Source organism: Rutidosis leptorrhynchoides, chromosome 1 (genome assembly GCF_046630445.1).
Source record: "Rutidosis leptorrhynchoides isolate AG116_Rl617_1_P2 chromosome 1, CSIRO_AGI_Rlap_v1, whole genome shotgun sequence".
NCBI lineage: Eukaryota > Viridiplantae > Streptophyta > Magnoliopsida > Asterales > Asteraceae > Rutidosis > Rutidosis leptorrhynchoides.
The window spans coordinates 662,924,350-662,996,438 of record NC_092333.1 but is presented as its reverse complement, the minus strand read 5'-3'; the positions used below and the strand labels follow the sequence as shown (position 1 = coordinate 662,996,438).

General features: G+C 33.0%; 3 protein-coding genes across 3 annotated transcripts; all 3 read right to left on the bottom strand.

The window, feature by feature from the left end:
• Positions 1–39,099: 39,099 nt before the first annotated feature.
• On the bottom strand, positions 39,100–39,510 carry LOC139850565 (GPI-anchored protein LLG1-like). The gene has a single exon (XM_071840131.1). The coding sequence runs from the start codon at positions 39,508–39,510 to the stop codon at positions 39,100–39,102; it is 411 nt and encodes a 136-aa protein (XP_071696232.1).
• Positions 39,511–45,362: 5,852 nt separating this feature from the next.
• On the bottom strand, positions 45,363–46,463 carry LOC139885874 (GPI-anchored protein LLG1-like). The gene is made up of 3 exons (XM_071869627.1): positions 46,204–46,463; positions 46,008–46,067; positions 45,363–45,854 (listed from the first exon to the last, which is right to left on the bottom strand). Exons 1-3 carry the CDS (start codon positions 46,280–46,282, stop codon positions 45,478–45,480), a joined length of 516 nt encoding a protein of 171 aa, XP_071725728.1. The 5' UTR covers positions 46,283–46,463; the 3' UTR covers positions 45,363–45,477.
• Positions 46,464–46,625: 162 nt separating this feature from the next.
• LOC139885873 (phosphatidylinositol/phosphatidylcholine transfer protein SFH13-like) lies at positions 46,626–50,438 on the bottom strand. The gene is made up of 12 exons (XM_071869626.1): positions 50,250–50,438; positions 49,790–49,882; positions 49,396–49,699; positions 49,147–49,246; positions 48,748–49,014; positions 48,575–48,652; positions 48,231–48,485; positions 48,046–48,144; positions 47,853–47,957; positions 47,249–47,746; positions 47,065–47,139; positions 46,626–46,954 (listed from the first exon to the last, which is right to left on the bottom strand). The coding sequence occupies exons 2-12, from the start codon at positions 49,794–49,796 to the stop codon at positions 46,937–46,939; spliced, it is 1,806 nt and encodes a 601-aa protein (XP_071725727.1). The 5' UTR covers positions 49,797–49,882; positions 50,250–50,438; the 3' UTR covers positions 46,626–46,936.
• Positions 50,439–72,089: the final 21,651 nt, after the last annotated feature.

Below are 72,089 nucleotides of genomic sequence, written 5' to 3'. Positions count from 1 at the left end.
TGTCTGATTCGAACCGCATTGACGTGAACAATCAACTATACACTTCCCTCGGGGAACGCATCTTCAGAGTTGCACCAATTCTTTCGATTTAATACGAGTCACGTTTGAGACGTCGTTACATTTTGTTCATTTTAGATTTTCGCGATGACACGAACTTGAATCTATAGAGTGATGTGGGAATGGAGGTATGAGTTAGCGTAATATAACGACACTCGATCAACGTGGTTATATTACGGTAAGACATACCAAAGTTCTAGTGACACGTGATGGTGGTTAGACTCGATCAACCTAAACACCACCATGTGCCATGTACATGACTTCATCTTTTCATGTTTGGACATCCGAAAACTCCGAGAATATTGATAACAACCATACCGGGGACACCCCTTCGACTTTTGTCGAACTATACTTATGCTTCCGAATGAATTACCGATTCCTCTCGACTTCAACCGTATGTTACACGTGTATACTATCTCGTCCTCGCACAGTCTTATTGGCTAATTACGATTTACTCGTTATGCTCGCACCAAGGCGGAAACTTCTCTCTCATCACACTCGTACTTCCGGTTCAGAAAATCTTTACTCTAAACTCTCAATGGGGGGAGAGACTCTCCACGTTATACTAGTATTCACCTCGAGGGTGAATAGTTCCGACGAACGTTTTTCTTTCAGAAACCGATGAGAACTTGCCCCGACGAACGTTTTTGGAAACCGATAAATCTTCCGCGACGCGAATTTTCTTGAGAAACTTGTCCTAGCTAACGTTTTCAATTCCTAGCAAACTTGTTCGATATGCCTTAAGGAAATGTACCTCGTTTCGGATCGAGATCCTCGTTTCATTTCTAGACTTACAAAAAGCCTCGGGACCGCGTTTAGACATGAGTACCGCGTACCATCCACAACCCGACGGACCAAACAAACATGCGATTTAAACCTTGGAAACCATAATACAAGTTTGTATTACTAACTTCAAATTTACTTGAGAAAAGTATTTTCCTTTAACCGAATCCTCGTACTACAATGATTTTCATTCGAGTTTTAACGTCACTCCTTTTGAAACCACATGTGACCGGAAACGTCATTCTCCTTTGTCGAACCAAGTAAACGATGATCAATTCACCGGGGCCGAGGTTATTCATGAGCAACCGAGAAAATTTATTCATATTCAGGTAAAACCCTACGCGACTCGTAATCACCAAGAGCTACGCCGATGTTAGACGTAAACATTTCAAATTCCGCGTGGGAAACCGCGTCACGTTAAGAGTCGCACCTTGGAAAGGTGCAATCCGTTTCGGGAAACGTAGGAAGCTAAATCCACTATATTTCGATCCTTTAAATTCTTGGGGTGTTTTGGACCCGTCGCTAGCCGTTTAGACTTTTCCGACTCATTTTGAGTCTCCGTTTATCCTACATTCGATGTATCAACTCAAAGACGTGTTTTGCGAAACGAGAACTTGTTATCTCCTTTGATGAACTCACTATCGACGATAACCCTCACTTCCTAGGCGGACCGGTTGAAACCATAAATCGTGAAGCCAAACCTTAAAACAACATATGATCCCGATAGTCAAAATTCGTTGAAATACCCTAGAACGTACTTCTCCCTCATTCGTAGAATTGGCAACACAAAATCTCGAGGAAGATTCAACAACTACTACTTCCAACTAAATTTCGGGACGAAATTTCTTTTGAGGTGTGGATAATGTAACATCCCGCGTTTTTCCGTTAAATTTATTTTTAACACCGTCTTTTTTTTTTAAATAATATCTTTCGTATTTAAATTAATAGTTTCCGTGAGTAACGTTCATTATATTCCCGCTATTTAATTTTGACATCACCCGTTTACTCGAGCGTTTTAAAAATATTCGATCGGTTAAATCCCGCACCCGCTTTGAAACTCGAGGGACCGGAGTTGCCAAATGGGCAAACTAGTTGACTAGGTCAACTAGTCAACCCATTTTTCCACCATTTCCATCATCTCCCTCTCTCTCTCTTTCTTTCTTTTTTTCTCTCAAGAACACAAACATAATTCATCATCTAAATTCGGATCGGGAAGCAAACTTCAAAACAAATTACATATTCGTGATCCTCTCATCATCCTCTTCGATTTGGTACCAATTTCATCCATTTTGGGTAACATTTCTAAAACACTAAATTTCTCTAAATTCGTGTTTTTGATTTGAAATGGTGTTAGTTAGTGTCTATGGCTCAAGTCTAACATGAATATATGTTTGGTTTGCTCGATTTGTTGTTTTTGGAGTAACTAGCATGAACTTGAAATGGGTGTGCTTAATCCTTGATTTTGGATGAGTTAATGTTGTTAGATTGTTAAAGTGCATGTTTTAATTGTGTTACTAGTATCACTAGCTTCGTTTTGATGCGTAGGTTGATTAAGAAAACTTCAAAAACCCGATTAATGATTTTGTGATGTTTGACTAGGGTTTGATAGTTCTTGACATGAACTTTTGATGCTTGAATGCCATGGAATGTTAATTGTTAGTGATTAGTTGTAATGTATGCTTAATTACCTTCGAAACGGCATATCGTATGTGTAAATTGGATTCCCGAAACTTAAAATGCAATTGATGAACTTGAAACTTTGAAAATGGACTTTTAAACGATCACTTGACGAGAAATCGGTTATGGAAAATGTTGTTTTTGTTTGATGAAACATGTTTAGTTGTGTTCCTTGTCAAAAGATCTTTCCAACGGTATAAGATACGCTTCCTAATTGTTTACGGTTTGAGTTTTGCGTTTGTTTGAAATTTTACCAAGCCTTGAACAAGTGAAACAGGCCAGGGACCAGGCCACGGCCATTGTCGCGCCGCGGAGCAATTTGTCGCGCCGTGGCCCAAAGGGTGATTTTAGAACATGTTTTTCAGGCTTTCTGACCTTCAACATAGGCATTTGTCGCGCCGCGGAGCAATTTGTCGCGCCGTGACAATTGCCTGTTTCATCCGAACTTCAGCAAACTTGTTTTGGCCATAACTTTTTGACCGTAACTCCGTTTTCGATGAATCAAATATCGTTGGAAGCGTAATAAGATTTCCTTTCTAATGGTAAGGTTTTGAAATGTCAACTCAAACTTTATTACAATCGTTCTAACATGCTTTTATACTTGATTCTTGCATGAAACTTGACAACGTGATTCACATGCTATACTATTCGAGTCGTAACGAGCCATAGGACTAATTGAACACATTTCACCCGACCTTGTGTCGTAACCGGTTAATTGATACAACTTACTTGTTTAGGTCAAGGCTAAGCAACTTTCATGCACACGATTACTTTGTGAAGTACATTTATACTCGTGCACTCGAGGTGAGATCATAGTCCCACTTTTTACTCTTTTGAACTTACTTTTGGGATGAGAAAACATAAACGATTCTTTTGAACTAAGTGAACACAAGAACGGGAAAACAAACATTCTACATACGAGTTTAGAACGAAAATCCTCAATCCGATTATCATTAGTTACATCAGATGGTGTAAGCGAGAACTTATGTTATATGGCCATATGGGTTTGACAAACCCTCATTCAAACGGTTCGCTACCGTTTACGAATGAAATATATTTTCGGGAACAGTGTTGTTCTAGCACTAATTGATGGGGTATTCAACGGACGGAACGTTAAGCTTTGATAATTGGGTGCTCGTGAATATTAACTTTTAGAATGTACTACTATTATTTCAACTTTGCAATTCTTGTGGTTCGACTTACTTTACTTTTACTCACTTACTCAAACCTATGATTTCACCAACGTTTTTGCGTTGACAGATTCTTCTATGTTTTCTCAGGTTCATACATGGCTATTTGATACATGCTTCCGCGTACATTCATACTTGCTTGGGGTCAAGCATACATGCATACACTCTGATTTCTTGCTTGGGGTCAAGCATACATACATACATACGCTAGGGATAGTACTTTTGGATTCAAACTTTTGTTTACATACTTACGCTATTTATAGCAACTGTGTTTTTCAACTTATATTATGTCGCAAGTTATTTCATTTATACTTTATGACTTTTGTAAACTTAGACTTGCTGTCGAATGGTTTTGTAAACTAAACTTGCAAGTCTTGTGCCTTTCAAATGAATGCGACATAATTTTGGTCAAACGAGTCTCATATAGGGACTACGACCACGCAACGGGACCTAAGTTAACGGCGCCGTCAATAACGGTTTTGGTCGGGTCGTTACATTTGGTTAGAGAAAATGTGTAGTAAAAATGAAATTGAAATGGAGTATAAATAGTGGTGAAAAGATGTATAAATTTGTAATATTGTGCAAAAGTCTTGTAATATGCCAAATTGATTAATCATGCATGCTAAGATCCAAAATTGGCTGACTCATGGCTGCTAATAAAGTGATTGCGATGTGTATATACTAATAGTAAATACGTATAGGAGCTGGGTATGATACGAGTATATATACTCTAGGTATACATGTAGAAATTTTGAGGAAACGGAACGAGAATTCAAATATAGCTATCTTTTGTAAATATACTTATATTGTTTTATGTATATAAGCCCTTTAAAAGTGATTAAATACATATTTATACGATACTTGTATAAGTATTATAGGTTAAAGGTATATATGTCAAATAACGTTACGTATAGTTATCATTTTGAAAACTTAAGTTAGTAGTCTCAAAGTATACTTATAACTTATTGTTATTAGTACACAATAAGATGTTAAACCATTCTTAGATCATGTTAAATATATATAAATACATATATATACACAAACGTATAATTATCGTTTGTTATATAGTTCGTGATATCATCGGTCAAATTGGACGGTCAAACGTTGTGTAAAACTCTTTTTAAAAACATAAATCTCAATAATTTAGATTACTTATCATGTTGGTAAGGTTTAATTTATGTAAATATTAATCTCATAGGTATAAAATGATCGGAAAAATCCGGGTCGTTACACTGTCGGAATTCGAGGAACTCGAACTGGTTGAGGGATCCATCTTGTATGATCAGGGAAAGAATTTTTGGTATGAAATAGATTGCAGAATTTAGATTTGGTATTCTTCAATACATAATTTACATATATATATATATATATATATATATAATACCAAAATCCCATAAATTACGGAGGAATCTTTGAAAGATGTCAGTCAAAGTTCACAGTAACAGATATGCTAAGATAAGAATTCATCTATACACTATTATGCAATAAATGTAGGAAAACACGTCTAGACTTAAGAATGATAAGCAGGTAATTTCCTAAGGATGGTAAGTAGATGATTTCCGACTAAAAATGATAAGCAAAACTTTTGACATGCAGACACGGTCGAAGTCCAGACTCACTAATGCATCTTAACAACTATCAGTTAGACACACTAATGAAAGACCTGGTTCGCTAAGACCACCGCTCTGATACCAACTGAAAGGACCCGTTCATATACATTATAAATGATTCACAATAGTTGATTACATCGCGAGGTATTTGACCTCTATATGATACATTTTACAAACATTGCATTCGTTTTTAAAAGACAAACTTTCTTTACAATGGAAGTTGACGGCATGCACACCATTTTATAATACATCCAACTATAATTGGCTTAATAATAATCTTGATGAACTCAATGACTCGAATGCAACGTCTTTCAAAATATTCCATGAATGACTCCAAGTAATATCCTTAAAATGAGCTAATGCACAGCGGAAGATTTCTTTAATACCTGAGAATAAACATGCTTTAAAGTGTCAACCAAAAGGTTGGTGAGTTCATTAGTTTATCATAATCCATCATTTCCGTAATAGTAATAGACCACAAGATTTCAGTTTCTATAAATATTCGCACACTCGCAAGTGTATAAAAGTATTCTATAAGTTGTAGGCACCCAGTAACAAGCCTTAACGTTCATGTTTTACCCTCTGAAGTACACCAGATCAGGTGTGTTTAAAATAACCTCAAAGTATTAAAGCATCCCATAGTCAGGATGGGGTTTGTCAGGCCCAATAGATCTATCTTTAGGATTCGCGCCTACCGTACATAGACAAGTAGTTTAATGTTACCAAGCTAAGGGTATATTTCTGGTTTAAACCCACATAGAATTAGTTTTAGTACTTGTGCCTATTTCGTAAAACATTTATAAATCAGCGCATGTATTCTCAGCCCAAAAATATATATAAAAAGGGAGCAAATGAAACTCACAATACTGTATTTTGTAGCAATTATGTATATGATGGCACTGAACAAGTGCAGGGTTTGTCTCGGATTCACAAACGTATCAATATTGTGATTCAATATTGCAGGAAAGTACGTAGACGCAACGAAAATGATAAACGTTAGGTTGACCTCACGAGCAATACCCTCGATCAATACCCATAACCTTCATAGCTATAACCCATAATTTCCTTAGCTCTATCTCATTTGAAAACTTATTTTGAAATCGTCTGAATATAACTCCGTCGTAGTATTTTATGTATACTAATAATATCTTGAAATAATACTAAGTAAATATATATATATATATATGTAATTCGATTGAGAGAGTTTAGAGAAATATATTTTCAAGTTTCTATGAAATAATGAAACCTATTGAATTCTATTTATAATAGATTTTTGAATTATTAAAGTGAATTATTAAAGTATGAATTATTAAAGTGAATTATTAAAGTATGAATTATTAAAGTGAATTATTAAAGTATGAATTATTAAAGTGAATTATTAAAGTATGAATTATTAAAATGAATTATTAAAGTGAATTATTAAAGTATGAATTATTAAAGTGAATTTTTAAAGTATGAATTATTAAAGTGAATTATTAAAGTGAATTATTAAAGTATGAATTATTAAAGTAAATTATTAAAGTATGAATTATTAAAGTGAATTATTAAAGTTAAAGTAAATAAAGTTAAAGTTAAAGTATAGTAAAAGTATATAAACTATGTATGTATAATACGCGTATAAATATATATAATATTAATTTAAATCGTTATATATATTTAATGAAATAAAATATAAATATTGTTATATTTATTATACTGGTTAAGTAATGAGTTATCAAAAGTGATTCTAGATATTTATAAAAGTTATATACGTTTTAATAATAAAGTTCTTTTTAAACTGAAAACGTCTTTGTACGTTTGAAAATAGATTAATAGAATATTATGAAAACCAATTCTTCACTAACTTTTGTCTAACTTTCGTAAATGACACTTTTTGTTTTTATTTATAAATAGCGTTACAAATTATTCTGAATATCGTTAAGAGGAATAGATTTACTCAAATCATAGTGGACCTCTCAACAGAGACTTGTAATCATAATTCAATGTTTCTGATAATTCAATCATTTAATATATTTTTTTTTTAATTTCGTCGAAAATCATATTGAAACAAATACATTCGTGTAAAGTATTATACGTTTAATACTTTATTAATATTCTAACGTTATAATATATATATACATATACATATCTATTTATATATAACGGTTCGTGAATCGTCGGAATTTGGTCGAGGTTATAATGAATGTATGAACACAGTTTAAAATTCTTGAGATTTAACTTAACAAACTTTGCTTATCATGTCAGAATAATATAAAGATTAAAGTTTAAATTTGGTCAGAAATTTCCGGGTCGTCACAAAAAGGTCGGGTCGTTACATTACCCACCTGTTAAAGAAAATTTCGTCAGGAGTGACTAACAACGGTACCTAATTTGAAGAAGAAGGAGCGTATCAAAGTTCCGAGGGACTCGTGGACTCAGAAGTGAACTAACTACCTTGAAAGATACTTGGGCGTATAAAAGTAAGAATAGGTATATGCGATTAAGTCTCTTGACCTTAGAGATCAACAAATTGATTTCATTTCTTGTTAACATGAATATGTCATCTGAATATATACCCACAAAAAGAAAGATGATGTTTTTAGCCTTACATGCATCTTCAGTAAGCCGGAAGCATGAAATGCATCATGAATGTTACCAAACTCATCTAAAACATTGAGCGCTTATGTCGCAATACAAAGCTAACAGATAGAATGGAAAACATGGCGATCACAACATACTGCATGTGAACTTATCCTTGGATGGGATGAAAGCCTAGTTCCCGAATGTAACTATATCCTTTCAGTTACATGTTGAAGTTAGGGTTAATATCGACTAGAAAAACATATAGTTGCAACCAATGAAGGAAGAAACATATAGAGTAACCACATCAGTGTTATAGACGTTTTAAGCAGTCCCTTCCAAGAGGATAACAAAATTCATAGATTCTTAAGGTATTTTATATTACATTTCAGAAAGAAAATCGCACGAAAGGTGTGATCTTTAAAGAGAGTGAAATCTTCGAGCGGGTTGTTCTGAATTTATCCTTATACTTAAGGGGATGAGCGGATGAGAAGATACGTGAACCCTAGGTCATAAAGAATGGTTTACTCCAAGTGAAAGGAATCCCAAAAATGATTTATTGTACCTCAACATACTGATTCATAGAGATGATGTTTACGAGGGGGTTGCGATTAGCCGTAAAATATTGAGAGTAGAAACCCACCTAGTGCCTTTCCTACAATGGGGTGACCACTGAGTGTACCTCAGAAAACTGATTTATCGGCCCGCGTTTTTGTCATGTCTAACCTTAAAAGGAACATTTTATGGGCATAAAGACCTCCTAACAACGTTTATAAAACAGCCATCCATGGTGGCTCAAGAGTTTTTAACAAAGATTTTAATCGTAAGCTTCATCCCTAACAGAGGACGAAAGGAAATGTGATTAATACGAAAACCTTTAATAAAATCAACCAAGAAAGTTTTGAAAAACCTTTAAACATTTGATGTAACAACATAAATGGAACGAAGTTCTTAGTAAATTTGGAAATATGTACCACGTGTACCATTTTGCACCAAACTATTTAACTTAAGTTAAACAACTCAATAAAAGAGCGATTTTTAATTAATTTGCAGGCATAACTTAGTATGTACTAACCAAAATAAGTAAGGGTAAATTTATTAATTTAATTATATATACATACATATATGATTTTATAAATCGCATAAGTGACAGAAATTTTTTTATTACTTTCATTTGTCCATAAATCTCGTGAGGACCGCATAAATATACAACGTGTAAAATTTTTGATAAACATAGTTTTTCGTATTTCAGAGGTTACGAGTTGAAAAAGATTGAGTGAAAAATCCTTGAATCATCGGGTGAAATGTTACTAGGTAATGAAAACTAATAAATTAAAAGTAGTTTTGATAATTATCAGGACATAAGTATAACGACCCGTCCTAATCCATTTGGACGAATACATTACATTTGGTTACATTGCGAGGTACTTGACCTCTATATGATACATTTTATAAACATTTCATTCATTTTTAAAAGACATACTTTCATTACATTGAAAGTTGACAGCATGCATACCATTTCATAATATATCCCAACTATAATTGACTTAATAATAATCTTGATGAACTCAACGACTCGAATGCAACGTCTTTTGAAATATGTCATGAATGACTCCAAGTAATATCTCTAATATGAGCAAATGCACAGCGGAAGATTTCTTTCATACCTGAGAATAAACATGCTTTAAAGTGTCAATCAAAAGGTTGGTGAGTTCATTAGTTTATCATAAACATTCATTTCCATCATTTTAATAGACCACAAGATTTTCATTTCCATTTCTCATAAATATACGTCCCATGCATAGAGACAAAAGTCATTCATATGGATTGAACACCTGGTAACCGACATTAACAAGATGCATATAAGAATATCCCCTATCATTCCGGGAAATCCATCGGACATGATAAAAACGAATTCGAAGTACTAAAGCATCTGGTACTTTGTATGGGGTTCGTTAGGCCCAATAGATCTATCTTTAGGATTCGCGTCAATTAGTAGATCGGTTTACTAATTCTTAGGCTACCAAGCAAAAGGGGCATATTCAGCTTTGATCATTCAACCATATAATGTAGTTTCGATTACTTGTGTCTATTTCGTAAAACATTTATAAAAGCAGCGCATGTATTCTCAGTCCCAAAAATATATATTGCAAAAGCATTTAAAAAGGGAGTAATGAAACTCACAATACTGTATTTTGTAGTAAAAATACATATGACGATATTGAACAAGAGTAGGGTTGGCCTCGGATTCACGAACCTATATCATTTGTATATTCATTAATACATATAATCGTAATCGAACAAATATTTATATTATTATTAGTGATAATTTTTATATTACTAACCTATATATTTTTATTATATATTCATTTTGTATATTTTAAATAAAGTATTTATATATTTAAGTTATGGTTATTATATTTATTTTTATATACATAATCTTTTGTTTACAAAATAATAGTTATAGTAATACTAGAGTAATATTAATAATAAAAATGATAATAATTATAATACTTAATATTACTAATTAAGATAATAATAGTTATGGTTTCATTAGTGATAAAAATAATGATATTAATACTAATAATATACTTATACTAATAATAATGATTCTAATATTTATAAAGTGATAATAATACTATTTTATGAAAATAATAATAATTTGTATTATTTAGACAATAGTAATAATTATAATCATAATAATGATATAATTACTAAAATGGTAAAATTATTAATAATAATTACATTATTAATACTTAAATAATAATACTAACAACAATAATATTACTTACTAATACTTAACTATAATAATAATAACAATAGCAATAATAATAATAATAATAATAATAATAATAATAATAATAATAATAATAATAATAATAATAATACCTTAAAGTATCAAGCCTTAAAAAAATAATTGTCATCGCCCGGGCTCGAACCCGAGACCCCTCGCTTAAACCCAACACCTTGAACCATGGATCCATCAGTAAATTTTCTGATTTACTTAACGAATTAATGGGATATTACTCTTCGTAATTGCATCACCAATAATCAACTCTTCTTCATTAATCTACTTCAATACCATGATTACGTTTATCCTTATGTACATCATCATCATCATAATACATCCTAATATCATCATCCATCATCATATTCATCACCATCATAGTACTCAAAACATGTATCATTATAATATTTTACGTCCATCATCATCTATATTTTTATTTCCGTAACCATCATAGTTATTAACTCCTTTCGTTGTACTGGGAATAGTAAGTTTCGTTGGTGGTTCTTGAAGGGTTTTGATTAATTAATAATAACAACAAAAGGTTCGGTTTGGGTTTATAATTGAAATAGAAACTGCAGTAGTTATCAAACGAAGGTTGCAACCGGTTTGGCTTGCAAAAAAAAATATACACAGCAGTAGCTGCAACGAATAAGAGAAACAGCCGTAACAACCATCGGGTTGTGGATTTATGGTGGCCCAACTACTCATCCCAATTGTAAGTCAAAGAAATATCACGGCCCAACTATTTTTGAAATAGGATCGAAAGTGTAGCGGTAATATTATTATCATCCATTTCAATCATCACGTAAAAAAAATATATCCAAAAGTCACTAGCTTTAATTTGGGTCGGCCACTAGGAGGTAATCAATCTTTCACTTGCAAATTTTATAATGCTCCATAATCTAGTATTATATATCTAAGTTGACCAAACTTAAACTTTAAACATAATCAATCATTTTCTTTCCGTTAATTTCCCAACAGAAGAAACGAAACAGCAGGAGTTCATGAATGAGTTATCAAGGTGGTTGTTTTGGTTGCAGATTTAAATCGAGACAGGAAAACATACCCAATATAACGATGATGGTGGTGGTGGTTTTCTAATACAAAACAGAAAATAATTTAGTATTTACCTATATTGGTTCCGGGTGTAAAGTGGATGGTTGCTTGTGGGCTGCAGAAGGTAGTTAGCAGTCGAAGTCTTAAAGAAGACAAGGTGGTGGTCTAGTGGTGATTTAGTTGGTTTTCGTCCATCAAACCAAACTGAACAGTAGCATTTGATCACATGGATAACATTATCATAAACAAGAAACAGGTGAGTTTCGAATGACAAGGGTGGTGACTTGGTTTCGGTTCAGCAACAAAACGAAATAGTAGTAGTAAACCGTAAGTTTGGTGATGGGTTTATGTTGGGTTGATTAAACAAAAAAAAAAAACGTTGCAAGTGGTGGTAGTCATGGTGGCTCAAGGTCGTGCCCGAGAAACAAGGTGGTGATGACGATTTAGTAGATCAAAAAGAGAAAGAAAAGGCAACGTGGTGTTATGAGATTCGCGACTAAAATGACAAAATGTGACGATCGCTCCAAATCCATATGGACGAACACGTCATTCATTGATTTCATTGCGAGGTATTTGACCTCTATGTGATACATTTTGTAACATTGTATTCGTTTGAAAAGGTATTTCATAAATGAATATATAAATTCCAGGTTTTTAACATCTGATAATTTCTACGTATAGACAATCACCATTTAAATGGTTTACAATAATACATCTGTTGACAATACAGTCAAAATAAGATACATGGTAATGGTTTGGTGAATGCAAGTTTCTTGTATATAGCATGTATGACTCCAAGCACATATCTTGTATCACGTATAAGCAGTGTTGTAAATCTCCCGAGATCTCCCCGAGAACTCCCCCGAGATCTCGTTTTAAGAAGGCAACCGAGACGAGATGTTCATCTCCCGAGATTTCTCGCTCACCTGGGTCAAACTTAGTCAAAGTCGCGATTTCTCGGATTTTCTTGCTAATTTGTAAGACTTTCTTGTAAAATTCGTAATTTCTAAGATTTTCTCGCTCATTTCTCGGATATTTTTGTAAAATCTCGTAAAAACGTATATAAATATACATATATTTATATATTTATGTTTTTATGTATATTTTTATTTAAAAATCTATAAAGTCAACGTAAGTCAACGTCCGAGATCTCCCCGAGATTATTCCGAGATGCCGATATCTCCCTAATAAAGACCAAACGAGATCTCCCCGAGATCCGAGTTCTCCAACCTTGCGTATAAGCAAACAGCGGAAGACTTCTAGAATCCTGAGAATAAACATGCTTCAAGTGTCAACACAAAGGTTGGTGAGTTCATAGTTTTAATATTACACATAATCCGTATATCAATGTGGATTACAAAAGTTCAGTTGTTTTATTCAAAACGTTTATCAATAGGTTTTACATAAAAGGTGGATCACAAGATTTCAGTTGTTTCATCCGAAACGTTTATCAATCGGTTCTACAAAATTGAGCACCCTGGTAACTAAACTTTAATGCTTATATAATTTGTACCCTTTGTATAATCATCTTAATAATACACGCAAACCAACGTGTATGCTTCTCAAATAGCATACGTCCGTTAAAAGGCTAGTGCTCTAGCTCGGACGGGGATATCAAGCCCTATGGATCCATATATAACTACTCGCGCCCACCAGTTCTTATAACCGGCAGTTACTAGTTACCAAAGCTAAGGGATTTTCGGTTCAAACTCAGTGTAGAATTTAGTATGTACTTGTATCCATTGCGTTTAAAATAGAGTGCATGTATTCTCAGCCCAAAAATATAGATTGCAAAAGCAATTAAAAAGGGAGCAAATGAAACTCACACATATAAATATTGTATATCGGTTAATAAAGCATTTGCATGTATTCTCAGCCCAAAAATGTAGAGAGTAAAAGGGATCTTATGAAACTCACACATATAAATATTGTATATCGGATAATAAAGCATTTGCATGTATTCTCAGCCCAAAAATATGTTGAGTAAAAGGGATCATATGAAACTCACACATATAAATATTGTATATCGGTTAATAAAGCATTTGCATGTATTCTCAGCCCAAAAATATGTTGAGTAAAAGGGATCATATGAAACTCACACATATAAATATTGTATATCGGTTAATAAAGCATTTGCATGTATTCTCAGCCCAAAAATGTAGAGAGTAAAAGGGATCTTATGAAACTCACACATATAAATATTGTATATCGGATAATAAAGCATTTGCATGTATTCTCAGCCCAAAAATATGTTGAGTAAAAGGGATCATATGAAACTCACACATATAAATTGCATGTATTCTCAGCCCAAAAATATGTTGAGTAAAAGGGATCATATGAAACTCACACATATAAATATTGTATATCGGTTAATAAAGCATTTGCATGTATTCTCAGCCCAAAAATATGTTGAGTAAAAGGGATCATATGAAACTCACAGTTAAATATTGATATACAATATTGTAGGAAAGCACGTAGACGCATCAGAGATGATAAACACGAGGTTTGCTTCACAAAAATACCTCCGAACATTACCCATAACCTCCTTGGTAATAACCCATATTTTCCTTAGCTCTAGCTCGCTCGGAAACTCGTTTTGAAAGTGACACGCTCAAGACCTCGTCGTAGTATTTTATGTATAATATTAATACTACTAATAATAATAATAAGATTAATAATAAGATTAATAATAATATTAATCTTAATAATAATAATAAAAATAATAATAATAATAATAATAATAATAATAATAATAATAATAATAATAATAATATAAATACGGAGTAATATATGTGTAAAAAAAATGGAAGAATTCTACTGAATTTATAGAGGTTGCCTGCCCAGCCTTCCCATGCGATCGCATGGGTCTGAGGCACAATGGCCATGCGATCGCATTGCCTCTTTTTCCAGCTCACAATCGTTTTGTATTTTAGTTTGTCGACATATTTAAATATAATATATATTATATTTAATTTATATAATTATTTATATATTATATTATATTTACGTGCATAGTTAACTTGTAACTTTTGTTCCGATAAGTCGTACGTTGTTACTTGACTTATGTCCCAGTTCCGGTTTCTCGAATGTCCTTTCGTACGCTGAGAAAACTTGCATTTTACATTTCGTGACTCGTACCTTTGTTAAAATATAGCCTTAAATTATTCCTAAACTATACCACTCAAAGTATATCTTAAACTTTCGAGTATCTTGGTCATTTACTTCTATAAATCATCGTCTCACTATTTGTTAAAATACATTTTTAAAATAGTGTTTTACTGTAGCAAAGTCAATTTTACTGTAGCAATTAGTGATTTTCGAAAACACTGTAGCATTTTGGGTACTGTAGCAATTTGAAAATACTTTATCAAATTAGTGTTTTACTGGTTCATCTTAAACGTTTTAGTTAACTTATCTAAATATCAATCAAATCAATAATCGAATGTTACTATCGTTTACTAAATAACTTGAAATCATATATATTTAATTAGATATATAAACCAATAAGTTTAATGTACGGTATTATGCAATTAAAACTTTGTTACGTTTTCTAGTTATAGTATATATATGTATCTATTTACATATAATTGTTCGCGAATCGTTGAGAAAATCGAAGGGTACTTGAATAGTTCAAAAATTTGAGATTCAGTTTTACAGACTTTGTTTATCGTGTCGAAATCATTAATCCTTTAAAGATTAAGTTTAAATTTAGTCGCAAATTTTCGGGTCATTACACAAAACGTGATGGGTGTTGGTGTTTATGTTCTCAGTTGTAGTAGCAGTGATTAGTCATAGTGATAATTAATTGATAATGGTTTGATAGAGGTGATCATGGTTTCGTTCCTGACTAACAAGTAGCAACCTCGAATCAACGAGCCTGTGATCGTGATGTTAATGTTGGGTGATAATAGGGTGGAAGATGGTTTTCTAATCATACCGAAGAGAGATACAGATGAGAAAGAGGAAGAGGTGTTGGTGAAAGGTTGGGAGTAACTATAAGATGGGATTGTAATTGTGTATGTAATTGTGTGCACATATATGTATATAGAGGATATTAACTATCAAGCAAAAATAGTAACAAGGGTGTTAAATGTTGAATAAATTGGCAATTGCTTTGTATGATTCTGCACTACTTGATGTTATGCGAGGTGGTTATGAAATAGTTATATTTTTAATTACGAAATACGATACAATTTTACACAGATTATTTATTTATAGAGTGGATATACCTAAACCTTGCTACAACACTTATAGGCAGTGTACCTAATTGTAGAGTAGTGTAGTTTTTAGTAAGTCCGGTTCGTTCCACAGGGAGCTGGTGATTACGTACTATATTTTTATAGAACTATATATATAAATATATATATATATATATATATATATATATATATATATATATATATATAAGTAGTAATATTATTGTAAAAGGGGGGGTTTTACCGTTTAATGACCGGTTTGTCGATTTTAAGTTTTAAGCGTAAAGATAAATGATGATAATTAAAGTGCGTAAAATAAATAACAATATTTAAATGACAATAAATAAAATTGCGAGTAAATGAAAGTAAGATGAGAAATACAATAAAACAATTATGCTTATTTAAACTTCCGTAACCATGATGTTTGACGTTTTGATTTTAATTAATTGTCCTGGGTTAATTGTCCTTTGTCCTGGAGTTATTTGATACCTATCTGGTTTTTAGCCATAATAGTCCATCGGTCATAATTATAAAATGCTCGGCAAATTTAACCTTATACCCGAAGTCAAATAGTCCAACTAATTAGTGATTCGAACTGTAACAAGGTCTTAATACTTTGTTTAATGAATACACCAGGTTATCGACTGTGTGTAATCCAAGGTTTTAATACTTTGTTAACAATTACACCAATTACCCTTGTATGTAATCCACCCCTGTTTTAATTAGTCCATGATACGTTAATTTATTCACTTGGCCACAATGAATAATAAATTACCCAACCCAATTGATTAATTAAATGATTGTTAAAGATGTCGTATAAACGTCACTAAATAGGACATGCATAATCATTTAATAATTATTAGATTAATTAATTTGAAGATAGGTTCGACAGGCTCCAAAGAATTGTCATTCGATTAGACAATACCCCCCATCTATTAATGGTCCATAGTCCAATGTCCACAAGTATCGGTCTTTTGTCCATACCCTAATTATGGTACAAAGTTTAATAACCCAATCTTAATTTTTAGTTTAACATCACGATTACTTCGGCTCAAATAAGCATAATAATAACTTAGTTACGAGACATTAATTTAAAAAGGAAGAACATAGCTTACAGTGATTATTTATCGCGTAGCGTTACACGGACATAGTTCCGACTTAAAACCCGTAAAACATTTCTTACAATAACCCAATTATTATTAAACTTAAATTAAAATTAAAATTATAAATATAAATATATATTACATATCAGAGAAGAAAGAAGTAATATGGTGTACCTAAAACTCTCGAGAAAACTGCCTTTTTATAGGATGTTGGCCTGCTACAGTAACTCATGCGGTCGCATGAGATTTTAGTGCAAATCTCATGCACTCGCATAGGCTCATGCACTCGCATGAGTTTTATGCCTATTTCCCATGCGATCACATGGCCGTCAGATCCAGCTCACATATTTTTTGTTTGCTAGTTTGTCGACGTTATTTAATATAATATATAAATAATTTATATAATTATTTAAATATTATATTATATTCTTGTGCATAGTTGACTTGTAATTTTAGCTCCGTTGCGTCGCGCGTTGATAGTTGGCTCAGGTCCCGGTTCCGGTTTTTTGAACGTCCTTGCGTACTATTTAATATCTTGTACTTTGCGTTTTGCGACTTGTACTCTTATCATTTTTGGACGTTTCTCATCAATAAATTGAACCACTTGAATTATATCTTGTACATTTGAGCTTTTTGGTCATTTGCGTCTTCAAATCGTCGTTTTCTACTTTTGTCTTCGCACTTATTTATTTAAACGAATATTACATAAAAATAGAACAATTGCAACTAAAAGCTTTACATATTGGAAGGATATTGTGCCTAAATATATGTTCATTTGGAGCACTATCAAATATCCCTACACTTGAGCATTGCTTGTCCTCAAGCAATACATAACTTTGAAATAAAATCAAACTTCACTCGAATCACTTTTTTTTATTCTCACACTTTATACATAAGTGATTTTGATACAATGGTATACACAATGATAGTAACGATGTGGTTTACAGTCCTACATGACTATGAAAATTTAGATCCTTTAAGGAAATTGGATCTTTATGAAAACATTTGATCTTTTGAAAATTCATTCTAGCTTTTACCTAGATATGTTTTCCGGAATAACCCTTCACCGGTGTTTACAAAATGTTTTTGTGGGGTTTTTGGGTTTCAGATTTTAAAATTTTAGTTCAAAACTTGCGGTTTTGTGTCACCCACTTGCTAACCTTGTATTAGGAAAGCAACACGTCCAGTATACTTGTTCCGTATATTACCTTTCGATAAACTACCATCCGGTTGTAAAGGAAAGCGTTGAACAAGCAACTGTTAAGGCAATGTCCCGTGACATGCTTTTGTTCATGGTCTAAAACGTGTCGGATGCAATTACTATCCTTTGTAAGAGCAATAATAAAGATCACCCTATAATTTTTTGGTCTGGCACAAGGTCCTGTCTTCGACCATGCTATGCAACCACCGTTCTTACGGTTGACACCCGATTTGGTTCAGGTGACCTAATGAATTCCAGGTGAATTCCTAGGATTTTACGTTCAATGGTAATGAACGCATTGAAAATAGGTTTTCAGAAAACAAATCGGTTTTAATTTGATCAATATATTTTCTCGTTCAAGCTCGAGTTTAGATTTCATCGAATTCCATGAGTTTGTAATTCTCAATCTTTAAAGTCAATCTCAAGGATTGAGTAATATCAGGCTTAAATGCTGATTTTTAATCTTTAAGGAGATTATCCTTTTCTGAGGGTCTGATTCATTAGTCTTATCAAGCTAATTTGCACGGCGCCCTCCCCATTTTACGAGACAGATCCTCTCATGGTTAGGATAAGTCTGACCACTTGGCGACCCTGTTTGATGCTGAGGTCCGTGGATTTCCTGCTGATTTTAGAGATGATTTTTCTAGATTTTTCGTCAACCTACAGCTGGTCTGGACGACAACTTCCTGACCTAAATCAAGAAGTGCGTGTCTTTTTCTGGAAGACTTTACTTCCTTTTAATGATAGAATTGATTCATTGTGCAGATCCATCTTTCTTTTAAATATATTACAGTAAATCGGGTAAAACTGATTAGTTTAGTCCAAAGCAAAAGTACCTGCAATAATCTTGTACAAATATGTGATATATGTTTTGAAGTACTTGGTAAATTCTTCCCACACTTAGCTTTTATTTATTTTTTTTCTTTGCCTTTTTATTTTCCTCTATTCCATTTTAAATGAATTCTATTGTTTTAGGTTGTTTCTCCATTTATGTTCTCTCCGAGGTAATAATAATTTCGGTATTACAACCTAGTTTTATCGTTCATAAATATGTATAAACATGATTTTGAATTCATTTAGTTGAAAATTTTTCAAATTTTCACAAAATTTGGCAATTAAACTAAGTGTAAACCCGAGAGAATTTATAACCCTTCCCCACACTTGAGATCTTGCAATGCCCTCATTTGCATGAAATCAGACTATAATTATAAATTCATGAGGGTGATTAGTGTAGAAAAGTGATTAAAAATACCGAGTTTGCAAACATATTATTTTATATCACATTTGATATTTTGCGTCTTGTCGTCAAAATTAGTAGCTTTTGCTGAACTTTAATGTCAGTCTTTGAAAATGCGCTGTTTTACCCTATTTTGTATATAAGATAAACTACAAACATATATATAATATATATAAAAATATTTTTTTTATAAAACCTTTATTTATTAAAACAATTTAAATGAATAATTTTTTTAAAATTTTGTTTCCTTTTACTTTAGGTAGTTTCGGTATGTTTACCTAGTCCGTCCCTCGACAAAATTTAAAATTTGTCATTTTTAAAGCGATTGTTTTAAAAGCAAAGATTTTTGAATTTTTTTTAATTTTTTGGTATACTTTAGATCAATAAAATTAAAAATAATGATAACAAAATTTTTCGCCCCGCCCTCGGGTAAAGCAATTTCGGTTCTATGACCTAGTCTTCAACTTACGATGAATTTTAGAAATCATTTTTTAAACTTAATGAAATAAAGTAATTTTTTTTTTAAATTCACACAAAACTTAAATTTTAAAAAAATGCGTATTAATTTAATACAAAACCTACAAAACAAAAATTCAGAATGGGGGGAGAAAACTAGTTCTTTAGTGTCTTCTAGTGGAAAAGACCAATCGGATTCCATTCTCGGAACTACACGAGAACAGAACAACTAACTCTAGACAGTATTTTCTTTTTAGAACATTTGAATCTCCCCACATTTAGGTAGCTGTGGTGTCGAAATTGTGATTAACTTCATTGTCAATTTCTTTTGGACCATAATCAACTTGCATATCTGTGACTTTTGCTTTAAGCCATTGGTCGGATTCCTGTGTAATATCCACAAATTCAACCAGTTTCACCTTTTCTTTAGATGATAGATTGGATACTAACCGGTTACATAACTTAAAGTTCCCCTTGGTTCTAGCATCGCGAATCCGTTTAATAAGTTTCTTTATTGAACTGTTAATAACGGAGTCATTTAATTTCGTATTAACAACGGGGTTCTTTGTTATCAAGTCATCATTAGGTGTTACTTCATCTTCCCCACACTTAGGCGTTTTATTATTGTTAAGCACTACCGTTGGAGTTGGTAAAACAACATTCTTACCAATCGTTTTTGTTGGTTCATCGGTTTTGGTTGGTGGAGATTTAGACTTTAGACTCACAAAGGTGATCGATTTTTCATCATTACTAAGTGTCATTCTACCTTTTCTTACATTAAATAACGTCCCGGTGGACGCTAAGAATGGTCGACCTAAAATTAGAGGAATGTTTGAGTCCTCTTCTATGTCAATGACAATAAATTCGACTAAAAAGGTTAAATTACCCACTTGAACGGGTAGGTTGTCAGCAATTCCAACTGGGTGCCTAACGGTTTGATCAACGAGTCGGACACTCATCTCTGTTGGACTTAACTCACCTACTCCTAATCTCTTATATAATGAAAGAGGCATAACACTTATACTTGCACCTAAATCTGCAAGTGCATCATACATGACACAATCACTAAGTAGACAAGGAACAATAAATTCACCCGGATCACCCAACCTAGGTGGAGGTTTTTGTGGAACTGTCTTCACCGGGTTTGTCTTTACAGTTTTTGTTTCTTGTACTTTTTTCTTCTTCTTCTTCTTCTTTCCAGAGGTATCACAAACTTTATTACCTATCACTTGCTCATACTTAACTCCTTTTCTTGAAAACGGGATGGGTGGTCTGTAGGGTGCCACCACTGGCTTTACATACTCGGGTGGTGGTGGTGGTGTTGTAACTTCTTCATTGTTACTCACATCGAAAACCTTCCCATCTTCTGATACAGGTTTTTCAGAATTTGTTGAAACCATATTAACATTCTCATTCCGAGGATTTACTTCAGTATTACTTGGTAGCTTTCCTTGTTCCCTCTCACTCATCATGCTAGCAAGAGTACCTACATGTTTTTCAAGATTAAAAATGGAAGCTTGTTGAGTTCTTAATGACTGATCAAACCTCTCATTTGTTTGGGTTTGAGATAAAATAAATTGTGTTTGAGATTCCATTAACTTTGCCATCATTTCTTCCAGATTTGACTTTTTCTCTTCGGTTTGTTGTGGTGGTTTATACAAGCCAGGTCTTTGTTGATTGAAAGTGTTGTTTTGAGTTGGTTGGTTATTCAGACCTTGTTGGTTGTACGAGTTATTGTTGGGTCCATTTGGATTGTAAAGAATGTTTTGATTTCGATTGAAGTTTGGCCTTGGCGGTTGATAATTATTTTGATAATTATTTCCCGGCCTTTGGTTCATATAGGAAACATTCTCACGTTGTTCCATCATTTGCTCAATGTGACTATCTTTCGTTAAGTGTGGTCCACCGCATTGCTCACAACTGATTCGTATTGCGTGAATATCTTTAGTCATCTTTTCCATTCGTCTCTCGAAAGCATCTATTTTTATAGAAACGGAATCAAAGTCATGGCTAGAATCGGCTCTAGCCGCTTTAGATGAACGAAAGATATCTTTTTCTTGGTGCCACTCATGTGAGTGGGAGGCTGTGTTATCAATGATTTTGTGAGCTTCAGTTGCGGTTTTCTTCATAATGGAACCACCAGCTGCTATGTCGATGTCTTTTCGTGTAGTGATGTCGCATCCTTGGTAGAATATTTGTACTATTTGATAAGTGTCTAAACCATGTTGCGGACATCCTCTTAACAATTTTCCAAATCTTGTCCACGCCTCATATAGAGTTTCATTTGGCTTTTGCGTGAACGTAACAATTTCTCCTTGAAGTCTCACGGCTTTAGATGCCGGAAAGAATTGTTTAAGAAAATTTTCAACTAAGACATCCCATGTATCAATCGCCCCTTCAGGTAACGATTCTAACCAATCTTTGGCTTCTCCCTTTAAAGTCCAGGGAAACAACATGAGATAGATCTGTTCATCCTCAACTTCTCGGATTTTAAATAGAGTACAGATCCTATTAAAGGTTCGAAGATGTTCATTTGGATCTTCCTTCGGCGTACCACTATATTGGCATTGATTAGTTACCATGTGTAGGATTTGTCCTTTGATTTCATAATCTGGCGCATTAATGTCTGGCTTAATAATGGCGTGACCTTGGCCAGTGCGTTTAGCTCTCATTCGGTCTTCCATACTTAGAGGTTCAGTTAATTCCATAATTGAATTTGTTGAATACGAATCACTAGAGAATTCTGATTTAACGGTTTGTGGTTCAGGAGGAATGATTAGTGGTTCAGGATCTTGGAATTGTCTCTGAATATCCTCCGGGTTTTCTATTTTGAAGTCGGGTTCAAAAAATGGATTATTGAAAATTTGAATTGGAGTACTTGGTCGACTTGATGACGATTCTAAAGAAAAATCAACGGCAACAATATTGGCTAGATGTCTTGATCGAGTTACAGGTGGTGAACGTATGAAAGGTGGTGAACGTTTTGTTCGGTGCATTCACTGAATATCCTATTAGTTATAAAAGATAAAAATTATATAAGTTATCAAATTAATAGACTTTTCTGATTTTTCCCACGTTTCGAATAGCCAATAGATGCAGCAGGTAGCCAGGACCCTTTAAATCGGAAGCCCACAACTCGCCACTAACAAATCCAACTATTACTACGAACCAGAAAATTTTAGATGTCTATCAATTTAACCACTTAAAATAATTTTTTGTTTTGAAATTTTAGAGAAGAAATAGAAAATTCTATGTCCTAAAAACTAGAGCATTGAGAAATAAGAAAAAAAAAAAGAGCGCGTCGTAAAACGTCGAAAAATAAAAGGTCGAAAAATAAAAATAAGAAAGAAAAACGTCGAAGCTTAAAAGTCTAAAAATTAAATCTAAAAAGTTGCGCCTAAAGGTATTAAAGCTTAAAAGGAAATATATATCCAAAACGGCAATAACTTAGAAGGCACTAAATTATATAAACGGCGTCGCAAAATTCTAAAGCGCCTAAATCTTAATCTAAAGAAAAAGCACTTAAGAAATTTTACGGCAAAGTCTTAAAAGCTAAATATCTACGGCAAATCTATAATATGAAACTAATATTACGAACGATAAATATACAAATTACGATTAAACGATAAAAAGACAAATTATAACTAAAATGATAAAAATACAATTTTTATTTTTATTTTTTTTATTATAAAAACTTTTTGATTAACACTTTTATATATATAGATATATATATATATATATATATATATATATATATATAGTATTTTTTTATGTTTTTATATAAATACAAAATATTTTTACAAAATTAGAGATAAGAAATATAGCATAAAAATATAGCGTTTCGCCGGGTCCCTGGCAGCGGCGCCAAAAACTTGATGTTATGCGAGGTGGTTATGAAATAGTTATATTTTTAATTACGAAATACGATACAATTTTACACAGATTATTTATTTATAGAGTGGATATACCTAAACCTTACTACAACACTTATAGGCAGTGTACCTAATCGTAGAGTAGTGTAGTTTTTAGTAAGTCCGGTTCGTTCCACAGGGAGCTGGTGATTACGTACTATATTTTTATAGAACTATATTTATATAAATATATATATATATATATATATATATATATATATATATATATATATATATATATATATATATATATATATATATATAAGTAGTAATATTATTGTAAAAGGGGGGTTTTACCGTTTAATGACCGGTTTGTCGATTTTAAGTTTTAAGTGTAAAGATAAATGATGATAATTAAAGTGCGTAAAATAAATAACAATATTTAAATGACAATAAATAAAATTGCGAGTAAATGAAAGTACGATGAGAAATACAATAAAACAATTATGCTTATTTAAACTTCCGTAACCATGATGTTTGACGTTTTGATTTTAATTAATTGTCCTGGGTTAATTGTCCTTTGTCCTGGAGTTATTTGATACCTATCTGGTTTTTAGCCATAATAGTCCATCGGTCATAATTATAAAATGCTCGGCAAATTTAACCTTATACCCGAAGTCAAATAGTCCAACTAATTAGGGATTCGAACTGTACAAGGTCTTAATACTTTGTTTAATGAATACACCAGGTTATCGACTGTGTGTAATCCAAGGTTTTAATACTTTGTTAACAATTACACCAATTACCCTTGTATGTAATCCACCCCTGTTTTAATTAGTCCATAATACGTTAATTTATTCACTTGGCCACAATGAATAATAAATTACCCAACCCAATTGATTAATTAAATGATTGTTAAAGATGTCGTATAAACGTCACTAAATAGGACATGCATAATCATTTAATAATTATTAGATTAATTAATTTGAAGATAGGTTCGACAGGCTCCAAAGAATTGTCATTCGATTAGACAATACCCCCCATCTATTAATGGTCCATAGTCCAATGTCCACAAGTATCGGTCTTTTGTCCATACCCTAATTATGGTACAAAGTTTAATAACCCAATCTTAATTTTTAGTCTAACATCACGATTACTTCGGCTCAAATAAGCATAATAATAACTTAGTTACGAGACATTAATTTAAAAAGGAAGAACATAGCTTACAGTGATTATTTATCACGTAGCGTTACACGGACATAGTTCCGACTTAAAACCCGTAAAACATTTCTTACAATAACCCAATTATTATTAAATTTAAATTAAAATTAAAATTATAAATATAAATATATATTACATATCAGAGAAGAAAGAAGTAATATGGTGTACCTAAAACTCTCGAGCAAACTGCCTTTTTATAGGATGTTGGCCTGCTACAGTAACTCATGCGGTCGCATGAGATTTTAGTGCAAATCTCATGCACTCGCATGGGCTCATGCACTCGCATGAGTGTTATGCCTATTTCCCATGCGATCGCATGGCCGTCAGATCCAGCTCACATATTTTTTGTTTGCTAGTTTGTCGACGTTATTTAATATAATATATAATATATAAATAATTTATATAATTATTTAAATATTATATTATATTCTTGTGCATTGACTTGTAATTTTAGCTCCGTTGCGTCGCGCGTTGATAGTTGGCTCAGGTCCCGGTTCCGGTTTTTCGAACGTCCTTGCGTACTATTTAATATCTTGTACTTTGCGTTTTGCAGCTTGTACTCTTATCATTTTTGGATGTTTCTCATCAATAAATTGAACCACTTGAATTATATCTTGTACATTTGAGCTTTTTGGTCATTTGCGTCTTCAAATCGTCGTTTTCTTCTTTTGTCTTCGCACTTATTTATTTAAACGAATATTACATAAAAATAGAACAATTTCAACTAAAAGCTTTACATATTGGAAGGATATTGTGCCTATATATATGTTCATTTGGAGCACTATCACTACTATATCTATTAATAATAATATAATGAAATATCACATATAGAATTTAAGGAACGTGCATATATCTATCATTTATTAGATTAAATATGAAAAGGTAGTAATATAATATGAATAAAGGTGATGGGTTGGTAAGGTTTGTCGAGCATCAAAGGAAAATAAGAACTTGTTTGTGTTCTATATGCATAGATGCATGTATATATGATAAAGAGGGTTAATAAAAATCCAACAACAATAATATTTATAAACATATTCAAAAGAAATAAAAACATATAAGATAATAGTATTTTCAATTATGTTTTTGAGAGTTTTATTACGGTACTTCTTTGTTAATCAGTGGCGGACATAAGTACTCAGAAAATTCCAAATTTTTAATGTAATCATCTTTATTTATTTCAGCCATTATGGTATAAAATTTAGTCATTAATTATTAAATAAAAATTACATTAATTATTCACTCCCAACCAAGTAAAATATAAAAAGTTTCAAAATTCAACAAATAGTTTCTCAATACATTTTTAATAAGTCTATAATTTGTATAACTCATTTTTGGGTCACCATTTATTTTAAATTCGCATAAGTTTCTTTTTAACTCGTTTATTATCAATCGAACTACAATTGAGTGTTACCGTTGTTTACTAAATAACTTTGAAATCACAAAATATATATATATATATATATATTCTATATACTATATATATAGATACTTTTTAATTAATAATTATTATATATTATTATTATTTTACATAATTAATTCTAACGATTACAATATATAATATTTCATTTTATTATATACATATATATTTATATATTTTAATATATGCATATCTATTTACAATTAATTGTTCGTGAATCGTTGAGCACAGTCAAGGGTAATTGATTTCATGAATATAGTTTCAAAATTTTCGAGACTCAACATTACAGACTTTGCTTACCGTGTTGAAATCATATAATGATTAAGTTTAAATTTAGTTGGAAATTCCCGGGTCGTCACAATAAGTCTTTGGGCCAAAAATGTTCACGTGCGAAGCCGTTGCTAAAAGTGAGGTATGAAGGATAGAGCATGAGGACGAGAAGTTAATCGCTTCTTGACTTTGCAAAATGCCAAACAGGTTATGATTATTATTAAAGTCGGAATACTGATGGTGTTAATATCACTAAATGAGAATCCCTTGGAATAAGTCAGGACTTAGAGTTACGTAAGAAAGAGCATCGTTCCAACAGGTATGACAAATAAGATCCTTGGGGTAACGCAATAATTTTGAATGGTTTAAGTGTTAGTGGATGCCCGAAGGCTCTGCATGACGTGGTAGTAAGTGCCTTCATCACATACACACATACACACACACACACATGAATCTCTCAATTTCGACGGTTGTGAAGTCTTCATGATGACTTGGATACGAATAACACGAAAATTTTATATAACAAACAACGAAAATTTTATAGAAATCGTTTAAGGTGACAATGTAAGAAAAGAAACGAAGTTCTTAGTAAATATGGACTACTGTAAGTAAAATATCTTTTGAATAAGAGAATTGATTTGTAAAAGTGAAAGTAAAATTTCATATGTACTAGTCAAAAATAAGTAATTATTTACTTTATTATATATAATATTTACGATTTCTAAAATTTGTACGAATGACAATAAAATAAATTTATTTTTATAAAACTTTGAGAGAGTCGCACAGTAAAATAGTGTGTGTAAAATTTTGGCAAACAAAATTTTTATATTTCAGAGGTTACAAGTTGAAAAGATTGATGAGGGTTGAGTAAAAGATTTTTGAAAATTTTGGGTGATATTTGAGCAAAAATGTTACGAGGTAATGAAAACTATTGATTTTAAATGTGGTTGATGACTATTAGTAGGGCATAAGTCCTTCGGCCAAAAATGCTTAAGTGTGAAGCTGTTGCTTATAAGTAAGATACGAATGGGGGAGCATGAGGATGAGAATTAACCACCCATTGATTTTGGAAAATTTCGAACTGGTATGACTAATATCGAAGTAAGAAGGATGATGGCGTGATTATCATCAAATAAGAAATCTCTCGGAATGAGTTAGGACTTAGAGTTGCGTAAGAATGAGCATCAAATAAGATTCTTGTGTAGTCTTTAATATAGAATTTGAATTGCTGAAGTGACGGGATACAATTTCCTTTATGTATCGTTGTGCAAGTTTATCCAGTGCATCAGTTTCTTTCATGACTAGAAAGTGAGCAGATTTGGTAAGGCGGTCAACGATAATCCAGATAGTGTCATAACCGCCTACCGTTTTCGGTAGCTTCGTGATGAAATCTATTGTTATTCCTTCCCATTTCCATTGTGGGATTTCGGGCTGTTGAAGTAACCCAGATGGCTTTTGGCTCAACATTCGCGCGAGGTATACGAATAATCTTCTCACTATAAATAACTTTCGCTTTCATCCTTGAAAGCCAGTCCGTTCCAACTATTTTATCAAAGCTTCCTAACTTGATGAGTATTAGGTTAATCCTAAAGTCCATTCCAACTATTACATCAAGCTTCCCAAATTGATGGGTGTTAGGTTAATATTAAGGTTCATTCCCACCAAATCTTATTATACTACCATGAAAAATCTTTTCCAATAACATCTACTTGTAACTAATTCCTTCCAGCTACTACTTTAAAACTTCCAAGTTGAGTTGACATGAGGTCATCTCCAAATGACCCACCTATTAATTTTAAGGTACTGCCTTAAATTATTCCTCTATCTCTGCCAGCTTACCATTAGCTTGTCCAATAGAATACTTAACTCTCATGGCTGTTAACGGCTTATTAGTCATAATACTAAGGTCCTTAGATATAAGGTTTCTATTACTCTAGTATTAAAAAAATTCGAGACAGTAAAACGTTGTGACGAATCGCACCCTAACTATATTCAGGATCCATAGCTGAGATAACAATTGCTCTACCGCAAGTAAGTCCAAAGTTTTTCCTATTTGAGAACTTTTTTCCTTAAGTATCCAGGGTGTCTATATCCATAACAAATTTTCGGGTTATCAATTATGCAATCAAGGCCCTTCTTGTACAGTATCTAGGCTAAGTAGTTATTCTTTCCCTACTTCTAACAGACCATAATGCGTAAACTCAAGTGGTTCCTACCAAAGTTTTCTTTGAATCACTTCATATTCCCTATATAGTAACATTGGGACTTCTGCATGATTCACTTCAATATAATCACGCTGGCCTGGCGTCGTTATATTGTACTAAATCGTACATTCATTCCAATATCACTCCATACGGTCAATGTAACGTGATCACTTCCAGTTCTACTCAATTTCATCTGACGGTGCTTTATCTATGCTATCTCAAAACAAAATCTACATAAATAAATCTCACAGTTTCTCGGTGTGGGTGTGTAGGTTCTGTAGGTCATGCATCAATGCCTAAATGTCCTGAAATTTTCTTCAAAACGTTCAGGTTCAGGTAATGTCGTTAGGTACCTTTCTAGAAATTCAATATGGGTCTCGTGTCGAGTTTTACATGTAGCAAGTAGTAATACGATAGGTCTTGAGGCGACTCCCAAGTTCTTGGGTATGGCTGAGCATCAGTGGAAAACACTCTGACCTTGTGAAAGGAGATGCCTTCCCGACTTCTCCAATGCCTAAGAGTGTTAGGGACCTAAGTCCAGAAGTGTCGTTAGATCGTCGAGTAGTGGTGAAGAATGAAAGAGATAAGTGACGGTCATGAAATTGTACGGGATACGGGTCACCTCGCGGAAACTGAACATCCTTCTAATGTTCATACGTTCCACGTGGCTAATTAGGGTGAGCTCGGGGTGCGGTTACTCCGACAAGTCCTCACATATCTCCTCCTCTAAGGATCAACTTTAGTGGGCATGTAATCCGAGGGGTACTCCTCCTAGATTGCGTGAAGTAATGTTTCGATCTCTGGAATGGTGGAACGGTAGTAACAGGTGGATTACAATACTAGTCCTCAGGGTTAGACGAGTGGGAAAAGGGTTCCGAAAAACATCTGAACTAGGAAAGATAAATTTTCCAAGTCGGTACAGTGAATAGCAGACATGTAGCAAGAATGTAATCAGGCATGGTAACTACAGCACCCTAGATCGTCTACAGCAGTACATAGCATGAAAAATAATAACAGTATCAAACAGAAGTATCATGTAATCAAAAGTAGGTAGTAGCATGCAGTAGCGAAAATAAGCAGTAGCATACAGCAAGTTCACATAGCAGTAAAAGTAAGCAGTAGCATGCAGCAAGTTCATATAGCAGTAAAAGTAAGCAGTAGCATGCATCAAGTTCATATAGCAGTAAAAGTAAGCAGTAGCATGCAGCAGGTTCCGCAGAAACAAGTAAACGAGCAAGTTGTAGATTAGTCCTATTAGCAAATCCCACTCTACTCGGTCAAGACTCACTAATGCAACCTAATTCCCTACAACCAATGCCCTGATACCAAATGTAATGCCCCGTACCAAACCATCATGTATGAATCGTCGACAACAGGTCCATTACACGGTATAATACTACATGTTGTTTTAAAACGAGTTTTGCATTCATGAAAAGACAACTTCAAATGTTTTACAAACGATAACGTGACACAAAGGTCGTTACAAAGTCATTATTCAAAATACCATAAGTTGCGAATGCAAAATAAAAGTTCCATGATTGAGACATCTCTAAGTAATGCAGCGGAAGTCTAACACAGCGAGTCTGTAACAGCAAGTCTATAACACCAAGACTATAACAGCAAGTCTAACAGCGAGTCTAACAGCGGAAGCAACAACGTCTAAGCACATGAGAAATACATGCTTAAAAGGTCAACACGGATGTTGGTGAGCTATAGTTTGTTTGTAATCAGTAATGTAATGTAGACCACGAGATTTCAGTGGTTCAACCAGCATTTCAAATCAGTATTACAAATCAGTATGATAAAGTATATGCTTATCCGTGGGCACCCGGTAACTAACTTAACGTAATAATAATACCCCCTAAAAGTACACTTGGCGAGTGCGTATGTCCTCGAAGTATCAAACACACGTTAAATGCTAGCGCGACTAGCCCGAGTGAGGATGTCAAACCCTATGGATCCATATCTAATATTCGCGTTCACCGGTTCAAAAACCAATGATTAAACGTTACCGTGCTAAGGGGAATCTTTGTGTCGTTATATCAACCACACATATATAAAGTTTAAGTACTCGTGTCTAGTATGTAAAACATAATAAGCGCATGTATTCTCAGTCCCAAAAATAGTAAAGTAAAAAGGGAAGCTATAACTCACAGTGAATGTGCGGTAAAATCGATACGACAATGTAAGCAAGTAGTAAGTCGGTCCAAGCAAGTAAGTTGGTCGATCCAAAAGGTTCTAAACCTAAGTCAAAGGTTACTAGTCAGTAAATTATCCCCAAAGGTTTAAAAGTGAATAAATTTAGTTTAAGTATCATCATCATCATCGTCATTCGTAAAAGATAAAGTAAGTTTTCAACAAGAATAGAGATCAAAACAAAAGGCTGACTTCGGACAGCTGCTACGACCTCTATATAAACCGAAAAGATGCGTGGTCAGTGGCCAAGGCTCTGTATGTGAGTCCTCTAACCGCTGTCCAATTTTCAGATCCTAACTCGATGTCGTTTGACGTGGCGACGGTTCAAGCGCGAGTAGGTCAGAATTTTTAGCACGTCGTTACAAGGGCGTAGTGATTTTCGGAAGGCTATAAATCCTAAACCGTATATCAAATTTAGGCGAGTCTTCAATGAAAAGTCATCTACTAGAATTGAACTAACTGAAAATCAATTTTCCAAAAGTCCTAGGAGTCTGATCAGACTCCGAAAAACAGCAAACAAGTGCTCCGGTGGGTTCCTTGGTGCTTGATGCTCATCACGGTTCTCATCCTTGATGCGTGTAAGCTTCAAGTGTACAACTCTTTGATGTTTTAGCATCACTTTGACCAAGTTTCAACCATAAACACACAACTAAGAGTAAAAGCTAACATTCTACAAGTTTTGAACATCAAGGTTGTCTCTTTATTGCATAAACACAATAAAGCTTCAACCATTGTCTTTTTGACACAAGTTTATGCATCTTCATCATATGAGATGATGAAGACTTGATCTTTATCATTACAACAATCACAAAAAGGTTCCAAGTAAGTGAGATCTATAATGATAACTTAGATCTCAAGTATTAAGAAACCCTAAGCTAGAAAGCTTGGATCTTTACAAGATTAATGAGACCATAAGCTAGAAAGCTAAGATCTAGTGAAAGTAATGAGACCATAAGCTAAAAAGCTAAGATCTTTGACAAAATAATGAAACCCTAAGCTAGAAAGCTTGGATCTTTTAATGTTCTTGAAGATCCTTAAAGCAAAAGGCTAGATCTTCAAGTTACATGAAGATCATAAACACAAGTTTTGATCTTTTTAACAAAATAAAGGGATCATAAGCTAGAAAACTTAGATCCAACAAAATAATGAAGATTCAAAGCTAGAAAGCTTGAATCTTTCATGTTCTTGAAGGATTCAAATCAAAGTTTGAATCTTCAAGATATAACAAGATCAAGAAGCTAAAAAGCTTGATCCTTGTATGATGATGATGATGTCGATGCTATGAAGAATAAAAGAAAAAGAAGAAAATTTAAAACTTACACTTTTTAGAGTGAGAAAGACTGGAGAGAGAATTAGAGAGTAAGTGTGTGTAAAATGTGAATGAGATCAAGTGTAAAATGGGTGAGATTTGCTTGGTATTTATAGTGGTGAAGGAGGTGATGGCCGTGGGGTTTCAAGGGGACAAGGGGGACACCTTTTTGCTTTTTGGTTAGTGGTGGTCTAAAGGTGGTGCTAGTTGTTAGGATCCCATGCAACATTTGTGATTATGGTTAACAAAAATGCTAGTATGTTCCCTCTTATAAATTGGTTTTTGTCTTACATTTATATGGGTCGTAAACTTATTAAAATTGGGCTAATTAAATAGTCCATTAGTTAGAGTAGGGTGGGCTAAAGTCCAACAAGGTAGAAACTCCAACAAGACTAACTAGTGAGCATAAGTAAATTACTAAGCGTAATTAAGCAACCATAAACCCAAGTAATTGTTATTAGGAAATAACAATTAGTATTACGTACTCGCAATATTCCAATTACGACAAAAGTTAAATGTGTACCAAAACACATAGCTCGTTCTAAACGTCAAGTGACACTAACGGTCATAAAAGCATTCGGAGATCAAGTTAAGTAACTAAGTACTTAATGGCACGTTGTAAGGTATCAACGAAAGTAATTAATCATGAATAAAGATCCCAGAGCATAAACTAGCTCAGTACGCACATAAACGCAGATTCGTGAAAGTATAGAGCACAAAAATATAAGTCGAAAAGGTCGGGTCGTTACAGATCATGTCGTTGAAGCGCAACTCGAGTCGAACTAAAAGGTATAATCCGTCAAAGATTTAAATGTTATTTTAAATTAACAATATATGTGCATCTCCGCGTTTCGCTATGAAATTATTGACTTTTAAAAATTTAATGCAATTAAGTCGTTATCTTATATTAACACTTCGTATGATTTAAGAGTAGAAGATTTACGGAGATATATCCAAAAAATCACTAAATAATTAAAAAATAATAGTAAGACCCATATGTGTTTGTTGTTAATAGATGAAAATAGTTACGGAGCCTGCGAGTGAAAAATTAACGTGTATGAAAAGTACCCCAAATATTTAGCATTTTTTAAAAAGTGTCCGTTTTGCGTATAGTTAGTGACATTGTGTTCGTAAAATTATTTCGAGTTTAACGATGGTATCGAAAAAATTTAACTCGTTGCGAGCGAAAAGATATGACCCGTTGAATATTTGAGTGGAGTTTATTTAAGATTTTTTTTATGAAAGTGTTGATTTGACACTTTACCCCCTGTTTTGGGGGTCGATTTTAATTTTTGAACAAAGTGTGAGGGGTGTTTGTGGTGAAATGAAATTTAGTTAAAAAAAACTAAAAAAAGGGTGAAAAGTCAAAAATACGCTCGAAACTATTCATAATTTTTGTCTAATAGTTAATATGGTAATTATATTAATATTAATATTAATATTATGGAATTGTTTCACATCATTGAAGGGATTAGATGATGACTTATAAGTCAGAGTGTCCTATTCTCCTTCAAGCTAGCTTTTGGATTTGAGTTCTACACATAACTTATGGCTAGTCCGAGCTCACTTCCGGTTCGTCCCAGGGTTAGCTTTGGATCTCTTCAGGTTTGTCCCAAGAGATCATGACAATTGCTATTAGAGCTAGCCTTCTCCTTCAATATAGCTTTTGGGATTGAGTTCTACACTTGTGCTTATGATTAGTCCGAGCTAACCTCTGGTTCGTCCCAAGGCTAGCTTTGGATCTCTTCAGTTTGTCCCAAGAGATTATGACAATTGGTATCGGAGCTAGCCTCATCTTTCGAGACCCAACATGTAGTGACCCGAACTTTTCCATGTTTATATATATTAATTGAGATTGATATTTACATGATTAAATGTTTCCAACATGTTAAGCAATCAAACTTGTTAAGACTTGATTAATTGAAATATGTTTCATATAGACAATTGACCACCCAAGTTGACCGGTGATTCACGAACGTTAAAACTTGTAAAAACTATATGATGACATATATATGGATATATATATATAGTTAACATGATACTATGATAAGTAAACATATCATTAAGTATATTAACAATGAACTACATATGTAAAAACAAGACTACTAACTTAATGATTTTTAAACGAGACATATATGTAACGATTATCGTTGTAAAGACATTTAATGTATATATATCATATTAAGAGATATTCATACATGATAATATCATGATAATATAATAATTTAAAATCTCATTTGATATTATAAACATTGGGTTAACAACATTTAACAAGATCGTTAACCTAAAGGTTTCAAAACAACACTTACATGTAACGACTAACGATGACTTAACGACTCAGTTAAAGTGTATATACATGTAGTGTTTTAATATGTATTTATACACTTTTGAAAGACTTCAATACACTTATCAAGATACTTCTACTTAACAAAAATGCTTACAATTACATCCTCGTTCAGTTTCATCAACAATTCTACTCGTATGCACCCGTATTCGTACTCGTAAAATACACAGCTTTTAGATGTATGTACTATTGGTATATACACTCCAATGATCAGCTCTTAGCAGCCCATGTGAGTCACCTAACACATGTGGGAACCATCATTTGGCAACTAGCATGAAATATCTCATAAAATTACAAAAATATGAGTAATCATTCATGACTTATTTACATGAAAACAAAATTACATATCCTTTATATCTAATCCATACACCAACGACCAAAAACACCTACAAAAACTTTCATTCTTCAATTTTCTTCATCTAATTGATCTCTCTCAAGTTCTATCTTCAAGTTCTAAGTGTTCTTCATAAATATCAAAAGTTCTAGTTTCATAAAATCAAGAATACTTTCAAGTTTGCTAGCTCACTTCCAATCTTGTAAGGTGATCATCCAACCTCAAGAAATCTTTGTTTTTTACAGTAGGTTATCATTCTAATACAAGGTAATAATCATATTCAAACTTTGGTTCAATTTCTATAACTATAACAATCTTATTTCAAGTGATGATCTTACTTGAACTTGTTTTCGTGTCATGATTCTGCTTCAAGAACTTCGAGCCATCCAAGGATCCATTGAAGCTAGATCCACTTTTCTCTTTACCAGTAGGTTTATCCAAGGAACTTAAGGTAGTAATTATGTTAATAACATTATTCGATTCATACATATAAAGCTATCTTATTCGAAGGTTTAAACTTGTAATCACTAGAACATAGTTTAGTTAATTCTAAACTTGTTCGCAAATAAAAGTTAATCCTTCTAACTTGACTTTTAAAATCAACTAAACACATGTTCTATATCTATATGATATGCTAACTTAATGATTTAAAACCTGGAAACACGAAAAACACCGTAAAACCGGATTTACGCCGTCGTAGTAACACCGAGGGCTGTTTTGGGTTAGTTAATTAAAAACTATGATAAACTTTGATTTAAAAGTTGTTATTCTGAGAAAATGATTTTTATTATGAACATGAAACTATATCCAAAAATTATGGTTAAACTCAAAGTGGAAGTATGTTTTCTAAAATGGTCATCTAGACGTCGTTCTTTCGACTGAAATGACTACCTTTACAAAAACGACTTGTAACTTATTTTTCCGACTATAAACCTATACTTTTTCTGTTTAGATTCATAAAATAGAGTTCAATATGAAATCATAGCAATTTGTTTCTCTCAAAACGGATTTAAAATGAAGAAGTTATGGGTAAAACAAGATTGGATAATTTTTCTCATTTTAGCTACGTGAAAATTGGTAACAAATCTATTCCAACCATAACTTAATCAACTTGTATTGTATATTATGTAATCTTGAGATACCATAGACACGTATACAATGTTTCGACCTATCATGTCGACACATCTATATATATTTCGGAACAACCATAGACACTCTATATGTGAATGTTGGAGTTAGCTATACAGGGTTGAGGTTGATTCCAAAATATATATAGTTTGAGTTGTGATCAATACTGAGATACGTATACACTGGGTTGTGGATTGATTCAAGATAATATTTATCGATTTATTTCTGTACATCTAACTGTGGACAACTAGTTGTAGGTTACTAACGAGGACAGCTGACTTAATAAACTTAAAACATCAAAATATATTAAAAGTGTTGTAAATATATTTTGAACATACTTTGATATATATGTATATATTGTTATAGGTTCGTGAATCAACCAGTGGCCAAGTCTTACTTCCCGACGAAGTAAAAATCTGTGAAAGTGAGTTATAGTCCCACTTTTAAAATCTAATATTTTTGGGATGAGAATACATGCAGGTTTTATAAATGATTTACAAAATAGACACAAGTACGTGAAACTACATTCTATGGTTGAATTATCGAAATCGAATATGCCCCTTTTTATTAAGTCTGGTAATCTAAGAATTAGGGAACAGACACCCTAATTGACGCGAATCCTAAAGATAGATCTATTGGGCCTAACAAACCCCATCCAAAGTACCGGATGCTTTAGTACTTCGAAATTTATATCATATCCGAAGGGTGTCCCGGAATGATGGGGATATTCTTATATATATGCATCTTGTTAATGTCGGTTACCAGGTGTTCACCATATGAATGATTTTTATCTCTATGTATGGGATGTGTATTGAAATATGAAATCTTGTGGTCTATTGTTACGATTTGATATATATAGGTTAAACCTATAACTCACCAACATTTTTGTTGACGTTTAAAGCATGTTTATTCTCAGGTGAATACTAAGAGCTTCCGCTGTTGCATACTAAAATAAGGACAAGATTTGGAGTCCATGTTTGTATGATATTGTGTAAAAACTGCATTCAAGAAACTGATTTCGATGTAACATATTTGTATTGTAAACCATTATGTAATGGTCGTGTGTAAACAGGATATTTTAGATTATCATTATTTGATAATCTACGTAAAGCTTTTTAAACCTTTATTTATGAAATAAAGGTTATGGTTTGTTTTAAAAATGAATGCAGTCTTTGAAAAACGTCTCATATAGAGGTCAATACCTCGCAACGAAATCAATTAATATGGAACGTTTTTAATCAATAAGAACGGGACATTTCACAACATCTCGGTGTTTCCTTCTCCTTCAAGCTAGCCTGGAAAATCATAACATGAATCAATTACTATGATTATATAATTATACGTCGAATTAATGGAGCCCACTTTTCCAATCTATAACAAAAAAAGTCCAAGGCGCCGAGCTCAAGAAATTTTACGTGTAAGGCTTGTAGCTTTCTTGATTGGGGACAAGTTTGGTTCGGTCTTAGGTAATTTGTGGCTTGTAATTATCCAATGTGAGGTTTTTATCGTTTCCCTATGTTTCGTCGTTGAGTATAGTTTTAGTTTGTCTTGTTTTATTGTTAGGTTGGCTTCAATTTAGTTTCTTCTTGCCTTGTTTTGGTTTTTTCGTCGTTGTGCCCCGTTTGAGGGTTGTGTTTGAGTTTCGTGTTGTTTATTAATAAAGTTTTTGTTCTTTTCCCTAAAAAGAGTACATAAAATTAACAAAGATTTGTTTGCTTAGTTGTCATTCTTGAGCTTCGATCAAAAAGTTGGAGGAATTAGTAGCTTTATACATAGGGCAAATTTTATTAAAAAGTTGTTTTTTTTTTTTTTAAATTTCAACTTCTTTAACAAGATTTAATTTTAGAAAAAACGAATTTAGATAAAAAGAGAAGCTTCATTCATTCAATGAATGAAACCCCCCAAAATAAATACAAAGAAAGAGCCAAAATGCAAAAGAAAATCAAAAACGCCACAAACAACAACAGAAAATAGTCTAAAACAAGAACGAAACCTTGACAAATCGAACTAAAAGAGCAAATGACCAAACCGAAAGAAAGCTAGTAAAAACCTCACCAATGACATAAATATATTTAAATTAGAGGTTTTTCTCCGACTATATGTGATTGATCTTAATTTCCATCAACAATCCTTTCGCTTTTAGAATACAACATTTTATACATTTATTTTATTAACAGAAACAACATAAATAATTAAAAAGACGCCCATGACCCGGATCCCTTATGCTATATTCTCGAGTTTTTTTTTGAGCTGAAAAGAATGGAAAAGAAAGTGGATGAGAATGTTTTACTATCTTTTCCAATCCGTTCAACTATGGGCGGAGAGTGTTCTTAACAAAAAAATAATGCACTATCCTTCCTAATTATCTCATATCTTTTCCTTTCCGCTTAAAATAAAAACTCGAGAATCACTATTATTTTTTAATCCGTCTCTTTCCTTTCCATTAAAAAAAAAACTCAAGAATGCAGCGTTATAGTCATTGGCTTGTACAAGTCGAAAAGTAATTGCTACTTGCACTCGAGAGCTCTCTAACTACTTTAACTTATTATTCTTATTTATTTTTTAAAATGAACGACTGGAGTACGTATTAAATTAGGATATCCTTAAAATGAAAACAAGCCAATTAAGACGGATGGAGTATTAAAGGAGAGCATACTACAGTAAGAAATTACTTCGTGATAAATAATAAATAAGTATAATCATACAAGAATATCTAAATTAATAAAAGTTACTTATAAAGTTTTCGCTTTTCCAAGAAAAAAAAAATTGAAAAAATACAAAAATACAAAAAGTCTAAATTTCAACCCAGATCTATTATAATATACGTGGTTGACAATTAAACATCAAAAACTCATACAAACTCACAGGCTGCAAATGTTATGGCTGTTACTAGAATCAATCATGATCCATCAAAACCACATGAACAAGACTATAAAAGCTCCCACACTAAACACCATCAACATAGACAAACTGCGAACCTTATAACTATCATTAGAATCGGCGTTGCCATCATTCTGCCCTGCTCCCGGTGGTAGAGCAGGGCAGACGAGCCCAATTTTATTATTCCTGCATATGCTGCCAAACAAATCGGGCGGATAGTTGCCGTAGTTTTTAAGGTAATCAAACATCATTGACGAACAATTGTTAGACAAATCGTTCAAGTCATCTTTAAAAGGGCAAGCAAAGTCTTTAAAAGCTTCACAACATAAATCAGCAGGGTACTTTGGTGCTTTGCATTTACTAGTTATGATTGTGTAATTCTTGAATTCAAAGTTGACAGGACAAGCTGCAGGTTTAAGCAACAAGTTTATCACTACCATATGCACACAATCTATACAATGAATCTAACAGAGATATTATCAAAATGCTAAATAAGAAATGAATTCAATTATAACATATACACATATACATACATATTCATATATGTTCATTTAATGGCTCGTGAATCATTGGAATTTGGTCGAGGTTTAAATGAATGTATAAACATAGTTTAAAATCCTTGAGATTTAACTTAACAAACATTTCTTATCGTGTCAGAATAATATAAAGATAAAGTTTAAATTTAGTCGAAAATTTCCGGGTCGTCACAACAAGATTTCATCAAAAATTTATCAATAGATTCTACGTAACAGAGAATCCTGGTAACTAAACTTTAACGTTATAATGATAATTACCCCATTCGTTTTAATACACGCAAACCAACGTGTCAAAAACTCAAATAACATATGTCCGTTAAAAGGCTAGCGCTCTAGCTCGGACGGGGATGTCAAGCCCTATGGATCCATATACAATTATTCGCGCCCACCAGTCCATATTCTATGTACTGGCAGCTACTAGTTACCAAAGCTAAGGGATTTTTGGTTTAACTCAGTGTAGAATTTAGTATGTACTTGTGTCTTATTGCGTTTAAAATAAATTGCATGTATTCTCAGCCCAAAAATATTTAAAGTATTTAAAAAGGGATCTATAAACTCACAGTTCAATATTGAGACTCAATATTGTAGGCAAATTGCGTAGACGTAATGATGGTAGACGACTGTATGGTTGGCCTTGGATTCAAGAACAATACCCCGAACAATACCCAATATTTCCTTAGCTTAAAGCAGTTTGAAACTCGAATTAAAAACACCCTCGTATGTACCTTATTATTATTAAACTTAAATTTAAAATTATAATTTAAATATAAATATTGATTACTGAAGAAGAAAAAAAAATATGTAAAGAATCCGTCGAGCAAACAGGCGTATTTATATTACTTTTCCATTTTACTGTAGCTCATGCGATCGCATGAGTTTTCAGTGTTTTTGCCATGCGATCGCATGGCCGCCTTATCCGTTTTTGTTTGCTAGTTCCTCGACATCAAATAGTGTTACTGTAGTAAATAGTGTACTGTAGCAAATAGTGTTACTGTAGCAAATAGTGTTTACTGTAGCAAAGTCGTTTTCACTTTAGCACTGTAGCAAAGTACGGTTTCACTGTAGCAAATAGTATTTTACTGTAGCAAATAGTGTTTTACTGTAGCAAAGTCATTTTTACTGTAGCAAATAGTGTTTTACTGTAGGAAAGTCGTTTTTACTTGTACATATATATATATATATATATATATATATATATATATATATATATATATATATATATATATACATACATACATACATACATATAATTATTCATGAATCGTCGAGAGTAGTCAAAGGTAATTGTATATATGAAACAGTTCTAAAATTTTGAGACTCAATCTAACAGACTTTGTTTAACGTGTCAAAATAAAAAAAATCGTATAGAGAATTGGTTTAAATAAGTCGAAATTTTTCGGGTCATCACAGTTAGCATCACCTTGACCAAGATTCTACCATCAACACACAATATGTTAAGACCAAGTAAGAACATAACTCATTTAAGAGTCTTAGATGGATGATGAACCAATGTTACATCATATCCTTAGTCTTAACACAAATACAAGTTCTATTTATAACTAAAGCTACAAACTTTCCTTCAATCAAACAAGTATGAACACAATCTTGATCAAATAAAATAATGGAACCCTAAGCTAGAGAACTTGGATCCTTTTCACACAAGTTATGAGATTACAAAGCTAGAAAGCTTGAATCTTTGGTGTTCTTGAAGCATAAAGCTTGGATCTTTAAGTTACATGAAGACCACAAACACAAGTTTTGATCTTTATAACAAAATAATGAGATAATAAGTTAGAGAACTTAGATCCAACAAAAAAAATGAAGATTCAAAGCTAGAAAGCTTGGATCTTTAAGTTACATGAAGATTACAAACACAAGTTTGAATCTTTATAACAAAATAACAAGATTAAAGCTAAAAGATTTAGATCTACAAAATAGGTGAAGATTCAAAGCTAGAAAGCTTGAATCTTCCATGTTCTTGAAGGATTCAAATTCATGTTTGAATCTACAAGATGTAATCAAGATCAAAAGCTAAAAAGCTAGACCCTTTGATGATGATGATGAATTCGTGAAAGATAAGGGAAGAAGAAGAAGAAAAATCAAATACTTACAATTTTTAGAGTGAGAAAGACTAGAGAGAGAATTAGAGAGTAAGTGTGTGTAAATTGCAAATGAGATCAAGTGTAAAATGGGTGAAATAAGGCTTGTATTTATAGGCGGTGAGGGTGTGGGAGGGGTGAGGTGGCCGTAGGTTTACATGGGGGACAAGGGGGACACCTTTTTGCTTTTTGGTTAATAGTAGTCTAAAGTTGGTGTTCATGTTAAGGATCCCATGCAACATTAAGGATAATGCTTGACAAAAATGCTAGTATGTTCCCTCTAATAAATGGTCATTTGTCTTACTTATTATTGGGTCACTAGTTATTAATAATTGGGCTAATTAAATAGTCCACTAGCTAGAGTAGGGTGGGCTTAAGTCCACTAAGGTAGAAAGTCCAACAAGACTAACTAGTGTGCTCTAGTAAATTACTAAGCGTAATTAAGCATCCAAAAACCCAAGTAATTGTTATTATAAAATAACAATTAGTATTACGTAGTCATAATATTCCGATTATGACCAAAGTTAAACGTGTACCAAGTACATAGCTCGTTTCAAACGTCAAGTGACACCAACGGTCGTAAAAGCATTCGGGGATCAAGTTAAGTGATTACACACTTAATAGCACGTTGTAAGATATTAATGAAAGTAATTTTTCATTAAATAAGATCCCAGAGCATAAACTAGCTCAGTACGCATATATACGCAGTTTCGTGAAAGCACAAAGCACAAAAGCAAGTCGAAAAAGCCGGGTTGTTACAGTGTTTCCTTCTCCTTCAAGCTAGCCTAGGAAATCATAACATGAATCAATTACTATGATTATATAATTATACGTCGAATTAATGGAGCCCACTTTTCCAATCTATAACAAAAAAAGTCCAAGGCGCCGAGCTCAAGAAATTTTACGTGGAAGGCTTGTAGCTTTCTTGATTGAGGACAAGTTTGGTTCGGTCTTAGGTAATTTGTGGCTTTTAATTATCCAATGTGAGGTTTTTATCGTTTCCCTATGTTTCGTCATTGAGTATAGTTTTAGTTTGTCTTGTTTTATTGTTAGGTTGGCTTCAATTTAGTTTCTTCTTGCCTTGTTTTGGTTTTTTCGTCTTTGTGCCCCGTTTGAGGGTTGTGTTTGAGTTTCGTGTTGTTTATTAATAAAGTTTTTGTTCTTTTCCCTAAAAAGAGTACATAAAATTAACAAAGATTTGTTTGCTTAGTTGTCATTCTTGAACTTCGATCAAAAAGTTAAGAGGAATTAGTAGCTTTATACATAGGGAAAATTTTATTAAAAAGTTATTTTTTTTTTAATTTCAACTTCTTTAAAAAGATTTAATATAAAAAAAAATGAATTTAGATAGAAAGAGAAGCTTCATTCATTCAATGAATGAAACAACCCAAAATAAATACAAAGAAAGAGCCAAAATGCAAAAGAAAATCAAAAACGCCACAAACAACAACAGAAAATAGTCTAAAACAAGAACGAAACCTTGACAAATCGAACTAAAAGAGCAAATGACCAAACCGAAAGAAAGCTAGTAAAAACCTCACCAATGACATAAATATATTTAAATTAGAGGTTTTTCTCCGACTATATGTGATTGATCTTAATTTCCATCAACAATCCTCTCGCTTTTAGAATACAACATTTTATACATTTATTTTATTAACAGAAACAACATTAATAATTAAAAAGACGCCCATGACCCGGGTCCCTTAGAACACTGGGAGTGGTGACTGAGGTCACTTGGCATGTCAGGCCTGACTTGCTGAGTTAGAAAAAGTGAGGAGTGGTGACCTCTGTCAGTTAGGCATGCCAGTTTATATTTTTATTATTTTTTTATGATTTTAAATATAACATAAATTAATATAATTATAAAAATTAACATAAATAGAAATAACTTCCATTAAAATAAAAATAAAAAACATTACAATTCCTAAAAAAAAAAAAAACATTACAATTCCTATTTATTAAGAACAAATACAAAACGATTCAATTTCCACTTCGAAGCTTGGCCCGAATCGCCGCTTTCTTCGCTTGAAGAACCTGTGCATCTTCTTCATCCATTCCCGCGGTTGACATTTGTAGTATTTTCAGATCAAAGTAACTAGTCATTGATTCAAAAGTGCCGCTTGCACTTTCATCAAACGAGGATCTTGCGGAAGCGGCGGAGCTCGAAGACGTCTTTTGTGATTTTGATTTTCTTGATTTTCCGGGAGGTCGTGGTGTTGCATCCTCCCCAAATAGCTCCGCATTTGGATTCTCTTCCGGTTCTTCCGGTTCCTCATCTAGATCACAATCATCCAAACTAATACAACCACGTTTGGTTGTTTTAAGTGGAGTCGGGTTGTTCCATTTATGCTTGTCTTTTAGTAATTCCCAAGCTAGGTAATTGTTAAACTTCTTAAACGTCTCCACCTTGTATTGTGCATCACAACGTTCCTTGAAATTGACATCACCCTCACCACTACGTGGAACTCGATTGAGACGACTCACGATTCCACCATACTTTCTGCAACATTCATTCATTTTTGTCCATTTGGAGGTCAACATATCCTTTGTTCGTTTGTAAGGTGGACCCCTAGAATGGTACTCATTCATAACCACGTTCCAAAACGAAGATGACTTTTGATCAATGCCTTGGTTTGGATGTTCAGAAGCCGCAATCCACGATTGAGTTAAACGTAGCTCATCTTCCGGTTCTCACGAGTACTCAGTTCGTCTTCTAGGTTGAGACGAATCGACCGCAACTTCTTTTCCTTTAGCCTTTGCTCTCGACTTGCGTTTTGGTGCTTGTGGTGTTTGTTGAACTTGTGTTTGTTGTGTTTGTGGAACTTGTGATTGTTGTTGTTGTTGTTGTTGTTGTTGCCACAACATAAACGCTTGCATTTGCTCGGGAGACATTTGTGGAAATGATTGTTGTGAATTGGAAAATTTTGAAAAACCGAGATTAGCCTCACCACCACCACTAGCCGAACCTTGAGCCGATCCGGGAGAATAGGGTGAGAGTGAACTCCATTGTGGATGATAATAATTTGACAATTTTTTTTTTTTGTGAATGAGATTTGTGTTTGTGAATGAGATTTGTGTTTGTGTTTGTGTATATGTTGTATATATATAGAAAGTAAAAAAGAAAAAAGAAAAAAACAGCAAAAAGCCCAACGGCTATGTATGTATCCGTTGTGAATTTTTATTTTTTATTTTTTTATTCGATGTTCCATTTTCTCCGTTGCCACCGCGACTGACCCATGTGCGACGCAACAAGGTGACGAGGTCCGGGAGTGGGGTGACCTGCGACTTGCCTCGGAACGAGCTTGGGGACGGGCTCCACTCCCACCGCTCTTATAGTCATTGGCTTGTACAAGTCGAAAAGTAACTGCTACTTGCAGTCGAGAGCTCCCTAACTACTTTAACTTATTATTCTTATTTATTTTTTAAAATGAATGACTGGAGTACGTATTAAATTAGGATATCCTTAAAATGAAAACAAGCCAATTAAGACGGATGGAGTATTAAAGGAGAGCATACTACAGTAAGAAATTACTTCGTGATAAATAATAAATAAGTATAATCATACAAGAATATCTAAATTAATAAAAGTTACTTATAAAGTTTTCGCTTTTCCAAGAAAAAAAAAATTAAAAAAATACAAAAATAAAAAAAGTCTAAATTTCAACGCGGATCTATTATAATATACGTGGTTGACAATTAAACATCAAAAACTCATACAAACTCACAGGCTGCAAATGTTATGGCTGTTACTAGAATCAATCATGATCCATCAAAACCACATGAACAAGACTATAAAAGCTCCCACACTAAACACCATCAACATAGACAAACTGCGAACCTTATAACTATCATTAGAATCGGCGTTGCCATCATTCTGCCCTGCTCCCGGTGGTAGAGCAGGGCAGACGAGACCAATTTTATTATCCCTGCATATGCTGCCAAACAAATCGGGCGGATAGTTGCCGTAGTTTTTAAGGTAATCAAACATCATTGACGAACAATTGTTAGACAAATCGTTCAAGCCATCTTTAAAAGGGCAAGCAAAGTCTTTAAAAGCTTCACAACATAAATCAGCAGGGTACTTTGGTGCTTTGCATTTACTAGTTATGATTGTGTAATTCTTGAATTCAAAGTTGACAGGACAAGCTGCAGGTTTAAGCAACAAGTTTATCACTACCATATGCACACAATCTATACAATGAATCTAACAGAGATATTATCAAAATGCTAAATAAGAAATGAATTCAATTATACCAAATCATAAGATCAGTAAGTTAAATAATACAGTAAGATACTAACGTTTTATCTCCTGAAGTAGGGTTCGTCCAATTGAGGAAGAAACAGGAGTGCAGACACCGTCTGCACAAATAATAAGTCAAGATCAGATGTTGACTAGACCTAAGGGCTAAAAGCACTGAAAAACACAATTATTATGAAAATAACTTGAATTCGAATTCAAATTCAAATAGTGCTGATTGAATTAATGAAATGAAACCTGAGATGGAAACTAGGGATGAGAAACAAGTAGAGATACAGCAGCAGATTACAAGGAGAAAGGTGATTGTAATCTTCATGATTAAATGAGGAAACAACACCAGCAGCAAATAAAATTCAAATTTGATTAAATTTACACAAAATTTGGATGAATTGATGGAAGCATACCATATATATGTAATAAATAAAAATCTTTTGCCAAAAGCTAACAATAGTGGAATGTTCAACTTTAGGGCAGGAAGTTTCAATTGCACATTCACTAGTGGTTTTCAATTGATGTGTAATAATTGTATGTATGTATATGTATGTTATGTGAACCAAATTATTATTCGAAAGTCCAACATAACAAGCCAAATAATATTGTGACATCATAAAATTCTCAAAACAACCCTTTTACAATAATTAATTTCATTTTTTCCATTGATCAATTTGTATAGTTAGGCACTTAGCTGATGAGACTTTAAATCAAAAATGTAAAGTTTATATGAAGATGTGAAGTCCAATACAGAAAACTAAAAATGAATATATTTCGTAAATTCTGTTTGCTTTTGGTTTCTCATGCCCTGCTCTACTATACCAAGTTAACTGTTTCTATCGCTATCGTTTTTATCATTGACAACATGATCACACTAATCCATAGATTCACTTCCTAGTTGCTCTTTACTCGTTTATACAGAGGTCAGTACCGGTGCACCGTCTCATTACATATCAGCCAAAAATAGTCATCCAAGATTTCAACATATCCTTCGTCGCTGCACCCAAAATACAACTACCATCAGAAATATAATACAACTCATATCGACCCAATTCCAGACAAATGGGTCGAATTTGCCACCTTTAAGTGCAAAGTATAGTAGCTTACGCGGAATTTGGATTCCTGCAAAGCTTCCATCACGGCTGCAATCTCAAGTTGCTTTACCACAGTGGCATGAAGTACCTGTTTAAATAGATAAAAAAAAAAAAAAAAAATAGTTCAAGTCAACAAAGAACGTCAATGAAAAGAATTTAATATTGATAAAATAAAATGTTATTATCAAAGGGCCTACACTCTTGGTTTTGTTAAGATCGAATTCAACAGATTTGATCCTCTCCAAAGAATCATGCAACATATGTTCCTTCTCAACAGGTATTTGAGCCGGTTTCTTTTTAAGTTCTTCAAGTAACGTTTCAAGTTTCTGAAGTCGCTCAACAAATGGAAACTCACGTTCTTCACAAACAGTCTCTGTTAATGTTTCTGTTTCTGGTTCATCTTCCACAGCATTAGTAGGACATACAATGTTCTGTTTACTCCAGTAACCAACCGAAACACGTCTGATAATATCAATCAAATTAGTCACCAATGAGACAAGCGATCTTCCAACGCAATTGAAGCTCCTCTTCACAATTTGCTCGTGAATAATATCCAACCATTGAGCAAATACCAACCCCGAATCTGGTTCTTTATTGTCTAGTTTCAGACACTCATTTGGAGGATTAACAGGTTCTTCTGATGGAATAAAATGATCATGGCAACTATAATAAACAGGTGAATCAGACGGTGTCGCCTGTGCATTATATTATATATCAAATATCAAATATCAATTAATCCATAAGTTCATTCAGTATATCAGAATTGGCAAAATGTTACAAATGAATAAGAGTCGGACTTACGTCTTCACGAACTGGTGTTAATTTTGGATTAACAGAAGTAGTTAGAGAACATGGATCCTCTACATCTGATTCTGACTCTACAGTCGACGAATCAATACTTCTACCCTGTTGCAACAAACAAATTTAATTCAATAAATGAGAAATTATAGTTTATACCTAACTAGTAATCAAAATATTTGACATATAAACTTGCCTTTACGGGCTGTATCTGAACATAAGAATCAACTTTCTGTTGATCACTAGAAACACTAGTAATTTGTCTTACAAATGTAGCTTCTGCATTATTCACAACCTACAAATTAAGAACCAAATAATTACAAAATAGCTCTTTACTCATACGAAACTTGAATATTATGAGTTGCATAAATCAATCATTACCTTCATTATTTCAGGATCGTTCCAAGGACCCATGTTGGACCTAAGGCAGCCACCCTCACCGGGACATGTACACGAACCACCGAGAAAATCAGGCAACTGACTCGGGTCAATGACTTCAAGTAACTTCCCCAATGACTTAGGTTCCAACACATGAATTTTCGAAATCGTTTTTGGGTCCAGAAACTTTTGAGCAGCAGGCCATAGATATCTTTTAAACGTTGACCCGGCATTGACAACAAACATACGATGCAATGTCTGCAATTAAATGTCGATATACATTACTCCAAAGAAACAAATTTTAATTCATAACTAATAATTTTAATTTTTAATAATCAGTAATCTACCTCTGGATAATAGTTATTATCAACCTTTGCCATAGCTCCTAGAATACTAGCAGCACTTGGAGTAAAATTCTTCAATCCCTGAAAACCATACATTATATTCATTGTCATAGTAACAGCTAATTATTATTTTAATTATAAGACAGATAAAAATAAAACGTTAAGATTTATCATACCAAGCCTTGAACATCAAGAATTGTAGTAGTCGAACAAATTTGTCGTTTTGCTGCAATTGAACAAGCGGGAAACTTTTCACTGAAAGCGCGTTCGAACTCTTGGACGTGGTACTTTAAGTAGCGGTCGATAGACGTAATTTTCATAAGTCTACTAGGGTGTGCTTTGCCAAGCCTTTCAATATAAACAGGTCTTCCTTCCATATCAACTCCATGGTACCCTTGAGGGTAATGCTGTAATACTTCTTCTAGTTCTTCAAATTCATACTCCTAAATATTCATATCATAATTGTAAGCATAAGACTATTTCAAACTCAATCAGAACACCAAAAATTGTTGTGTTGTTAAAAATGTAAAAGAGTTGATACTCATTTAGGAAACCATTTCATTAATTATGGTTACCTCCAATATAGTGTCTGCTCCATACTCTTTTCGCCACGTCAGCATTTCCGCCCACATGCGTATCGTTCTCTCAATGTTAAAATCTCTTGCCTTCAAGAACCTAAAGTGACACTAGCAAACAAATTGAGTATTGAGTACACATCACATAATCCATCCATATCTTATGCTTAATTGCTTAAACAAATATAAACACATTTGTATTTTATATTTTATATAGTTATGATTTTAGAACTGAAATTAGTCACTAGCCTCAACAAAGTATGATAGTCATCATGTCTCTCAGGAAGCAAGTCCTTATCAAGAAGCTTTTGCCTTAGTTCACGTACAGCTTTCTCCTCACTCGCATCGCGTACATCTTCAATCGAAACCGACGGAACCCTGTAATCAACTTTCCTCTTCCCCCTTTTTTTAAGTGAGTGAGTAAACTTATTTGAAGCATTTATAGCCTTCTTCCTTAACGACCCGATTTTCGATCTTCGTCTCTCATCTTCAGAATTCTCAAAATCCAACCTCCTATCTCCTATTTCATCAAATGCATCCAGTCCTTCTAATCCTAACACATAATCATTTCATAATGATTACAAATGTGTTCTTTATTAAATAAAAATAATTGTGTCCTGCAATTAATGTAAATAAATCTTACCTGACATTTTAGCCAGCTACACAACTCTGAAAGCAACAATTCTGTCACCCTAATTTTAGTGACCGACCACCATAAATGCATATAAAAATAAACCTACAGTATAATACATAATTACATAATGTAAGTTATAATTATAATAATCTTGTCACACAAATTTTAGATGTCACACAAATAAAGATCTACAATTTCTGTAATATTCAATCAGACACAACTATAAATACATACATATAGGTATAAGTTTTGTAGATTCAGAAATGTGAACAGTTATCAACTCAGAGATCTAACAATAACAATTTTAAAACAGTAATGAATAATTACATATAAAAAACAATACAAAATACATACAAATTTCAGCAATGTTATCAGATCTTAAAGAAACAAACAATAACACGGCTATATAATATAATACGTTTGATTGATTTAATTAGATTAATAAAGAGATAGAATATGCAATACATACCGAAACCCTAGAGTATAAGCGTGGGATCACAATCTGCAACGGATTGAATTCAGGTGAATTGAACGTCTTTTTATACAGATTACAGATAATAGTGTAAAAATTAATTCACGAGTGATATGAGATTGAATCTTTCTTGATAGACGAACAAATCTCAATCTCTATATTAGGAAGAACAGATAAAGATTGAGAATTGTGTATGTATAGATTGTATGTATAGGTTTTGTTTCTTGTTTATACTAATATAACACACACTGCCCAACCAACTTTTTTCCTCCTTACACCAAGCTGCTTGTTTCCTTTGCTTATTTGTCACCCCTGTCTCCCTTTCTTTTTGTACTTGTAAATTTTACTTTTTACACGGATATTATGAGAATGATACAATATACACCCTTGATTATTTTAATTTTACTTTTGAAGCCCCTATAATTATTTTGACAAAGCTACCCCGGTCATTCTGCCATGATAAATGTTTTTTTTTTTTTTTTTTTTTTTTTTTTTTTAAAACAAGCAAAACTTTTATTAACCATCAAAGAGAATAGTGCTTAGATACTAAGCATCCTAGAGCACACGAGTATAGTTACAACGAGATTTAGGTTGCAAAGAAAGCAACCCCAATATACAAACTAACTAAATTGTAAGAAACACACACACTTGGGTTATTTAATCAATCTAACCAATTCAATTTCTTTTCTTTTAATCAATGCAAAATTCAATCGAAAGATTTGATTTGATTTCATTTAAAGCAATCGGGGCGTTCTCAGTGGCGATTCTAGGATTATAAGTCAATGGGGTCCCGAAAATTTTTTAGTACTAATTATATTTTAATGGTAGTTTACCTTATAAAAATTTTACAAATTCGAAAAATTTATGGGATCAGAATAGTTAAATTTAGTAGTATGCTATACAATTTAAAATAAAAACTATAAATTTGAAAAATATATGAGGTCCTACAGTTAAATTTAGTGGTATCCTGTATAATTTAAAGAGTAATTTCTGCTAAAAATTTTCAAACTAGTGGTGTCCCGTGACTCCACGGGTCTAAAACTAGATTCGCCCCTGGGCGTTCCACGTTTTACCGCGAAAAACCATATTATTCTGATTTTTTCAAATGAAATGAACATAAACTCATTCGACAACTTGCTAAATTAATCTTCCATGACTTGACATTTGAGAAGGAGCAGAATTTCATTAGAGCTAAGGTTCGAAAAGGTGCCATGATAAATGTAATACGGACCGTATTATAGTCGATTTATTTTAGATTTTTTCATTCAAATTTTTCTAAACGTATCCAATGGATTCTCACTAATTAATTTAATTACCTATTAATTATAAAGTAATAGTTATTATTTCTTTGATATTATTATGCGTATTAATTTAAACGACAGTATTAGACTATGGGCGTGTTTGGATGAAACTAGCTTGTAGCTGGAGCTGAAGCTTATGACTGGAGCTGGAAGCTGGAGCTTATTTTTTAAGCTAGAAGCTGGAGCTTATGTCTTATGTCTTATAAGTGTTTGGTAAAGTAGCTGGAACTTATGTATGTAAAATAACATAAAAGGACAATAAATAAATGATAAATAATTATTTAGGGGCTAATAACGTAATTTTACTTCCATAAGCTTCTTAACTTATCTTCAAAAGCTACTTCAACAAGCTTATTTTCCAGAGCTTATTTTTTTCATAAGCTCTGGAATATTTGTATGCCAAACAAGACTAGAAGCTGGAGCTTATGAAAAAAAATAAGCTTAAGCTCCCATAAATTCCTAGAAGCGTGTGTGCCAAACACACCATATATTTAGAAACATTAGTGTTGTTTACATAAAAGATATACTCCGTACTTATTATTGGTGTACCAAGTTGTTAAGCTTCTTTATGCACATACTGTTTTTCATCAACATATTTTAAAAATAAAATAAGAATAATCAATTATTTCGTAATTAGTAAGTTTCTTTTTCTTCAAAATTATTACACAACATTTAAGCTTTTCACACTTTTTTTTTTCATTTGATTATTATTAGAGTACACTTACAACTTCACAAAATTAATTATTAATTAACTAATAATAATAATAAGAGTATAAATTTTTTATAAATGATAGTGAAGAAAAGTAATTAAATTTGTTTGTATCTATATAAGAGATATAAGATACTTGAGTTTGTATATAAATCAATTGTTGAAATTTTAGATCAATCAATGGATTTTTTTTTTTTAATCAATGGTTTATTACGTAGTAGAAAAAAGGCACAATTATGACATCATAATCAAAATTAAATGAGTGAAAATCATAGTTAGCATATAAAGATTAGTATTTTAGTTTGATATCTTTGTAGTGTTATCGTTCCTTAATATTTGTTGTTGTTAGTCTTGTTAGATTCGGTTAGTACTGGCTCGCCCAAAGTTAGCGCTTGTTTCGTTTTGTTTTCTATGTCTAGTTCGGTTACTTTTCTTTGGGCGAAGTGATGTCCAAGTTGATTTTTGTATCTTGTTCCTCGAAAGATTTTTTCATTTTTAGTGAAAGTCTTAGGTTCTAGATAAGTTTATTGTTTTTTGTTAAAATTAATAAATAATTAAATCTTTTGACAAAAAAATAACATAATTATGACTTTTTTATATTTAGGATAAGACAATTAGAGAGAATAAAAAAAAATAGAGCGAAAAAACAGTTAAAAATATTTATCTTTTCGTTCTTTTAAGATTTAAGACTAAGAAGTACTCCGTAAATTATTTTTATGAGACTGGGTTGAGAAATCCACCTATTATCCGACACCAAACTTTATGACCGATAAAGTAATACTACGTAGTTTGAACGTATCAAATGGATGTCAAATGTTAATAAAAAAGTACTTATATCATGTTAAAACATTATTTACTTTTTAACACAGAGACAAAGGAATCTCTATTTACTTTTTACTATATGGTTGTTTATTTTTTATTTTTATTTTTTTACTAAAATAACAATAACATTGAAATAAAATCATTTATATCAATAGAATTTTTTATTTTACCACTTGACCTATTGTCATCGCATATGGAATGTATACAAAATATTCCATACATTGCTTGATCCTATGACTCTTCGTTTGTTTTTTCTTTTCTAAAATAACGATAACATTAAAAAAAAAAATTACTATCAAAACTGAAGAAGATGAAAAAAAAAAACAACCGAACCAAGAAAATTATAAGGCTCAAAAGCAGTAAATAAACCATAAAGCTAAACATCAAGAACGTACTAAGCCCAAACCTTGATCTAACCGGGCCACAAAAATAAAACTCGAACAAAATAAAAGCCACCACCAAACAACTAACGAAAAACCACCACCACCAAAATAAAACGTCGCAAATCTCTCTCTTCTTTAAATCATGTTCTTATTTACAAATGGAGGTGGCGATTGCTTATCAATCGAAATGCCTTGTGGTCTAAGGTCATTAATTCCATTCATGGGAGTAATTCGGGTGATATGTCTTGTTCTAATCGTTTAGCAGCGGGTACTTAGGCCTCTATTTGCAAGTGCATTAATGCACTCCATGAAAAAAATTCTATTTCTTCTTTGTTAATGCATATAAAGCTCGGAAACGGTTCACTTACTAGTTTTTGGTAGGAACCTTGGATCGATGGGATATCTTTAGCATCGTGATTTCCCCGCCTCCTTCAATTGGATATTCAGAAAAATGACTTGGTAGCTGATCGTTTTCAGAATGGTTCTTGGAGTTGGTGTTGGAGGCGTGATTTTAGAGGTGGTTTTGAACAGTCCTCATTTTCCTCTTTGCTAAATCTGCTTGCTCCGATTACCTTGTCCAGTGAAAGGGATGTTTGGGTTTGGGATGGCTCTCAAAATAACATTTACACATTGGCTAATGCAAGGCATCTAATTGATACGTAGTCCATTGCACCCTTCACTTGTAATACTGATTGGTTGACGACATTCCCTTCGAAATAAATATTTTCATTTGGCACCCAAAGATGCATCGTCTTGCTACAAAAGAAAATCTTGAGAAAAAAGGTATTACTCTTTCCAACTCAGTTTGTGCCTTGGTGATGATAATTCGGATATAGACCTCCATGTTTTTGTTAATTGTAACATTAGTCAGAATATATGGGATCACATTGGGTCATGGGTCAAGATTGCTATTCCTAGATGGGCTTCTCTAGATATATTTTGGTCCTGGTTCGATGGCTTACAACTTAATGGAAAGAAACGTTTAATCTTCAGAAGCATTTTGTATTCGACCCTTTGGAATATATGGCGGCTTCGGAACAGTTACAATTTCAATGACACGACCTTCAGGAAATTTCATGTGTTGGATAACATTATTGTTTCTTTTTTTTTTTTTTTTGGTTGTTTTCTAAATACAAAAAGTCTAGAGTTAATTGGTCCTTGTGGTTGCAAAACCAAATGAATTCTTTGTAATTTGTACTTTTTTCTAGTGCCTTGCTAGTAAGTTAATAAAATTCTTCTGCCGTTAAAAAAAAACAGTTAAAGAAACCACCATAGACAGTACTAGCGAAACATAACAGACATCACTAAGCTAACAAAAGGAATACTCCGTATTATCCAACTAACAAAACAAACGAAACAGAGCTAACTAACAGACAGTCGATTTAGTCTTATGACTCTATGATATCGCATATTTTATACACGTTTTCCTTAGCGATATCGATCACATTTTAGTCCGTTCGGATACGATTTGGTGTTTATTTTGATAATATTGAGAATGTCCGAGTTTGAAGAGCTAAATATAAAAGAGTTGCATTCTTTGGAGTTTTTGAGGTACTTTGTTAAACGATTATTAATATTGGTGCACCGAGGTTGGAAATGTGAAGAACATATTGGTTATTGAGGTGTTGAGTTAGTTTAAAGTAAGGAAAAAGAGAAAAATGAACGAGATGTCAGTTTATGCTTTGGGCCGCGGCGCGACGCATATGGCCGCGGCGCGGGAATCAACGGTATTCAACATCAGTTAATGGGTTAAAAAAGGGTTCGGAATTAGTTATGGGCCGCGGCGCGACATCCTAAGCCGCGGCGCGGCATTTGCCTAGTTTCAAGATCAGGAGAAGATTTAAAGGAGTTCCAGTTCACGTGTTATGTCGCGGCGCGACAATTGGGGGCCGCGGCGCAGCAGTGGGTCGGCCCAGTCGAATTTGGAAGGCATTTAAGCCCGAAAAATACCCTAATTGATCATTATTCCATCCAGACGAATTCCATCAGCTTTTAGGCGAATTTTGGTGATTATTGGGGAACCCCAATATCATTCGATCAACTCAATCATTCCGGAAACGCGTCTCGATCTGTTCATCATTCAAGAACACAATTTTCATTAGGTTTAATTCTTATCAACATAATGAATATTCTTAATTGTTTATTTGTGATTTTGGTTTTAGCCATGATTATTGGCTAATTATTTAATGTTTTTCTAAATTGAATATTCGTATGTGTTTGGATGATACTTAAACGTTTAATTTGATTAATACATGATAATTATGAGTTTTGATTAAGAATCATTCTTATGGGATTTGATATTTGTTACTTGGATTGATTAGTGATCTTATTTGAACAAAGGGAACCATGTTTCAATTTAGTGAACTAATTTTCAATTGATTTGTCTTAATCAATTGGGTGCTTACTGGACCAAGGGGGTAAACCGGGTAACATAGATTGAACAAAATAGGGGTGAATTGTGTGGAGCGAACGCGTAACCAATTAAATCTTAATCTTATAATTAGTTAATTACTAAGTCACAAACAAAAGAGGTCTTTGGTGAAAGGGAACCCTAAGCCAATGAATCCTAGTTTGACGTGTCTGCTAAAAGAGAACTCTGGGTAAACCGACTATGTAGTTGCATGAATTGATAAATTGAACTAGAGCTTAATAACAAATCATCCGACACTGCGAATAGGAGATCTAGGCAAACATTCTTTTATCTATCGAATTCAATTATCTTTATTTTTCGTTGAGTCTGCAATTTGATTTATTTAAACTTAAAAATGAAAAATATTGTCTTTTACTTTTGATCTATCCTTGATTTGGCTAATCGTTAAATAGCCACAAAATAAATTATCTCGTACTTTCAATTTTCATAGATTAACTTAGTTTATTTTCATTAGTTGCAATCTTAATTCTCACGTTTAAACTGTCCTTGGAACGATTTCAGAATTACCAACTTCATACTATTGCACGATCGGGTACACTGCCCGTTAGTGTGTAGTGATCTTTAAACCGGCATTTTCCAGAGATAAATTATATACTAGATTTTTCACATCACTCTACCTATACACTTCATGTATTGCGCATTTGTATTTATATTTATTTATATTTATAATATATACTACTAGATGATGAACGATGAATAGTAACCGAGGTTATTAATATCATTTTACAAATTTTTATATATTGTTACATATCAATACAATTATTATCAATATCATCATCATCATTGTGACGCCACGTACAAAATCAACGTGTACGGATCATCAACGACGGGATCATTACAAGGTCAAACACTATATGCTGTTTAAAAACAAGTTTTGCATTCATGAAAAGATAACGTTTTTACCAACGTCAAATGTTTTACAAAAGATAGTGTACTTCTATGAATAGAAAGCATTAACGTAAGTACGTGACACAAAGGTCATTACAAAACCATTGTTCAAATGTAACATAAGTTGTGAATGCAAAGTAAAAGTTCTTTGATTGAGACATCTCTAAACAATGCAACGGAAGTCTAACACAGCGAGTCTGTAACAGCAAGTCTATAGCACCAAGACTATAATAGCAAGTCTAACAGCGGAAGCAACGTCTAAGCACCTGAGAAATACATGATTAAAAAGTCAACACGAATGTTGGTGAGCTATAGTTTTAACGTGCGCAGCAAAGTAATGTAGACCACGAGATTTCGTATTTAAAACAGTATCTCAAATCCGTATGATAAAGTATATGCTTATCCGTGGGCACTCGGTAACTAACTTAACATAAAAATAATATATCACCCCCTAAAAGTACACTTGAGAAGTGCGTATGTTCTCGAAGTATTAAACACCAGTTAAATGCTAGCGTGACTAGCCCGAGTAGGGATCTCAAACCCTATGGATCCATATCTAATATTCGCGTCTACCGGTTCAAAAATCAATAGTTAAACGTTACCGTGCTAAGGGAAAAGTTTATGCCGTTATATAACACACACATATATAAAGTTTAAGTACTCGTGTCAAGTAAGTAAAACATAAAAAGCGCATGTATTCTCAGTCCCAAAAATAGTTAAAGTAAAAAAGGGAGCTATAACTCACAGTGAATGTGCGGTAAAATCGATATGAAAACGTAAGCAAGTAGTAAGTCGATCCAAACAAGTAAGTTGGTTCATCCAAAAGGTCCTCAACCTAAGTCAATGGTTGCTAAGTCAGTAAATCATCCCAAAAGGTTTAAAATTACGTAAGTTAAGTCTTAAGCATCATCATTATCATCATCGTTATCATCATACGTAAAAGATAAAGTAAGGTTTTAGACGAGAATAGAGATCGAAACAAAGGGCTGACTTCGGACAGCTGCTACGACCTCTATACAAACTGAAATGATGTTTGGCCAGTGGCCAAGGCTCCATTTGTGAGTCCTCTTACCGCTGTCGAATATTCAGATCCTAAATCGATGTCGTTTGACCGTAGCGACGGTTCAAGTGCGAGTAGGTCAGAAATTTCAGCACGTCGTTACGAAGGCGTAGTGATTTTCGGAAGGCTATAAATCCTAAACCGTATATCGGATTTAGGAGAGTCATGAACGAAAAGTCATCTACTCAAACCGAACTATCCGAAAATCAACTTTCCAGAAGTCTCAGGAGTCTGATCAGACCCTGAAAAACAGAAACAAGTGCTCCGGTAGGTTTCTTGGTGTTTGATGCTCATCACGGTTCTCATCCTTGATGCGTATAAGCCTCAAGTGTACAACTCTTTGATGTTTTAGCATCATTATGACCAAGTTTTAACCATAAACACACAACTAAAAGTAAAAGCTAAATTTCTATAAATTTTGAACATCAAAGTTGTCTCTTTATTGTATAAACACAATAAAGCTTCAACCTTTGTCCTTTTGACACAAGTTTAGGCATCTTCATCATATGAGATGATGAAGACTTGATTTTTATCACCATAAAAATCATAAAAAGGTTCCAAGTAAGTGAGATCTACAATAATAACTTAGATCTCAAGTGTTAAGAAACTCTAAGCTAGAAAGCTTGGATCTTTAATGTTCTTGAAGATCCTTAAAGCAAAAAGTTAGATCTACAAGTTACATGAAGATCATAAACACAAGTTTTGATCTTTTAACAAAATAAAGTGATCTTAAGCTTCAAAACTTAGATCCAACAAAGTAATGAAGATTCAAAGCTAAAAAGCTTGAATCTTTCATGTTCTTGAAGGATTCAAATGAAAGTTTGAATCTACAAGATATAACAAGATCAAAAAGCTAAAAGCTTGATCCTTTGATGATGATGATGATGATGTCGAAATTAAAGAAGAAAAAGAAGAAGAAATAAAATTCAAGAACTTACAATTTTAGTGTGAGAAAGACTAGAGAGAGAATTAGAGAGCAAGTGTGTGTAAAATGAGAATGAAATCAAGTGTGAAATGAAGAATGAGGCTTGATATTTATAGTGGTGGAGGTGGTGGTGGGTGTCTCCAAACCGTAGGCATCATGAGGGACAAGGAGGGACAACTTTTTGCTTTTTGCATGGTGGTGGTCTAAAGGTGGTGCTTGTTGTTGGGATCTCATGCAACATATGTAGTAATGGTTAACAAAAATGCTAGTATGTTGGCTCATCTTAATGGGTTTTTGTCCTACATCTTAATGGATCATAAATTCATTAAAGTTGGGCTAATTTAATGGTCCATTAACTAGAGTAGGGTGGGCCTAAGCCTATTAAGGTAAAAAGTCCAATATGACTAACTAGTGTGCATTAGTAAATTACCAAGCGTAATTAAGCAACCAATAAGCCAAGTAATTGTCATTAGAAAATAACAATTAGTATTACGTAGTCATAATATTCCAATTATGACAAAAGTTTAACGTGTACAAAGTACATAGCTCGTTCAAAAACAACAAGTGACACTAACGGTCGTAAAAGCATTCGGGGATCAAGTTAAGTGATTAAACACTTAATATCACGCTGTAAGGTATTAACGAAAGTAATTAACATAAATAAAGATTCCAGAATATAATATAGCTCAGTACGCACAAAATACGCAGTTTCGTGAAAATAATAAGTATAAGTACAAGTCGAAAAGGTCGGGTCGTTACATTACCCACCTGTTAAAGAAAATTTTGTCCCGAAATTTTGAGGAGTGACCAACAACGGTACCGAATTTGAAGAAGAAGGAGCGTATCAAAGTTTCGAGAGACTCGTGGGCTCAGAAGTGAGCGATTTACCTTGAAAGGTACTTGGGCGTATAAAAGTAAGAATAGGTATATGCCATTAATTAAGTCTCTTAACCTTAAGATCGACAAATTGATTTGTTAACATGAATATGTCATCTGAATATATACCCACAAAAGGAAAGATGATGTTTTTAGCCTTACATGCATCTTCAGTAAGTTGGATGCATGAAATGCATCATGGATGTTACCAACTCATCTAAAACATTGAGCGCTTATGTCGCAATACAAAGCAGACAGATAGAATGGAGAACATGGCGATTACAACATACTGCATGTGAACTTATCCTTGGATGGAATGAAAGCACAGTTCCATAATGTAACTATATGCTTTCAGTTACATGCTGAAGTTAAAGTTAACATCGACTAGAACAACATATAGTTGCAACCAACAAAGGAAGAAATATATAGAGTAACCACACCAGTGTTATAGATGGTTTAAGCAGTCCCTTCCAAGAGGATAAAAAGATTCATAGATTTTTAAAGTAATTTACATTACATTTCCGAAAGAGAATTGCACGAAAGATGTGATCTTTGAACGAGAGTGAACTCTTCGTACGACGAGCGAGTTGATCTGAATTTATCCTTATACTTAAGGGGATGCGCGAATGAGAAGATACGTGAACTCTTGGTCATAAAGAATGGTTTACTCCAAGTGAAAAGAATCTCAAAAATGATTCTTGTACCTCAACATACTGATTCATAGAGATGATGTTTACGAGGGTGTTGCGTTTAGTCGTGAAATATTGAGAGTAGAAATTCACTTAGTGCCTTTCCTACAATAGGGTGATCACTGAGTGTACCTCAGAAAACTGATTTATCGGCCCGCATTTTTGCCATGTCTAACTTTAAGAGGAACATTTTATGAGCGCAGGGACTTCCTAACAAATTTTATAAAACTGCCATCCAAAGTGGCTCAAGAGTTTTTAACAAAAATCTTAATGGTAAGCTTCATCCCTAAACGGGGGACAAGAAGAAGTGTGATCCATATATGGTGGAGACTAATACGAAAACCTTTAATAAAATCAACCAAGAAAGTTTTGAAAACCCTTTAAACGTTTGATGTGACAACATAAATGGAACGAAGTTCTTAGTAAATTTAGAAGTATGTACAACGTGTACCATTTTGCACAAAACTATTTGACTTAAGTTAAACAACTCAATAAAGGAGCGATTTTTAAATAATTTGAAGGCATAACTTAGTATGTACTAACCAAAATAAGTAAGGGTAAATTTATTAATTTAATTATATACATACATATATGATTTTATAATTCGCATAAGTGACAGAAAATTTTTATTACTTTCATTTGTCCATAAATCTCATGAGGACCGCACAAACAAACAACATGTATTTTTTTTTTATAAACATAGTTTTTCATATTTCAGAGGTTATGAGTTGAAAAAGATCGAGTGAAAAATCTTTGAATGATTGGGTGACATGTTACTAGGTAATGAAAACTAATGAATTAAATGTAGTTTTGATAATTATCAAGACGTAAGTCTTTGGGCCAAAAATGTTCACGTGTGAAGCCGTTGCTAAAAAGTGAGGTATGAAAGATAGAGCACGAAGATGAGAAGTTAATCGCTTCTTGACTTTGCAAAATGCCAAACAGGTCATGACTAATATTAAAGTCGGAATACTGATGGTGTTAATATCACTAAATGAGAATCTCTTGGAATAAGTCAGGACTTAGAGTTATGTAAGAAAGAACATCGTTCCAACAGGTGTGGCAATTAAGATCCCTGGGGTAACACAATAATTTTGAATGGTTTAAGTGTTAGTGGATGCCCAAAGGCTTTGTATTGAAATGTCCCGTTCATATTAATTACAAACGTTCCATATTAATTGATTTCGTTGTGAGGTTTTGACCTCTATATGAGACTTTTTTCAAAGACTGCATTCGTTTTTAAAAATAAACCATAACCTTTATTTTATCGACAAGGTTAAAAGGACACCACCTAGATTATCCAGAAATGATAATCTAAAAAAAATATCACACTTACACACTACCAATACATATTGGTTTACAATATTAATATGTTACAACAAAGTAAATCTCGAATGCAGTTTTAAACAATATTATACAAACATGCTGACACCAAATCTTGTCCATATTTTAGCAAGCAACAACGGAAGCTCTTAATAATCACCTGAGAATAAACATGCTTTAAACGTCAACAAAAATATTGGTGAGTTATAGGTTTAACCTATATATTTAACAAATCGTAATAATAGACCACAAGATTTCATATTTCAATATACATCCCATACATAGAGATAAAAATCATTCATATGGTGAACACCTGGTAATCGACATTAACAAGATGCATATAGAATATCCCCATCATTCCGGGATATCCATCGGACATGATAATTTCGAAGTACTAAAGCATTCCAAATTCCAGAATGGGGCTTGTTGGGCCCGATAGATCTATCTTTAGGATTCGCGTCAATTTGGGGGTCTGTTTCAAAATTCTTAGGCTACCAAGCTAAAAAGGGGCATATTCGGCTTCGATCATTCACCCATATAATGTATTTTCATTTACTTGTGTCTATTTCATAAAACATTTATAAAATTGCATGTATTCTCATCCCAAAATATTAGATTTTTAAAAGTGGGACTATAACTCACTTTCACAGTTTTTTACTTCGTCGGGAAGTAAGACTTGGCCACTGGTTGATTCACGAACCTATAACAAATATGTACATATATATCAAAGTATGTTCAAAATATATTTCCAACATGTTTTTTATTACGTTGATGATTTGAGTTTATTAAGTCAGTTGTCCTCGTTAGTAACCTACAACTAGTTGTCCACAGTTAGATGTACAGAAATAAATCGATATATATTATCTTGAATCAATCCACGACCCAGTGTATACACGTCTCAGGCTAGATCACAACTCACTGTATATATATTTTTAGAATCAACCTCAACCCTGTATAGCTAACTCAAATATTACTGTATATAGAGTGTCTATGGTTGTTCCAAATAATATATATACATGGGTCGATATGATATGTCAAAACATTTGCATACGTGTCTATGGTATCCCAAGATTACATAATATATTAGAATACATGTATAATACAATATGAGTTAGCTAGGATATGATTAATATAGATTTGTTACCAATTTTCACGTAGCTACAACAAGCAAAATTATCCAATCTTGTTTTACCCATAACTTCTTCGTTTTAAATCCGTTTTGAGTGATTCAAGTTGCTATGGTTTCATATTGAACTTAAGTTTATGAATCTAAATAGAAAATGTATAAGTTTATAGTCTAAAATACATATTACAAGTCGTTTTTGTAAAGGTAGTCATTTCAATCGAAAGAACGACGTCTAGATGACCATTTTGGAAAACATACTTCCACTTTGAGTTTAACCATGATTTTTGGATATAGTTTCATGTTTATAAGAAAAATAATTTTCCCAGAAGGACAACTTTTAAATCAAAGTTTATCATAGTTTTTAATTAACTAACCCAAAACAGCCCGCGGTGTTACTACGACGGCGTATATCCGGTTTTACGGTGTTTTTCTTGTTTTCAGGTTTTAAATCATTAAGTTAGCATATCATATAGATATAGAACATGTGTTTAGTGGATTTTAAAAGTCAAGTTAGAAGGATTAACTTTTGTTTGCGAATAATTTTAGAATTAACTAAACTATGTTCTAGTGATTACAAGTTTAAACCTTCGAATAAGGTAGTTTTATGTATTCGAATCGAATGATGTTATGAACATCATTACTACCTCAGGTTTTGTGGATAAACCTACTAGAAATGATAAAAATAGATCTAGCTTCAAAGGATCCTTGGATGGCTTGAAAGTTCTTGAAGCAAAATCATGACACGAAAACAAGTTCAAGTAAGATTTCCACTCGAAATAAGATTGTTAAAGTTATAGAAATTGAATCAGAGTTTGAATATGAGTATTACCTTTTATTAGAAAGATATCTTACTGTAAATAAGAAAGATTTCTTGAGGTTGTATGATCACTTAAAGTGGATTTGCAAGATTGGAAGTAAGCTAGCACACTTGGAAGTGTTGTTGGTGTGTTCTTGAGTAGTTATTTTATAACTTGGTTTATGTATGGATTTATGAACTAGATTGAGCTAGATTTTGATGAAGATGATGAAGAACACTTAGAACAAAGGAAGAACACTTGAGAGAGAGAGTAATTTGATTCAAGAAAATTGAAATGGAATTGTGTTTGTGAGTCCTCTAATTCACGTGAACTTAAGGGTTCCATATAAGCTCCATTAGTTTGTAATTTTGTGAGATATTTCATGCTAGATGTTAAATGATGGTTCCCACATGGTCATGTGACTCACATGGGCTGCTAAGAGCTGATCATTGGAGTGTATATACCAATAGTAAATACATTTAAGAGCTCCGTATTGTACGAGTACAAATACGAGTGCATACGAGTAAAGTTGTTGATGAAAATGAATGAGGATGTAATCGTAAGCTGATATTACTCAAATTAGACATATCTTTAGTCGCAATATCAAGTTCTATCGTTGTTTATTTCGTGTGTAAACATAGTATTTTCGTTTGTATTCCATTTTATTGTAAAATAGTTAGAATCATTGTGTAATTGAAGAAATATAGAAGATTTTGGATGATACTACTCAGAGATCGAAAACAAGTCAAAAAGTCGATGAATAGCAGAGTGCGCCAAGGAGTGCGCCACGGGTGTGCGCTCAGCTCACTCGTCCAAATTTTGATCAGAGAATTCTGGGAGTTGTAGAAATAGTGCGCGCTGCTACAGTGCGCTCGGCGCACTCCTGAGCGCACTCCAGCCTGTAAAGCAGATTGAACGCGTAAAGTCGAGCTGTAAAGTGTTTTCGGGGTTGGTGAACAGTGCGCTGAGCGCACCCCAAATAGTACGCTCGGCGCACTCCACTTTCGGTGCAGATTATTCCCTTTTTAAAACCCTGTCCAGCCTCATTCAAAACACATCAGTTCACAGTCATTTTTAGAGGCAGAGGTTACGATTCAAGGTGATCCTTGGAGTAATCCAGGGTCACCTAATCCATCATTTCAATCCGGATTCAAGAATCATCAGGATCATCATCCAAGATTCATATCAAAGGTCGATTCTTGTTATCACAATGAATTCTATCTTTATTTCCAGTTTGTTATTGTCTTTAAACATGATTGTTGGCTAGTTTAAATTATGCTTGTTTAGATAAATAACCGAGATTTTGAATGTTTACTTTTGATTGATTGTTCTTATGCACGATAGTTTGATGTTTGATTACAAGAACCATTCTTGTTAAATTTAATCCTTTCGATTCAACTAGTTGATATATTAATTTGATTAAGAAACACCATCTTGTTAAGTTAGTATATTGATTTACACCTAGTGATATGTTGATAATGTTAAAAACGAACATATATTTCATAGCGTTATCCCTCAAGAAAGACAAGCTTTTAGTTGCAATTGTTCTATTTACAAGTGATATTCGTTTAAATAATAAAAGGTGAAGACAAAAGACAGGTTCGACGAATTGAAGACGCAAACGACCAAAAAGCTCAAAAGTACAAAGTACAATCAAAGAGGTTCCAATTATTGATAAGAAACGTCTCAAAATTACAAGAGTACAAGACGCGAAACGCAAAATACAAGATATTAAATTGTACGCAAGGACGTTCGAAAATCCGGAACCGGGACCAAAGTCAACTCTCAACGCTCGACGCAACGGACTAAAAATTACAAGTCAACTATGCACATAAATATAATATAATATTTAAATAATTCTTATAATTATTTATATATTATATTTATTTATTAAAACGTCGACAAGCAAAGAAACAAAAATCATGTGAGCTGTTACCTACCACCATGCGATCGCATGGCCTGGAGGCACAAAAGCCATGCGATCGCATGGCCCTGAAATCCAGGCCTGGTCCTATAAAGTTCGCGAGTTTTGGACGAAATTTTACATCTTTTTTTCTTCTTTCTCTCATACGTAAGATATATATATATATATATATATATATATATATATATATATATATATATATATATATATATATATATATATATATATATATATATATATATATATTTTAATTTTAACTTTAATTTTAATTTCTAATAATAAGGGTATGTTAGCGAATGTTGTAAGGGTGTAAGTCGAAATTCTGTCCGTGTAACGCTACGCTATTTTTAATCACTGTAAGTTATGGTTAATATTATTTTTAATTTAATGCCTCGTAGCTAAGTTATTATTATGCTTATTTAATGCCAAAGTAATCGTGATGTTGGGCTAAAATATTTAAAATTGGGTAATTGGACTTTGTACCATAATTGGGGTTTGGATAAAAGAACGACACTTGTGGAAATTAGACTATGGGCTATTAATGGGCTTTATATTTGTTTAACTAAATGATAGTTTCTTAATTTAATGTAAAGATTTACAATTGGACGTACCTATAAATAACCACATACACTCGATCGGACACGATGGGAGGAATATTTATATGTACGAATAATCGTTCATTTAACCGGACACGGGAATGGATTAATAGTTAATAGACTTATTAAAACAAGGGTGAAATTATGTACAAGGACACTTGGCGTAATTGTTAACAAAGTATTAAAACCTTGGGTTACACGCAGTCGATATCCTGTTGTAATTATTAAACAAAGTATTAAGACTTTGTTACAGTTTAAGTTCCCAATTAGTTGGAATATTTGACTTCAAAAATAAGGATAATTTGACGAGGACACTCGCACTTTAATTTTATGACCGATGGACTGTTATGGACAAAAACCAAACGGACATATTGAATAATCCAGGACAAAGGACAATTAACCCATGGGAATAAACTAAAAACCAACATGTCAAACATCATGATTACGGAAGTTTAAATAAGCATAATTCATTATTTTCATATTTAATTGCACTTTTAATTATCGCATTTTTATTTATTGTCATTGTATTTAATTGCACTTTTAATTATCGTACTCTATAATTATCGCAATTTTAATTTATCGCACTTTTATTTATCATCGTTATTTACTTTACGCTTTAAATTAAGTTATATTTATTTTTAATATTTTATATTAGGTTTTAACTGCGACTAAAGTTTTAAAATCGACAAACCGGTCATTAAACGGTAAAACCCCCCCTTTATAATATATTACTTATATATATATTTGTATTTTTATAAATTTAAAACTAATATAGCGTTAAGCTTGTTTAATTTTCCCTGTGGAACGAACCGGACTTACTAAAAACTACACTACTGTACGATTAGGTACACTGCCTATAAGTGTTGTAGCAAGGTTTAGGTATATCCATTCTATAAATAAATAAATATCTTGTGTAAAATTGTATTGTATTTAATAGTATTTTCGTTGTTAAAAATAATACTATTTCCTAGTACACCTCGCACACATCAAGAATTTTTGGCGCCGCTGCCGGGGACATTCTTGCTTAAACGTCGGAAGCGCAACGCTAATTAAAAAAAAAAGATTTTTATTTTTAGTTTACTTTTATAAAAATACGTTTTTGTAAAAATACGTTTTAAATATACGAAAATATAAAAAGAAAAATAAAAATATAAATACTTTTATGAGTTTGTTAAATATATAAGTTCTATAAAGTTTCTTTGTCTTTATTTTGTAAAAATATAAGTTTTATTTAATTTATATAAATATATTATATAAATATATAAAACAGAAAAAAATAAAAAATAAAAATAAAATAAAATTACTCGAGGCCCGGTACTGTTACAGCCCAAAGCCTGGCCCGAAATCCCTATCCATGCGATCGCATGGATTTTTAACGTGAGGACCATATGATCGCATGGTCCTGTCTGACACGCCAACTGTTGGCCTAATTAAGCATTAATTACGGAGTATTATTTATTATTATTATTTAAACCCTAATTAGGTTTTATTTATTTATTATTTAGTTTATTGTTATTTAATTAATTTGTTTTATTTAGTTTAATAAGTTTTAATAAATTATAAAATTAATAGTTTTATAAAATAAATAATATAAAAATAATATTTTTATAAAAATTGTACTTTTTACAACTTTAAGTATATTTTTATATATTGCCCCTTTTTATTCGTTTTAGCTTAATATTTGTATTTTTCGCTCGTTTTTAGTTTCAAGTCATAGTTTTTGCCATAATTATTTTTACTTCTAGATTTTTAGGCTTTGCCGTAAAATCCCTTAAGTGCTTTTTCTTTAGACTAAGATTTAAGTGCTTTAGAATTTTGCGACGCCGTTTTTATATTTTAGTACCTTTTTAAGTTATTGCCATTTGGGATATAGAATTTCTTTTAAGCTTTAATATTTTTAGACGCAACTTTTAATTTTTAGTTTTTAGTTCCTTTTTAAGTTTCGACGCGCTACATTCTTATTTTTATTTTTTCGACTTTTTTATTTTTCGACGTTTTTCGACGCGCTCTTTTTCTTTCTTATTTCTTGACATTCTAGTTTTTAGGACATAGAATTTTTCTATTTCTTCTCTCTAAATTTCTTTAAACTTTAACGAAAAATTATTTTAAGTGGTTAAATTGATAGGCATCAAAATTTTCTGGTTCGTAGTAATAGTTGGATTTGTACGTGGACCGGGTTATTGGAGCCAAACAGTACTCAATTATATTGAGACCAAACGAATCCTGCCCCTCTGCTGCATCTTTTGGCTATTCGAAACGTGGGCAAAATCAGAAAAGTCTATTAATTTGATAACTTATATAATTTTTCTTATTTTTATAACTAATATGATATTCAGTGAATGCACCGAGCAAAACGTTCACCACCTTTTGTACGTTCACCACCTGTAACTCGATCAAGACATCTAGCAAATATTGTCGCCGTTGATTTTTCTTTAGAATCGTCATCCAGTCAACCAAGTACTCCAATTCAAATTTCCGATAATCCATTTTTTGAACCCGACCTCACAATTGAGAATCCGGAGAATATTCAGGGACAATTCATAGATCCTGAACCATTAATCTTTCCTCCGGAACCACCAATCATTCAAACAGAGATTGTTGAGGAACTTACCATTAAATCAGAATCCTATAGTGATTCAGATTCAACAAATTCAATAATGGAGAATCTGGAACCTCTAAGTATGGAAGACCGAATGAGAGCTAAATGCACTGGCCAATCTCACGCAATTAATCAACCAGACATTAATGCGCCAGATTATGAAATCAAAGGACAAATCCTACATATGGTAACTAATCAATGCCAATTTAGTGGTGCACCGAAGGAAGATCCAAATGAACATCTTCGTACCTTTAATAAGATCTGCACACTATTTAAAATTCGAGAAGTTGAGGATAAACAGATATATCTCATGTTATTTCCCTGGACTTTAAAGGGAGAAGCCAAAGATTGGTTAGAATCGTTACCTGAAGGGGCGATTGATACATGGGATGTTTTAGTTGAAAAATTTCTTAAACAATTCTTTCCGGCATCTAAAGCCGTAAGACTTCAAGGAGAAATTGTTACGTTTACACAAAATCCAAATGAAACTTTATATGAGGCGTGGACCAGATTTGGAAAATTATTAAGAGGATGTCCGCAACATGGTTTAGACACTTGTCAAATAGTACAAATATTCTACCAAGGATGCGACATCACTACACGAAAAGACATCGATATAGCAGCTGGTGGTTCAATTATGAAGGAAACAGCAACTGATGCTTACAAAATTATTGATAACACTGCTTCCCACTCACATGAGTGGCACCAAGAAAAAGATATCGTTAGATCATCTAAAGCAGCTAGAGCCGATTTTAGCCATGACTTAGATTCCATTTCCGCAAAGATAGATGCTGTCGAGAGACGAATGAAAAAGATGACTAAGGATATTCACTCAATACGAATTAGTTGTGAGCAGTGTGGAGGACCACATTTGACAAAAGATTGTCTCATTATTGAACTAACAATGGAACAAAGAGAGAATGTTTCATACATAAACCAAAGGCCTGGAAATAATTATCAGAATAATTATCAACTGCCAAGACCAAACTACAATCAAAACCAGAATTATAACCGAAATGTTTCATACAACAACCAACAAGGTCCTATCAATCAACAAGTATCTAACAATACTTACAATCAGCAAAGACCTATTTTTCAAAATAAACCACCACAAACCGATTATAAAAAGCCAAATTTAGAAGACATGATGTCGAAGTTAGTTGAATCTCAAACACAGTTTTTCACATCTCAGAAACAAACCAATGAACAAAATGCTCAAGCATTTAGAAATCAACAAGCTTCTATTCAAAATCTGGAACAAGAAGTGAGCAACCTAGCAAGGTTGATAGGCGAAAGAAAACCGGAAAGTCTACCTAGTGATACAAATGCTAACCCCCGGAACGATACAGTTAAAGCTATTACCACAAGAAGTGGTATTACACTTAAACCACCTGAATTACCTGTAATTTCTGATGAAGCTATTCCTACTCCACAAGAACCACAATCTGAACAAAATAAGGAAAAAGAACCGGTAGTTGAAAAGGTTAATGAATATAACACAGTTAAGGCTAAACCTTATGTTAAACCATACCAACCACCACTTTCTTACCCGAGTAAAATGAGAAAAGAGAGACTTGAAGCCGAGCAATCCAAATTCTTGGATATGTTTAAAGAAATAAATGTAAATCTTCATTTCATTGATGTAATTTTAGGAATGCCTAGATATGCTAAATTCTTGAAAGATTTAATCACAAATAGACAGAAAATGAAAGAACTCTCGGCTGTTACTATGAATGCAAACTGTTCAACAGTGCTGTTGAATAAGATACCAGAAAAATTATCAGATCCAGGAAGTTTCACAATTCCATGTTTTCTGGGTAGTCTTAGTTCAATAGAAGCATTGGCAGACTTAGGTGCTAGTATAAATTTAATGCCGTATTCATTATACGCTAAACTAGACCTTGGAGAATTGAAACCAACACGAATAAGTATACAACTAGCCGATAGATCAGTAAAATATCCTAGAGGGATAATGGAGAACTTGCTAGTTAAAGTTGGTACTTTAGCATTTTCAGTAGATTTTGTTATTCTGGACATGGAAGAAGATTCTCGAGTTCCTCTCATATTAGGAAGACCATTCTTAAACACGGCTAAGGCAATAATAGATGTGTTCGGTAAGAAACTGACCCTAAGTATAGAGGACGAGAGTGTTACCTTTTCAGTTGATAGAGCCATGCAACAACCGCAATCTGCAGATGATACATGTTATTATATTCAAACTATAGAATCACATGCAAAATTGTTAGAAGAATTTCCAGAATTACAAGGAACAGGAGAATGTTCTTTAGGAGAAGGAACTGAACCAATTGATGAAACTGAAATGTTAGCTACACTTATGGCTAATGGATATGAACCAACAACAGAAGAAATTCAAATGCTAAAAGAGGAAGACCGATATCGATATAAATCATCAATAGAAGAACCACCGACATTAGAGTTAAAGCCACTTCCAAATCATTTAGAATATGCTTATTTACATGGTGAGTCTGAATTACCTGTAATAATATCGTCTTCTCTTACTAAAAATGAAAAATCTCAACTCATTTCTATGTTAAAAGCTCATAAACCAGCTATTGCATGGAAGATTCATGATATTAAAAGAATAAGTCCTTCGTATTGCACACATAAAATCCTTATGGAAGAAGGTCATAAAACGTATGTGCAACGCCAACGAAGACTAAATCCTAACATGCAAGATGTTGTTAAGAAAGAAATTATTAAACTGCTTGATGCGGGTTTAATTTATCCAATCTCTGATAGTCCATGGGTAAGCCCAGTTCAATGCGTACCTAAGAAGGGTGGCATGACTGTCATTACAAATGAGAAAAATGAGCTTATTCCTACTAGGACTGTAACAGGATGGCGTGTTTGTATTAATTATCGAAAATTAAATGACGCCACTAGAAAAGATCACTTTCCCTTACCTTTTATTGATCAAATGTTAGAAAGATTAGCTGGAAATAGTTACTATTGTTTTCTTGATGGTTTTTCTGGATATTTTCAAATTCCAATAGCGCCCGAGGATCAAGAGAAAATCACATTCACGTGCCCTTATGGTACTTTTGCTTACAAACGCATGCCATTTGGACTTTGCAACGCCCCTGCAACCTTTCAAAGGTGCATGATGGCAATTTTTCACGACATGATAGAAGAATGCATGGAAGTTTTCATGGATGACTTTTCAGTCTTCGGTGATACTTTTGAAACATGTCTAGTTAATCTTGAACGAATGCTTATTAGATGCGAACAATCAAATCTAGTACTTAATTGGGAGAAATGCCATTTCATGGTTAAAGAAGGCATCGTTCTTGGTCATAAAATTTCAAAGGAAGGAATTGAAGTGGATAGAGCTAAAGTAGATGTAATTGCTAAACTTCCACATCCCACC

Bases quoted from the DNA above. Each gene is read 5' to 3' on its own strand.
- LOC139885874 (XM_071869627.1), bottom strand. From the start codon at position 46,282: ATGAAGATTACAATCACCTTTCTCCTTGTAATCTGCTGCTGTATCTCT. The intron at 46,068-46,203 runs GTTTCATTTCAT...TTATTTGTGCAG, and splicing joins ATCCCTAGTTTCCATCTCAG to ACGGTGTCTGCACTCCTGTT. The intron at 45,855-46,007 runs GTTAGTATCTTA...TTAAACCTGCAG, and splicing joins CCTACTTCAGGAGATAAAAC to CTTGTCCTGTCAACTTTGAA.
- LOC139850565 (XM_071840131.1), bottom strand. From the start codon at position 39,510: ATGGTAGTGATAAACTTGTTGCTTAAACCTGCAGCTTGTCCTGTCAAC.
- LOC139885873 (XM_071869626.1), bottom strand. The intron at 49,247-49,395 runs GCTAGTGACTAA...GTGTCACTTTAG, and splicing joins GACTATCATACTTTGTTGAG to GTTCTTGAAGGCAAGAGATT. The intron at 49,015-49,146 runs GTAACCATAATT...ATGAATATTTAG, and splicing joins GAGCAGACACTATATTGGAG to GAGTATGAATTTGAAGAACT.